Source organism: Dipteris shenzhenensis, chromosome 8 (genome assembly GCF_047967505.1).
Source record: "Dipteris shenzhenensis isolate YYH24624 ecotype China chromosome 8, Dip_SZ_1.0, whole genome shotgun sequence".
Lineage (NCBI taxonomy): Eukaryota > Viridiplantae > Streptophyta > Polypodiopsida > Gleicheniales > Dipteridaceae > Dipteris > Dipteris shenzhenensis.
This window is the reverse complement of record NC_141603.1, coordinates 56,784,345-56,856,433: the sequence shown is the minus strand read 5'-3', so window position 1 is coordinate 56,856,433 and position 72,089 is coordinate 56,784,345. Positions and strand designations below refer to the sequence as shown.

Sequence of the window (72,089 nt, the reverse complement as noted above, 5' to 3'; positions counted from 1 at the left end):
TGTGCACTTTGACAAGCTCAAGTAGCTTACCATCAAGCACCTCATGGATAAAATGATACTTCACATCAATGTGCTTAGTCTTGGCATGAAACACAGGGTTCCTAGCCAACATGATAGCACTTTGATTGTAACAGTGCAACACTGGAATCCCTCCTGAAATACCCAAAGCTCCCACTAGACGAGAAAGCCATAAAGCCTCCTTGCATGCCTCAGCAGCTGCAACATATTCTGCCTCAGTGGTAGACAAAGCAATGCATTTCTGCATACGAGAAATCCACGAGATTGCACCACCAGTGAATGTAAAAACATAACCTGTGGTAAACCGTCTGCTGTCTGCACAACCTGCATAGTCTGCATCCACAAATCCTTGGATAGATGCATCTGACTTGCCATAGCATATGCACACATCTTGAGTACCCTTCAAGTACCTCCTTCAAGTACCTCATTACACCCTTCACTACATTCCAATGCCTTTTGCTAGGGTTGGCCATAAACCTGCTAACAACTCCCACTGCAAATGCAATATCTGGACGTGTAGCAACCATAGCATACATAAGACTACCAACTGGTGAGGCATAAGGGATCTTGGCCATGGCAGCCCGCTCATCATCTGACTTAGGGCTGTCATCCTGTGAAAGTTTCACATATGGAGGTAAAGGAGTAGAGAGACTCTTCCCTTCATCCATGCTGAAACGTTCTAACACTTTCCCAATGTATTCTTTTTGAGACAAGTAGAGAGTTCTCTTGCCCCTGTCCCTAAGAATACGCATGCCAAGTATATGATTGGCATTACCAAGATCTGTCATCTCAAAAGTCTTATGCAGCTCCTTCTTGAGTGCAACCAATTCCTGAGTGCAACTCCTTGAAATAAGCATGTTATCCACATACAAAATGAGGATGAGAAGACTCCCATCTGAAGCCTTCTTGGTGTATAGGCAGTGATCCTCCTCACTTCTTTTGTACCCCTGAGAATTCATGAAAGCATCAAACTTATGATACCATTCCGTGGGTGCCTGCTTCAAGCCATAGAGACTCTTCCGAAGCTTACAGACAAGACCCTCTTTCCCTTTGACTGCAAAACCCCCTGGTTGCTGCATATAAATCTCCTCATGGAGATCCCCGTGAAGAAAAGCTGTCTTCACGTCCATCTGGGATAATTCCATATCATCATGTGCAACCAAAGCAAGAACAGTCCTCAATGTAGTCATTTTGACCACAGGTGAGAAGATCTCATGAAAATCAATCCCCTTCTCTTGCTTGAAACCCTTTGCAACCAACCGTGCCTTATACTTGGGTGAGGAGTCTGCAGGTGCCACCTTTAGCTTGTAAACCCATTTGCATGGCAATACCTTCTTCCCTGCAGGCAAAGGCACCAAGTTCCATGTTGCATTCTTTTTTAGAGAGGCCATTTCAGATTGCATGGCTCTCTCCCACTTCAAATGATCATCCCTCTGCATAGCCTCCTTAAAGCATGAGGGCTCTCCACAATCTGTAAGCAATACAAAGTCAACCCCAGGAACAAACCTGTCTGGAGGACGAGTTTGTCGGGTAGACCTTCTGATCCATGGAGCACCTGGAGCTGGCTATACAGCCTGCTCTTGTTGAAAAATAGGTGGCTGTACCACCTCTTCTTGTTGTATTTCAATGTTCTGTTGCTCAATATTTTGTGGCTGAATTTAAGGCAACACTTCTACTACCTCTTGAGGTTCAACATGAGCCTCTTCTGCAGCATTTGGGGCCTGTTCCTGGGGCTGTATTTGCTACTGTACAGCCCTTGGATTTTGCTGTCTATGATGCACATCATCTTCATCAATAACCCTTCTAACTTCTTGAGTCTTTGGGGCTGTTTTATACATGCATGTTTCATGAAAAATGACATCATTACTGTGTATAAGCTTTTTAGCTTCGGGATCCCACAATCTATAACCCCATTCACCACTGTCACCATAGCCCAAAAAGATGCATTTGCGAGACGTGGGCTCAAGTTTGGTCCTATCTTCCCTGCGTATGTGCACAAACGCAACACAACCAAACACTCTCAAGTGCTTATATGAGGGAGGCTTTCTGGTACATAATTCTTCAGGCACTTTGAGTCCCACTGTCCTATTTGGTGACCTATTAATCAAGTGAATAGCTGTTTGCATAGCTTCAGCCCAAAACACATAGGGTAACGCAGCATGTGACAACATACTTCGAATTTTTTCTTGAATGGTTCGATTCATACACTCTACAACACCATTTTGGTTGGGATTATGGGGAGGAGGTAACTCCCTTTTGATACCCTTACTGTCACAAAACTCTTGAAAAGCCTTTGACATGTATTCCCCACCATTATCGGAGCGTAAACACTTGAGTTTCTTGCCGGTCTGATTTTCAACCATAGCAAGAAACCTCTGAAAAATGCCAAGAACTTCACTCTTAAAGCGAAGAGGATATGCCCACACCTTACGGGTGGCATCATCAATAAAAGTCATGATATAATGAGCTCCCCCCAAAGATAACTGAGGCATTTCACACACATCAGTATGAATAAGATCCATTGGAGAACTCCTAAGTGACAAATGCTTGGAATGTGGCTTCTGAGTTTACCGTCCATAAATGCAATGATCACACTGAGACAAATCAGCAAACTTATACAAAGGCAAGTAACCAAAACGGGCCAAGGTTTCCATTCCTTTGACACTCATGTGTCCCAACCGGCCATGCCACAGTGAAATATTTGGCAGCTCGGTTTCATTTACAAGAGAATGTCCAACGACATCTGAAGCTATAAGATGATACAAAGTGTCAATCTTTGGTCCTTTAGCATATACCATTTGACCTTCTTGATTTTCCACTGTTTCCCACCAAAAGTACTGTAGAAATCTACATCATCAAGCTGCCCTGTACTTATCAAATTCTTTTTTAGCGTAGGAACATGTCTGACATTCTTGAGCATAAAGTGATTATCATCTGCAAAAGCAAGCTGAATATCACCAATTCCAATGATCGGACAAGCATGGTTGTCCCCCAAATAAACACATCCATAATCCCCACTGGAATACGTAACAAAACTCTCCTCATAAGGAGTAACATGAAAGGATGCGCCTGAGTCAACAATCCAATCCAGCTTGTCTGCTAAATCACCTGTAATGAGTGAGTGGGCATTCACATCAGACACGAAAAGCACATCATTGAACGATATAACCTCAGGAACATGAGGTTCAGGAACATAAGGTGCAGTGGCACCATCTGTCACTGCATTAAGCTCTTCTTTGCTCTTGCCTTTGCCTTTTACATCTTTTACATCTTCACCTTTCCTCTCTACCTTGCCTGCCTTCTTGTCCGCTTTCCATTTGAAGCAAAACTTTTGAATGTGTCTCTTTTTGCCACAATAAAAGCATTCCATATCTTTCTTTGAGCGGGACTTGCTCCTTGACTTATCATTGTTGCCTCTTCCCCTTGATTGAGATCTCCCACGTGCATTCAAAGCACTAGAGGCTTTGCCACTTTGATTGTTCCTGCGGTTCATCTCCTCAGTGAGAAGAGAACTCTCCACATCAGTGTATGACAAGCCTGTAAAAGCAGGAGCACTGTTACTCACTGCTGTCCTGAAAGTATCCCAACTTTCGGGAAGTGTGCAAAGCAATAAAACAGCCTTCATATCCTCATCAATGTTCATCTTTTGAGTAATAAGTTTAATCACAAGGCCGTTGAACTCATTGAGATGAGTTCCCATTGGTGTACCCTCTTTCATCTTCATTTCAAAGATCTTTTTCATCAAGTACACCCTGCTGCTTGCACTTTCCTTTGCATGAAGACTGCTCAACTTTTGCTAAACTTTCCACGCAGTAGTCTCACGTGCCACATTGAAGTACTACTAATTGATATAGAAAAATCCACAAAAATTGCAATTATCGGAGACTTCAACATCAACTACTGCAATTCCAACAATAGAACAAAAGAACTCCCCACACTCATGTCCAAATGGAATATGACACAATTGATCGAACAACTAGCTATAATACAGGGTTCTACTAAAGATCACTACATACACGGCACAAACTTTATTTACTCGACAGACCATTCACTCATTTATACAAACATAAACATCGGAAACTTGCAAGGCCTAATGAATGTAATTCATCTTGTTAAGACACATTTTCTTGGTGCGAGTGCTTTTATGCACCACGTTCGGAATGTTATGTAACACAAACCCTGATGTTTGGACCCAACAGAAATGTACTCATCTCTGCTCCAGAATGATCATCCGTCCACTTTGTATTTTTTCCAAGATCTACTGCCTTCAGCAACTGCGTAACGTACTAATCCAAATGCTTTGAACCAGACAACATTTCAACACTTGGACCCAAAAACCCATAACGGGTCATAGTACTGCGGGTTTTCAAGACGCGATGTAGCATTGGCTGGGAAATGTTGAGCTTAGAGGATGCACTCTCTTTCTGGGAATGGATTCCCCAGCAGGCTTCGGTGGACAACGGTATACACATCTTGCAGAAGTGCAGGAAAGAGAAAAATCTAGCGTCTGCCAAGCGCTTGCATGCCCACTTGTGCCAAAGTGGGCTGGAAGCTCATAGATCTTTAGGAAACTACCTTGTTCCAACGTTGGTGGAATGTGGAAGCATGTGCGATGCTCTGCAGGTTTTTAACAGGTTGGTTGATCCTAATGAGCATTCTTGGACTTCTCTCATCATGGGTTATAATGAATGCGGAGAATTACAGGATGCTCTCAACGTGTTCCAGAAAATGCAGAAGGATCGTGTGCATCCTTCCAAGTATACCTTTGTGGCTGTAGTGAAGGCTTGTTCCAAGCTGAAAGATGTGCAAAGCGGCCGAGAAATACATGCTGAGATTGCCAGAATGGGGTTAGAAAGAGATCCTTTTCTTATCAGCACCTTGGTCGATCTGTATGCCAAATGTGGCTCCCTTACAAAAGCACAGGAGGTGTTCGACAAGCTTGCAGTTCGAGACGTAGTCTCATGGAATGCACTAATTGCAGGATATGCACACCATGGCCTTGGTGAGGAAGCACTTAAGTGTTTCGAAAAGATGCACTTGGAGGGTGTGTGTCCAGATGCCGTCACGTTTGTTTGCAGTTTGAAAGCATGTAGCAGCATAGGTGCCATAAACAGGGGCCGAGAAATACACAGAGAGATTGCCAAAAAGGGGTTGGAAAAAGATCTTTTCCTTGGCAGTACCTTGGTTGATATGTATGCCAAATGTGGCTCTTTGGAAAAAGGACATGAGGTGTTTGACACACTTTTGGTTCGAGATGTAGTCTCGTGGAATGCATTAATTGCAGGATATGCAGAACATGGGCGAGGTGAGGAAGGGCTCGACTGCTTTGAACAAATGCAACGTGAAGGTGTTCCTCCCAATGCTGTCACGTTTATGTGCACCTTGAAAGCTTGTGGCAGCATAGCAGCCTTAGACAAGGGCCAAGAAATACATGCAGAGATTTCGAGAAAGGGGTTGGAAAGAAATCCTTTTGTTGGCAACACCTTGATCGATATGTACGCCAAATGTGGCTCACTTGGAAATGCACGGGCAGTGTTTGCCAAGCTGTCAGTTCAAGATGTAGTAGCATGGAATGCATTAATTGCAGGGTATGCTGAACATGAGTTTGGTGAGGAAGCATTAAATTGTTTTGAACAGATGCAACTGGAGGGTGTGTCTTCTGATGCTGTCACGCTTGTTTGCAGCCTCAAAGCTTGTGGCAGCATAGGAGCCATAGTCGAGGGCCACAAAATACACGCAGAAATTGCCAGAAAGGGGTTGGAAAGAGATCTTTGTCTTGGCTGCAGCTTGGTCAATATGTATGCCAAATGTGGCTTGCTTGCAGAGGCACAGGAAGCGTTTGACAAGCTTCTAGCTCGAGATGTATTCTCTTGGAATACACTGATTGTAGGATATGCCGAATGGGGGCTTGGTGATGAAGCATTGAACTGTTTCGAACAGATGCAACTTGAGGGCGTGTCTCCTGATGCTACCACATTTGTTGGCAGCGTGAAAGCTTGTGGCAGCTTAGGAGCCCTAGAGAAGGGCCTAGAAATTCATGCCGAAATTGCGAGAAAGGGGTTGGAAAGAGATCATTTTGTTAGCAGCACCTTGGTTGATATGTATAGCAAATGTGGTTCGCTTGCAACAGCACGGGAAGTGTTTGACAAGCATCCAGTTCGAGATGTGGTCTCTTGGAATGCTCTTATCACAGGGTATGCTAAACATGAGCTTGGTGATGACGTGCTGAGTTGTTTCAAACAGATGCAACTGGAGGGTGTGACTCCAGATGCTGTCACATTTGTTTGCAGCTTGAAAGCTTGTGCCATAGGTGATGGCCGAGAAATACATGCTGAGATTTCCAGAAAGGCTTTGGAAAGAGATCCATTTGTTTGCAATACCTTGGTGGATATGTATGCCAGATGTGGCTTGCTTGCAGAAGGAAGGGAAGTCTTTGACAGGCTTCCAGTTCAAGATGTAGTCTCGTGGAATGCACTGGTTGCAGGATATGCTGAGCAGGGGCATGGTGAGGAAGCACTGAACTGTTTCAAACAGATGCTACTGGAAGGGGTGTCTCCAGATGCAGTCACGTTTGTTTGCATCTTGAAAGCTTGTGGGAGCATAAGAGACATAGAAAAGGGCCGAGAAATACATGCTGAGATTGCCAGAATGGGGCTAGAATGGGATTCTGTTGTTGGCAATACCTTGGTTGATATGTATGCCAAATGTTGCTCGCTTGCAGAAGCACGGGAAGTGTTTGACAAGCTTCCAGTTCAAGATGTAGTCTCCTGGAATGCACTTATTGCAGGGTGTGCCGAACATGGGCTTGGTGATGAAGGGCTGAACTGTTTCAAGCAAATGCAACTGGAAGGTGTGTCTCCAAGCGCTATCACGTTTGTTTGCAGCTTAAAAGCTTGTGGCAGCATAGGAGCCATAGACGAGGGCCAAGAAATACAAGCTGAGGTTGCGAGAAGGGGGTTGGAAAGAGATCCTTTTGTTGCCAGCACCTTGGTCGACATGTATGCCAAGTGGGGCTTGCTTGGAGAAGCACAGAAAATGTTCGACAGGCTTCCAGTTCGAGATGTAGTCTTGTGGAATGCACTAATCACAGGATATGCTGACTACGGGCATGGTGAGGAAGCACTGAACCGTTTCAAACAGATGCAACGAGAGGGTGTGTTTCCAGATTCTGGCACATTTGTTCGCAGCTTGAAAGCTTGTGGCAGCATAGGAGCCATAGACAAGGGCCGAGAAATACATGCTGAGATAGTAAGGAAGGGGCTAGAAAAAGACCATTTTGTTGGCAACACCTTAGTTGATATGTATGCGAAGTGTTGCTCACCTGCAGAAGCACAGGAAGTGTTTGACAACCTTCCAGTTCAAGATTTAGTCTCATGGAATGCACTGGTTGCAGGTTATGCTCAGCGAGGAGAAAGTGAAAATGTTTTGCATTTGCTTGAGAGAATGAGAGGAGAGGACATAAAGCCGGACAGGGTCACATTTCTTAGTGTTCTTGGTGTCTGCAGCCACACAGGTCTAGTGGATTTGGGCCAGGAGTACTTCAAGGCTATGAGCCAAGACTTTGGCATCTTGCCAACAAATGAGCACCACATTTGCATGGTTGATCTTTTGGGGCGTGCAGGTAAATTAGATGAGGCGGTAGCAATGGTGGAGAAAATGCCTTTCCAACCTGATGTTGTGGTGTGGCGTACTGTGTTGGGTGCATGTCAAAAGTGGGGCAATGTGGACCTTGGAAGACAAGCCTTTAAACATGCAGTGCAATTGGATGAAGAGGATGCTGCAGCTTATGTCTTGATGTTCAACATCTTTGCAGCTGCTCGCATGCAGGAGGCTGCAAAGAAGGTCGAGGAAACAAGGGTGAGAAAAAGCATCGACGTAGCCAGGACATAACTGGACTGAGGTGTGCAGATGACTGTGGTGGGGGATACATAACATCGGCGGAGCAACGAGATACAAGGTGTGCTGCGAACAGTGCGAATGATGTTAAGAATAGGATTTGGTTACCATATTTGTGAGAGCCTACACAGACAGGTGGTATGCATCGTGAGCATCAGCTTATCAGGAACTCAGAAGTAACTGAGGTGACAACCTTTAACAGGTTGCAATTCTGTCGATCCATGTGTGGTCTCAAGCATGCCAGTGGGTGTAAGGTTATAATAAACTATGCACATCTTGGGGAGTAACCATGAGGGCATGATCATAGCTTCCCAAAGAGCAAAATTGGGTTAGGCGCCATGTTATCCCAAACTCTTTCCTCTCGGCCATAAACCAACACTCAATGGAAGGTATGCACCTTCTTTTCCTCTCAATCCCTACACATCACACATCCCTTTATAGGTTGGGTTTTCATCCCACCCAATAAATTTCTTTACTACTCTACAAGTAGGTGAAACGCTGTCAGCAACTGTACAAAGTCCATCTACAAGCCATGGTTCCTCCCCTTTTAATGGAAGATAGACTCGAATGCAAGCTTGTTTAAAAAATCATGTATATCCAAGCTTTTAACTCAGAATCAATCATGATACCAATCTTCAAGCACCCTCCCATCATGGGCTTCAATTGCTAATTTGGCCTCTCCCTATCTCCTCTAAGATTTTTAGTACAAAGCTTGTAGCGCCTATAGTTTGGACGTTGGCCCCATGCATTTTCTCTATGCCCTATTTACCAACCATCCTTCGGCTAACGTAGCCTCCTCTGTCCCTTGGGACCAACAGGGGGTAGTATAGAAATATTCACCCTCCGTCCATTGACTATGCCTTTCAGCTTGATCTTTGCTGAGGAACTCTTAGGTTTTCGGGGCATTAGATTCACAAAGGGGCCCATGTTTGAAAACCTAAAGATAGTATGTCCCCACAAATACACCATCACTAGCAAAACACATATATATCTACTAGCCCCCAAAAAAGTCATAAGAGTAATAAGGTGGCATGAAAACATCATAGCAAAGCAAAGAAATGGACTTGTGGATGGAGGAGAAATATATGGTGTGTACCTTGGAGGAGTTGTGCAAAAGGATCTAATACACAAACAAGTGAGTGATTGAAAGAGCATACTCATTGGTAATTCTTTCCTTATAGCAAGGCCATCGGGATGGAGTGGGAATTGGAACACAATTTTTATAGTAAAGAAAAGTCAATACTGGAAGGCAAAGATTGTAGAGCTCAACAATCGACCACCATTTGATCAGTTTTCCAAAGGGAGCTATTTTGAAAAAGACACAAGACACAATAGACTATTGCTCTCAAATAATCTCTCAAAGAGCACTTTGCAGAGCACTACAAGATGAATTATATTCATTAGGCCTGTCTATGAGGAGTTTTGAATGGTGGTTTGAAGTAGGGGTGTTAGGAAAATATATGAGAGTGTGACTATGAGTGTGCAATAGATGAGGGAATAGTTTGACCAACATGCAAAGTTTGTCCCATATGTTGTATTTGGGGTGGATGCGTTCATCCAAATGTGGTCTAAGGTTGATCCATGAATTGTTGTAAGGTGTGAATTAGTTGGTGTTAACATGAAGTCATGGAGTTGTGTGTTTCCCTTCATGTAGTCAATGTTGAAGTTGTGCTATAGGAGTGAGTGTTTGATGGAGAGTGTTGATAATAGTATGTGTTTTTGCCTCGATGGCTTTGTAGATGTTGATAATGGCTATGTTTTGGTTGCCATGGGTTTCAAATATAAGCAAACATTCAACGATTCCTTGGAACTATTGATGTAGTAGCTTGAGGTTGTCTTTGTAGTATGTTGCAATCCCCAGCTCTTCATATGTTGTATTTGGGGTGGATGCGTTCATCCAAATGTGGTCTAAGGTTGATCCATGAATTGTTGTGGGTGTGTGAATTAGTTGGTGTTGACATGAAGTCATGGAGTTGTGTGTTTCCCATCATGTAGTCAATGTTGAAGTTGTGCTATAGGAGTGAGCCGTTGATGGAGGGTGTTGATAATAGTATGTGTTTTTGCCTCGATGGCTTTGTAGATGTTGATAATGGCTATGTTTTTTTTTTTTTTCGCCAAAAAAGAGACTTCTATTAAGTAAGAAAGAAACTCGCTAGAGCAAGCTCTGAGCGGAAATACAACATCATGAAATCATGAGGATAAATAAAACTCCCTCAAAGTGAGGTGGAAAACGACCAAGGCTGAGGCTGAAAGTGCCACCTCAACCCTGTAGGAGTCTCAGAGAAGAAAGGAGAATCCTTCCATTCCCTGAAGAAAGAAGCCCTCCTAGCTGAGGCTGCACGAGAGTCTCCTGTATACTCATCTCATACTCATCCATACAGCCATCAAAGTATGTACGGTGTCTGTCCAGATACTAGCCAAAGTGTGCGAGGGATGAACCTGAGTACCCTCCATAGCCTCTATGCATCCGGCTCTCCAGATATACCAGGATGCTATGCTCGCTAAAATCTCCCAAGAAGTATCCACAAAGGCATGTACATCTGTAAAAGGAAGGTGTTGTACCACATCCGACGAACAGGACTCAATCTGATGACGTCGAACCAAAATGGCCCGAGAGGAGTCAAGTCTCTCATAGAATACCTGAGGCCCTGTAAGACAAAGCCAAGCCACTGAGCCCCATGTCATAAAGAATGGGGAGTGGGCAAGGTGACTGAAAATCCTAGCTACCCCCATCCAAATCATCCTCGCCTGTTTGCAATCCCATAAACAATGTTGAATAGTCTTTGAAGTAGAGAGGCAACGAGGGCAAGTAGGGTCGGCTCCGAACTTGGATCTCCAAAGGTTCACTGCAATCCCACCATGGATAGAAAGCCAAAAGAAGAGAGTGATCGTTCTATTCCTGTGGGATTTCCAGAGTCTCCTCCAGAAGCACCTCTGCAGATCCGCAGTGATATCAAATGTCTCCCAATGAGGAACTCTGGAAGGTCTCCAACCTCTACTACTGAGCTGAAATCTCCTAGTATTACTGACCATGTAACAAAAGAAGGGGATGCTCTTCTCTCGATGCCCTGCGTCAATCCACTCCCACTCTCCAGGGTCCCACTGTAGATACCTAATGGGAACTCCCCCGTAGAGCCAAAGCCTGCAAGACCTGGTGGAGAGTAGCCGGGGGTCTGGGTCGGGGAACCACTCTGAATCTCATCCCTACACCAAAAGACCTACAACCTGATAGGCTGAAAAGTAGACTCAAGCAAGATGTCCTCTGTGGATCTGAGCAATCTGCCACCATGCTGCACAGTAAAAACTAAAGCATCCTCCTGTGCATCTCTAATGGCTAGGTTTTGGTTGCCATGGGTTTCAAATATTGTAAGCAAACATTCAACGACTCCTTGAAACTGTTGATGTAGTAGCTTGAGGTTGTTTTTGTAGTATGTTGCAATCCCCAGCCCTTCATTTCGTGGAAATTAAGGGAGCAAGGCAAGTTTTGATGTTGGTAGATGCATTTCTTGCAACAAGTAGAGTATATCTTGTTCATGAGAGTAAATGACACTATGGTAAGTGATTGAAAGATTGGGGTGAGTGTCGGTGGGGTCGATGCCAACACACAGTGTGTTTTAAGCTGGTGAAAATCTTGGAGGATGGTTCGGTCCATCTTGATGTGTTTTCTTTCGAGATTGTATACAAGGAAAAGGTTGGATAGGTCCTATATACAAGACAGAGCGGTGTAGGCAAGGCCATGTGATTTGATCATAGTTGGATTGAAGGCGAGGGTATCCATGGAGAGCCCTTGGGAACGATGGATTGTTCTAGCCGATGTTGCTAGTTGGATGGGGAATTGCGTGCAACATATTGTGCTATGATGGTTTTGCCAATTTGGAAGATAAGAATCCATGTACTTTGTGTTGCTAGAGTAGAGCAATTTTGTTGTTATAGCATGCTTATTTTCCAAATTTATTGTCTTGGAACTTTACCCAAGCAATTGATGGTTTTGAGTTTGATTGTGAGAGCTTGAAAATCCCATCTACACCGATGATTCAACTTGATGGTCTTTAGATATCGACACGACCTTTGCTCACTATGAGCAAACACCCCTTCCGTGTTCATGGCAAAGATGGGTCACTAGTGCTTAATAAACCCAAGCATGTATTAAAAAATTAGTGTTTTATTTCGCGCATATGCATGTATGTAGCATGGATGTGTTCTATTTCGTGCATGCGCATGTTTGTAGCGATGAATTTGTTTTGTCCCACTAGAGAGACCTCTCAAAGATGACTAGCTCCAAGTCTCTGTACATGGAGGATAGTGTTTGTATTTTTTCCACTACCAAGCTTGTGAGTGGCAAGTGCAAGGCTAAGTGCAGGTTGTGCATCCTATGTTATGTTGTTTCCCTATATATGCAAGGAGAAGTGATTTCAGCAAGGTCAGGTTTGTGGTTTGGTGATGGGAGTAATGACAAAGCAACGCTTGGACCAATAACAAAATAGCAAAATTTTTCCCTATATTTGCATTTCTAGAAAGAAACAGATGCACTCAACTTGAAGAAGTTGTGTTCGCATTATGTCTGTTAAAAGTATGTGTTTTGTGAGTTTAATTTTCTCAGCATTGCGTGTAGGTGTCGTTTGGCATCAACGTGTAAGTCAACTGTGAGGATCGGTGGAAAATGTGTGGTGTGCTTTTGAAAGTCCATTCCTTTGCAAGGTCAAAGCCATGGGCAGTATTTCTTTTAGAGGACTCAATAGTTGATTGTGAGGACAAGCTTGCCACTTCTTGATGGAGCTGGAGCGGGTATGCATTTATTGAATTGTGTTCTCTTGTGCTCTAGTGTCATTTGGGTTGTTGTATAAATCATGCCATGTTGGCAAATTTTGTGTTAAGGAATGTTTTGTTTCCAATAAACGGCAAGTAAAGCAAACATAACTCCTTGTAATAGTTCTCAGGATTTTGGGATTTGTCGTAATTGTTGAAATTTGGATCTTTTATTTTTCTTGTTTGCGTTGTTATGGCATCCTATTCACTTGCAAAGCATGGAAGGCATATGTTTGAAAGTCATTGTCTTCATTGTAGGTATTTGGTGATGACATTAGCAAAAGATAGATGCATCCATTTTCTCAAGCTACCAATGTCATTTGAGTAGCAAACTGAGTTCTTTTAGTGGCTTGTATTGTTGAGAGTTCACGCTCAACATCATGTGATCATGTGTGCATAGCACCATCACGTGATCATATGTGCATAGCACTAACCTTATAGAGTGCTATAAAGGAAAGGGTTAGAACCCCTAACCCTAACCATAAAAGGGTTTGTATATAGTCTATTTTTTCAACTAAATCTAGTGTACAGTTAGTCATTTGTGGTGTGCTCTCTAGCTATGCCCTCTCTCCTCATCTCCACTCTTCTCCTCTCCCCTCTTCATATTTTGTCATGGTATCAGAGCTCCCTTGCCCTTCCGCTGAGGCATTGTGATCCTTGAGAGTGTGAGAGAGATTGTGAGTTGATAGTTCTCTTGAGTGTTCTTCAAGCAAGTTCACTTCCGTTGAGAGAGACATTTTCGTTCATTGAGTGTTCAATTCCGTTCATGAGAGATATTTCCGTCATTGTGAGGATTGAGAGATTTCTGTTGCATTTCATTGGAGGTTCTGTCATTCTTTTGAGAAAGTTATTTGTTCTTCTGTTAAGGAGAGAGAGCAGCCTTCTACCTATGTGGCTTGAGAGAAACAGAGCTTTGTTTTGAGAGCTTTGTCTTGATTTATCAGCATCTCGATTGCATACAACTCCAAGATAGGCAACTCTGCAACTATATGCAAGAGAAAGGCCTTCCAAACGAGCTTCAGCAAACTCTTCAACAAGCAGACAATAGAGACGATGCCCTACGCCTTCTCCAAACTACAAGGCAGCTTCCATCGATGCCCGTGCTCTAGCCAACCTACTCCAACAATCTACAACTTAGCTCATGGGGCCACGGTATCGCCAAGCTCACAAGTTAGGCTGCTACAACGGAACATCCAAACTCTAAGCCCCGACAGCCTCTACAATGCAATAGATGCTCGACTGCCTTTGAAGCCGCGCACCTCCAGTGCCATAGTTCTTGCAGCTGCGCACCTTTAGCAGCCACACATCTTCAGCTAGCATCAACATCTGTAGCCGTCTCTTGTAACAAGCAAGCAAGCAAGGCACAAAGCGACTCATTCGACTCACCTTTCGGCTCCAACAGCGGCATCAGCAATAGCCTACGCCACCCAGCAAAACGGTCGCACCTCTAGCAAAGCAGCCCATGCTCCAGAAGCTCGCAGCATCAATGGGCCTCCCGCCAGCCATCAACACTCCCATAGCAGTGAGCAGCGACCTCCAACAAATCTTTCCAAGGACCTGCTCCCGGCACTCGATGCCCTATGACTGCCTCTTCATCAACGACTCAACAACGTGCATGCTGGGTCGAACAGCCAGTGACACCCTCCATAGAGCAGAGCAACCACTCTCCACGCTCTTGGCTTCTCAAAAGACTCCATCAATGAGCCCTAGCTCTATGCTCAACCGCCTCAATGAACCCACGCACGGGCAGCGCCGCTCCATCGACGTCGGAGTTTTTTTCTATGTTGACGGAATCTGATAGATTCCGTCGGATCTCCCAAGGCTCTACCCTTGCGACACGTGGTAGATAGGCTCCGACTCGAGTTAAGTCAGTGGACCCTGGGTTTGTTCATTGGTTAGATTTTTGACACGTGGCCTTATCACCAACCTTATCCTCAGGGTCACCACACCAGGGCTTGGTCAAGGACCAGCCACGTGGCAGACCTTATCTACCACGTCATCACCCTGCCAGCTCAGTAGGCCACGTCAACATTGCCACGTAAGCAGGCCACATCATCCTACCACATCATCGATTGCCACATCATCACCGACTGGCACATCATCATCGCCAGCCACGTCAACATTGCCATGTCACCTTGCTGACATCATCAACAGTGCCACCTCAGCAGTCCAGTCAGCACTGACCTCTGCAGGCACACACAATGCTTCACAATCACTTCATGTGACCAGTTCTGCCACCTCAGCACAGGGCCTCATAGGCACACCTCTTGCTAGGCACAGTGCCACATCATCACTGCATGTGACTCATAGTGACACATCATCATTGAGCACCATTTACACTCCTTTTGCCCCTCCACTTAGATCAAGTCATATCTATTGATCCAGGAAGAATTTGAGGGTGCTCCAAAAAGGAAAGTCGCTCATTTTTTTGTGCTCTACACGCTCGTCACATCACGTGCATATTTCGGTGCAAGTTACACTCACATTTGAGCCTCGCCGACAAAACCACTTCCTTCACGCACATTTGCCTCTACATCAATGCATCTGACCCAGCACTTAAAATGAACAAAAGAAAATGAATTATTTGTTGTTCTTTCATCGATCGACGGTTGGTTTAGACCTAGATCAGAGTAGACTAGATCGCCATAGAGGGGACGCTTTGAATTTCCCCAAGTTGCCAATCTAACCCATGCCTGAAATTCCTGACTAGTATCTACTCGGAGTCAGTCCATATGCTCACATACGGTTTCACATCATTACATTACCTGAAACCTTACGTTCATCAGTTCAGTGAGCAGACTTCAGAGTTCACAGGCATTGCAGATTGATTTAGTGGGCAGATATAGCATTTGATTTCACACACACATGCCACCATTGTTAAGCCTATTTAGCTATCTCACGGCATCGTGCACATCATTTTCAGCCTTGTAAAGCCTCTTGGCTATTCTAGCATCATTGCCACAAGCCTTGTAACACAGATCAGATTTTATGTACTGTAGTTCTATCTTAACCGACGGTTCAGAGATTTCACTTGGCATATTCAATGTATTTGCAGTTGATTCATACAGAGATCTTCACGACATTTTTTGAGTACATTTCTTGCACCATGTCGACTAGCAACCTCAATCTGGAGGCATCTGCTAAGTTAGACAACTCCAATTACGGTACATGGAAATACCGAATGGAGACCATTCTTGTGCTTCACAACAAATGGGAGTATGTCGATGGGTCTACACCTAGACCATTGGCCGATCCAGCCACCAGTAGCTCTACTCCATCTGTTGTCACAGCACTAGCAACAGGATCTACATCGGGATCTACATCTACACAAACAGTTTCCGCACCAGTAGCAGATCCTGCCATTGCCCGAGCTCAAGCAGAATGGGATAAGAAAGACAAGTATGCCTATCACCTGATCAAGCAGAATGTGCAAGATATGCTAGGACAACTCAACACAGTCAAGACATCAAAAGAAGCATGGGATATGTTCGCCACTCTCTACGAGTCCAAGAACACATCCAGGATTCTCACCCTGAGAAACCAGATCAACCAGAGTTTCCGCAACAGCAGTGAAACCGGTCATGCTTATGTACTCCGCATTAAAGACTACAACAATCAACTTGCGGTAGCAGGAGAGACTATGAACCCCGCAAAAATGGTTCAAGTAATCCTAAATGGACTAGGAGAGGGATATGAGAATCTAGTCCAGAGTATTGCCATCCAACGGCAAATCCCGACACTGGAAGAACTTCAATCAGTTCTACTTGGTGAAGAACTCACGACTCAGGCCATTCAAGCACGTAAACGTCATTCTAATGATCAGGCATTCATAGCTTCAGATAGATGCAGAGGCAAAGGCAGAAATAGAGGTAGATTATACCAGAAAAGTGGACATCATCAACAAAATCAAAGTCAGAATCAGCATCAGCATCAACATCATCCTCAGCAACATCAAAATCAGCAAAGAGGAAATCATTCCAATCGAGGAAGATTTCAAGGACGAGGGAATGCATCCACCAATGTGTCAAACATTCAGTGCAACTACTGTCACAAGTTTGGACACTATGAAAGAGATTGCCGCAAGAAGCAGTACGACCAAGGCGATCAATCCAGCAGTAATCGAGGGAATTCCTGAGGCAGAGGAAATCATCGTGGTGGACATTCTAGTCACAGTCATTTTGCAAATGAATAAGGAAATATGTTTCTTGCAAGCGAGGAATTGCATCAGACTGATACAATGCACCTAGACACTGATTTCAATCCTAAAGAGGATTACAGTTATCAAGTCGACCAAGTGGAACAGGATCCTTGGTACATCGACAGCGGTGCATCATCTCATATGACAAATCATCAAGAATGGTTCATAGAATTGAAGCCATTAGAAGGTCAGAAGAATGTCATCTACACAGCAGACAATACACCGAATCCAGTTCAAGGGACAGGTGTTATCCCTATGAACAATTTCACTGGTACAAAAGGATTAGTCAAAGATGTGCTCTATGTTCCGAAGCTCAGCAAGAACTTTTGTCAGTAGGTCAAATGACGGAACACAACTACAAAGTCATCTTCGACGGTGATGAATGCACTATCAGAGACAAATCCAAAAGATGTCAGTTAGTAGCAAAAGGTGTCAAGGAAGGATGCTTATACAGAATGCTAGCTACAGTACCAGATAAGCCTGCCATGTCAGCTCAAATGCAACATATGCCACTGTCTGCAAAATGGCACAAGAGATATGGTCATGTCAACTTCAAGTACTTGTTAGATCTCAGGAATCAGAATATGGCAATTGGGATTCCAAAGCTACAGTTTCTTGGAAAAGTTTGTGAAGCATGCTGCTTTGGCAAACAAAAGCGAACCAACTTTGTCAGAAGTACCTCCTGTGCATGAGATATTCTTGATTTGATACATACAGATGTATGGGGTTATGCCCAGACCCGCAACAGCAATGGTTCACTTTACTACTTGACCTTCATCGACGACTACAGTAGATATTGTTGGGTCTACTTTCTAAAAGAGAAATCTGAAGTGTTTTCCAGATTTCAAGAATTCAAAGCCATGGTAGGAAACCAGACAGACAGAAAGATCAAGGTCATGAGATCAGACAAAGGAGGTGAATACATGTCTTCAACATTCATGAACTTTTGCAAAAATCATGGCATACGAAGATAATTCACATGTGTAGATACTCCTCAGCAGAATGCAATAGCTGAAAGGAAGAATGGGACTTTAGCAGACAGTGCTAGAGCAATGCTTAGTGAAAAGCATCTTCTGAATCAGTATTGGGTAGAAGCAATAGCTACAGCAAACTATTTGCTTAATCGGCTTCCTACCGAACCGATACAAGGTATGACTCCTTATGAAGCATTCACTGGACACAAGCCACGCATTGGGCATCTCCACATATCTGGTTGCATAGCATATGCCCACATACATGATGATCATCGCAAGAAATTGGATGTGAAGTCACGCAAATGCATCATGGTTGGCTACAGTGAAGAAAGCAAAGCATACAAATTGTATGATCCCATCAACCGCAAAGTCATTATCTCTAGAGATGTAATCTTTGATGAGGAATCAGAATGGAAAACCTCACTTACACAGGAGATAGAAGCATCGACTTCACAGTCATCTACAGAACAGGTTGATAAAGTAGAGCAAGAATTGCCAGCAACACCCCAAGCAGAGCCACAGCAGCTTAGACGGTCTACTAGGGAAAGCAGACCACCAGCCAGATTGACATATTCTTAGAAAGGCAAAGCAATTCAGGTGGAAACCACCAACTATGCTCTTATGACTACCATCATGGCTACAGAAGAGCCAATGTACTTCGAAGATGCAGTAGACAAGCCAGAATGGCAAACTGCTATGAATGAAGAAATGGTTGCTTTGTATAAGAACAATACTTGGGAATTATGCGACCTTCCACCAGGAAAGAAGGCCATAGTAAACAAATGGGTATACAAAGTGAAGTATAATCCAGATGGCAGTATTCAGAGATAGAAAGCCAGATTAGTTGCAAAAGGATTTGCACAACAATATGGTCAAGACTATGATGAGACTTATGCTCCAGTAGCAAAGATGGATTCCATACGGTTCTTGATATCACTAGCGACACTCAGCAAATGGAATGTGTATCAGCTCGATGTCAAGAATGCATTTCTCAATGGTTATCTAAACGAGGAAGTCTACATGCAACAACCCATAAGTTATGTTGAACCAGGAAAGGAGAAAAAGGTTTGCCATCTCAAGAAAAGTCTCTACGGCTTAAAGCAAGCACCCAGAAGTTGGTACAGCAGAATTGACAAGTATTTTGCTGATTTGGGGTACATGAAGTCTAATGCAGATCATACTCTCTACTACAAAGTTCAAGGGGAAGACATTACTATTGCACTTTTGTACGTAGATGATCTGATTGTGACAGGAAGCAAGGATAGCTTCATCAGAAAATTGAAACAAGACTTATCTACAGAGTTCGACATGAAAGATCTTGGACTTATGCACTATTGTCTTGGAATTGAGTTCTGGAGAGATTCAAATAGCACATTTATGAGTCAGCTCAAGTATGTTGACAGTCTCCTGAAGAAGTTTCATATGGTAGATTGCAAGATTGCAGCCACTCCCATGGAACAGAGTTTGAAACTTACTGGAGATTCAGAAAAGCCTACAGTCAATGACAGATACTACATGCAACTCATCGGATATCTTATATATCTGACAATCACACGACCAAATATTTGTTATGCAGTAGGCTCACTAGCACAGTTTATGGCAAATCCAAAACAGTCTCACTGGAATGCAGCCAAAAGAGTCTTGAGATACATCAGAGGAACAAGACAGTTTGGGATAGAATACAAAGGAAGTCATCCACAGTTGCATGGATACTGTGACAGTGACTATGCCGGAGATCATGAGACCAGGAGATCGACATAGGGATATGCATTTTTCCTTGGTCAAGGTGCTATTTCATGGTTGTCAAACAAACAGCCAACTGTTTCTTTGTCTTCGACTGAAGCATAATATAGAGCACTCACTACAGGTGCATGTGAGGCTATATGGCTCAGAAGACTATTGTCAGATCAGATTACTTTGATGAGTCAAAGCCAACAACAATATTCTATGATAATCAATCAACTCAAGCATTGGCCAAAAATCCAGTATATCACTCCAGGACAAAGCACATTGATGTCAGAGAGCACTTCATCAGAGAAAGAGTGTTACTTGGTGACATCACACTACAGCATTGTGATAGCAAAGAAAAGGTTGCAGACATCTTTACCAAACCACTCGGTAAAGAGCTATTCAAAAAACACCGACTAGCTCTTGGTTTGACGCAAAGGAAGGACATTCCCATTAAAGGGGTGTGATGGAATGTAATGCTCAGTCCTTCTTCGATTCCCCAGAATCATCATCTTGAGGGAAGGCCGACTTCATGATGTTGATCTTGAGGGAAGGTGTTGAGCGTTCATGCTCAACATCATGTGATCATGTGTGCATAGCACCATCACGTGATCATATGTGCATAGCACCAACCTTATAGAGTGCTATAAAGGAAAGGGTTAGAATCCCTAACCCTAACCCTAAAAGGGTTTGTATATATTGTATTTTTTCAACTAAATCTAGTGTACAGTTAGTCATTTGTGGTTTGCTCTCAAGCTATTCCCTCTCTCCTCATCTCCACTCTTCTCCTCTCCCCTCTTCATATTTTGTCATGTATTAATGTACACAAACTCATGGGTGGTGCTTCTTAGTGGCGAGGAGAGGCAGAAACAACCCGATGTCAATTGCGCTTATTTTGATACTTGTAGGTTGTGAATATGCTCCATCCAAAGGGGATTTAATTGTACTTGGTATTGCTTGTACAATGGGCTACCAAACATCTCACTCAATTCTTGAATTGTGAGTGTAGGTATTAAAATCCTGTAAATATAGTTATGCTTGTACTCTAGCTTTCATTTTGTATCACTACAACAATAGTGGCATTGGTTAGCTCTGTCAACATTTGCAAGTACATTAACAATGCTTCCATGAAGCCATGGTATTTGGATCACAACAAGATGAGCTTCAATATCATTCAGCATCAACATGCATTGATATGCTAGACACAAAGGTATATGAATGTTGGTGTCATTTTCTCTTTGAGTCTCTGTGCGTAGTAGCTACATATTTTATTTTGTCTTTGCAAAATGAGTTGTCAATGTGTAGACCATGTTGCTCCAAAATGGTTTTGCTATGATGTGGGGTCTTGAGCTTGGAAGAGAGAGTCAAGTAGCCATAACAAATGCATGCACACATAGGGGAGTCTTGTATCTTTTTTTTGTACAACAATTTAGGGTCCTTAGAAGGTCGAGGACTTTTGTGGGCTCTTCTTTTCTCTTGTGTTTGATAGGTTGGATAGTTCATATAAGTTTGGTTGAAATGGTTTTGGACTTGAAGAAAGGGAGAGTCAAGTGTGCTTGGGATACTTCACTTAAGTGCCATAATCTTGCAGAGTTTCTTTGTTATAGCTTGCAAAGTACGCCTCCTATGTGGGAACTTTGCATCATATGCATTGGCAATCTCTTCTGCAAACAAAGAAGGTGAGCTTCTAACTAAGTCTAGCAGTTGTGCCTCTTCTTGTTGTTCCCATACTACTTACATGTCATAATTGTCTTGATAACCAATAGAAGTATGTCAGCAAGCATGTAGTTTTCATTGAGTAAGAAGGCATGCTGTTAAATCCGTTGTAGAAGGCATGCTCTAAATCCATTGTAGAATTACCAGCCTCATACACTTTGTGCGTGCTATTTGCACTTGAGCATAGCACTAAGATCTTCGTATTTGTTATGGTTGAGAACCTTCTAAGGCAATTAAACTAAAGCTCTAGACATTTAAATTGTAGAAAGTAGATGAGAAAATTTCTCTTTTAGTAATGGTGTCTTCTTTGCAAAGCTTGACATTCTAGCAAGTGCATGCCAAATGCTTGTGCGTTGGTGAGCTTCAATGAGGATGTGGTGATAGAGCACATCAATAAGTGATTCATAAAAATTCATTGGAAAGAATTCTAGGCACTTTAACACATCTATGTTGTGCAAGAAGTTGTTGAAATTGGGTCTCACTTGTAGACGATGGTTGTGAAAGTGATTGTGTAACGTCATTTTAAAACGTTAGAATTTGGTTTTGATTATATGCACATTACAAAATTTCTTTGCCAAAATAAGAAAACACTTTCATGGCTTAAAATGACCTTGTTATCATGAACATCATAAGCAGCTTTCTTTCTTTAGAAGTCTTTCTAAGGTATCTGCAACTGCATGTTGTTGAACATACAGAGGTAACCTTGGATTCTTTGAAAGAAAATCAATAGGAATACATCAAGCAGTTGATTTAATTAAACTTCTTCCTCAAAGCCAATTACAAAGCTTGAGCTGTTCACAATGAATCTCCCTTAGGGCTATGTCTCTAGCAGGGTTTGTGCAGTAATCAATTCAATTGTGTGAAGAGCCATGAAAGAAAAATCAATGCCCAAGAGATAATCAACATGCAATCCTCGTATTTGCATAACAATGTCTACATCATCTTGAAGGACAATGCAATCTTTCAGGGAAGGCACCTGTACTATGAGCTGAGGTCCATCACATGAATAAAAGTACTTGTGAGCATTGCCTTCAATTGGTTCTGTCAAAGGAAAATAATTGTCAAGATGAATGAAGGATCAATTTGCAACACGTGATGGAAGCCTGTGTATAGGAAAGTTCGAATGATTTGCAAACTCCATGAGAGAGAGAGAGAGAGAGAGAGAGAGAGAGAGAGAGTTCTTAAGAAAATAAATTGTATGTGAGTGAGTGTGTGAGTGAGAGAAAAAGAACCAAAATAGAAGGGGTCACATGAAAAAAAATGGTGTGAGACACTTTTCTTAAAAAGTGTTACTATAGCGCTGCCTGGGAGCAGTGCTAACAAAAGGGTTGTGAGGGGTCTCAATTGACTCTCGAGTCTCCAACCACCACACACTTCACATTGGTACCAAAATAATTGGACATTGAGACTAGTGAACTACAAGACTCTAGACAGGTCACATGCAAAGAAAATAGTTATTAATGTAAACAAAGTAGAAAAAGTTCAATGTGAAGGTCTAAACACACATTTTCGGTTGTGACCAAGCTCAATAATTTGATTCATTGATGTGTTCTTAAGGTCCTCCTTCACATTGCCCTCTGGAACATTTGCAAGAACAGTAAAATCAAAAGCACCTAATACATTACTATCCCGTTATCAATATACCCAGGCACCCAATACATTACTATCCTGTTATCAATATACTCAAGCACCCAATACATTACTATCCCGTTATCAATATACTCTTGGATGAGGCATGCCAGGGTACTCTTACGCTTGTTCACGAATGAAATATGCATGCAACCAAGCAACAATAACATTCAATCTAAATGCAAAGGCAAGAAATCAAACTTTTGAAAGAAATGCTCGTAGTGTGGCTCAATCTTCATTGTTCAGCCCATATGCTATTATGATTTGATCAAATGAAGGGTTGGCCACACTAATCTTGATTATGATGAAAGTGATCATGCCCACGGTTGTTGAAATTGCCCCTATGCCTAATCTAATCTACTCAACCACCCATGGCACAAAATGATTGATCGTTGATTCTAGATGGAGGCACAGGATACCATCAAATGGCTTTGCCTTTATGTTCATGGTGATTGCATCCACATGCAAAGAAAAAGGCAATGCAACGCCTTCCCTAGTAACTTGTTTGGCTACACTACCACCCTCAATTCTATAGAAACATTCAATGGAAATTGCATCTCTGTACTGGGGTGAACTATGCTTGGGGGATCACCACGGTCACTGTTTGGCAACACCCACGATTTGTGAGACTGACCCTAATGTAACTAGGGTACAAGGGGTCACAAGCTTTGTATGTCCCATATTTTGCCATGTTTTCTTTCATTGAGGCTCAACATGCATAATCCTTCACCAAGCTAAATATCATAAATTTGAACTGGCTTCAACAACCTAGAACTGATGCGACGAGAAACGCTCACAGAACCCATAAGTCCTTAAAAAACACAGCAACACTCTTTGAAAATACGCACAAGCTCTCAAAACTCACAAACGGAAGAGATAGAACAAGCGTGCTGGGTACAATCTCCCCCCATAGGTGTGGTGCTCTCCTTCCACCTCCTATGTATTTATGTATATTTCTCCAAAAAGCTTCCGAGCAAAAATCATACAAAAGCCTATGTGCTTTCCTTCATGCACCCTTTTATAAAAAGCCCATCCACCTTCTAGAATAGCTGACTTTTTCTAAAAGTAAAGCTTTTTCTAACTTTAGTTTATACACTTAGCCAAGCCACTAATATTCCAAAATTCAAATATGTACATAAGCTTTTGTAATATCAAAAATTAGGCATAAGCCTTATTCATCCCCGCATCATTGGAGTTGCACCTACGTGACCAAAATATGGCAGATCATGCTTGCTAGATGCCATCGCCTGATCAATTACTATTCCCCTGGATTCACACGATCAATAGTAATGAAATATTTCAAGCATAAGATAACCTCACCACAATCAATCAACCTTTCAGTATTATAGCAATGCAAAATCATTAAATCACAGATGAATGGTGCACACATGCGACACATACCGTTTCATGGTGCACTTGATGCTACACATGAATAAAATCATACGAATGGTGCACACATGCTACACATACCATCATCGCGTAAGTGGTGCACACAATGCTACACACTCATATAGCCCGCAGTCATATATCCATCCATGTAGGAGCACACATGCATCACTACAGAACAGCGAGCACACATGCATCAACTGCGTGATAAAAATGCTGGATCTCACTAAACTAAATACTAAAGGATTAAATTAATGGGATAATTCCAATTTTCGTAACATCTCTCTTGCTTGAAATCGCAATTGCCCTCAATTGCGTGACAAAAACGTAGTCAATAAATCAGGATACTAGCAAAAGTATCGCTCGGGCATCCACTTAGCATCGTCAACGGGGTGGTTCTTAAATGTAAGAAGATAAATAGGATACGAGGTTCCACGTCTCATTTTAGTGATTTGTTGATCAATGATCTGGTCTGGCTCTAAGTGCTATGTCTCTCCTTGAAGCAATAGTGCATCGTCTAAAATAGGTCGAATTGGTGGGTCTCCATGGAAAGGTTTCAGGAGGTGCACATGAAAAGAATTATGAATTTTCCAATCGGGTCGAGCCGATAGGCACTGTCATTAATGCACTCCAAAACTTTAAAGGGACCATAGGATTTAGGGGCAAACTTAACTACAGGGTGTGTCTCAATACTCTTAAGTCTGCGCTTCTCAATACGTAACATGACTAGGTCACCTTTAGCAAATACAACTTTCTTTCTACCCTTGTTTGCACATGCAGTATACACAGCTTGAGCATGCTCAATATTCTTTTTGACAATAGCCAAAATGCTAGAGAAATCTTCAGTAAATCGATCAGTAGCCTCTACTTGGTGCTTAAGGTGGGTCAATGGAGTAGGAATGGTCTTTCCATAGATAATTTGGAATGGAGATTTGCATGTAGCAGAGTGCTTAGTGTTATTGTAGGCAAATTGTAATATGTGTATAAATTTGTCCCATTTGCCTGGCTGACCAGGCACATCAGCATGTAACATGTCATAAATAGTATTTTGTGTGACCTCGGTTTGGCCATTAGACTCAGGATGAAAAGCAGTGGAAAATTTGACTTTGTACCAAGATTGTCAAAGAGTGCGGTCCAGAAGTTACTACAAATTTTACTATCCCGGTCTGACATGATTAATTTTGGAAGGCCATGGTGTATAAAGATGTGCTTGATGAACAAATGAGCAACCTGAACTGCGGTCAAGGTCTTTTTACAAGGGATAAAGTAAGCATGCTTGTCAATGATAGTCCAAATCATATCAAAACCTGAGCTAGTTGTAGGAAATCTAGTAATAAAGTCCATAGAAATCTGCTCCCATGGGCCATCAGGAATTGGTAAAGGCATAAGTGAACCTTGATATTTGCCCTTGTAGCTCTTGACTTTTGACAAATAAGACATTGTGCAACAAAAGTTGCAACATCAACTTTAAGCTTAGGCCAGAAAAAATCTTGAATTACAGTCTGATACGTAGCAGCGACACCTCTATGTCCCATGTAGGGTGGCTAATGTACCTCTTCTAGTACCAAGCGTCGAAATGGTGCCATGACACATAAGCGCTTTTCGTAGAATAGATAGTCATTATAAATGGAATACGAGGCCATAGGGGTGCTATTAGCTTGCTTAATCTTATGCCAAATTTTTGAAAAGTCTCGATCAGTAGGATAGTTCACCTTCATAGGCTCGAAAGGGTCTCCCTCGATGACTAAGATATTATTTATGCTAGGTCGACGGCTCAGTGCATCGGCAACTACATTGTCTTTGCCTGGTTGATATTGGATCATCGGTTTAAAGCTGTCAATAAAGGCAGCCTATTTAATGTGCCGATCCGAGATCACCCGCTGAGTAAGGAGATGTCTAAGACTCTGGTGATCAATCTTAATGAGTAACTCAGAACCCATAAGATAGTGTTTCCAAAGTTTAAGGGCATGCACTACAGCGGCTAATTCTTTATCATACGTGGAATGGTTTAGCTCTGCTGGTTTTAATTTACATGGCTCGAATGCAATTGGATGGTTATCTTGCATGAGCACAGCCCCAAAACCCTGTCCACCAGCATCAGTAACCATGACAAAGAAGGGTCTCGTAAAGTCCGACATGGTCAAAACTGGTGTGTGCGTCATTGCACCCTTAAGTCGTTGAAAAGCTAAAGTGTGATGCTCACCCCAAGAGAAAGCACGAGTCTTACATAGTAGTTTGGTCAATGGATGTGCCTTGTGTGCAAAATTTCTAACACATCTACTATAGAAACTACACAAACCTAAAAAAGATCATAACCCATGGATATCTTTAGGCTAGTTTACTATCACTTCTACCTTCTTGGGATCTACTCGAATGCCTTCAGCTGAAACGATGTGTCCAAGATATTCAATTTCAAGCTGGAAAAAAGAACTTTTCTCCAGGTTGTCATAGAGTTGATTCTCACGTAAGAGAGAGAAAACAAGATCTAAGTGTTTCTCATGTTCCTCCCAAATCTTGCTATAAATCATGATATCATCAAAGCAAACTACCACAAAGTCTGGATAGGGTAAGAAGATACGATTCGACTAAATGTGGCAAGTGAATTGGTCAATCCAAAAGGCATAACAAGAAATTCATAGTGACCAGTTTGGGTTCTAAAAGCAGTCTTGAAAATATCGGGCTCGATCACTCTCACTTGATGATATCCTGACTTAAGATTGATCTTGCTAAAGATTATGGATCCTTTCAACTTGTCGAGTAGATCATCAACTCTCAGAATGGGGTATCGATTTTTCACTGTGATTTTATTTAAGGCATGATAATCGATGCACATTCGGAAAGTTCCATTTTTCTTCTTAACAAGAAGAATGGGTGCCCCAAATGGTGAGCTACTAGGTCGAATTAGGCCTCTAGCCAAAAGATCTTCTATTTGGGATTGAATCTCTTGCTGCTCAATAGGATTGTGTCTATATGGTGATTTACATAGTGGTGCGATACCTGGAATAAGGTCAATCTTATGATCCTCAGGTCTAGATTCAGGTAGGCCAAGGGGTAAGTCTTCCATAAAGCAATCATCATAAGTAGCTAGAAAAGGATCCAAAGGCTCTTGCTTAGTTTTCTTAGTCTTAGGACTAGCCTCAATCTTATTGACCATAACAAGATATGTCTTTTCACGTTTGCACAAAGCTCTTTTAGCTTGGGTATGCGACAATATAGGCCAAGAAAATTAACCCTTAAAAGCCCCACATCCTATAAAAGCAACACCATCCCCCACCCCTTATTTCTTTCGCCACACTTTTGTAAGCCACTTCCATCTCTCCTCCATCTCCAAGTTCTGTCAAGCCTTCTGCCCTCCACCTTCCATCCACCATCACCACCACCACCACCACCACTTTTTCCGTCAAGCTCCCCCCCTCCATCTCCACCTCCTATCATCTCCCTTCCCACCACCTCCACTTTTTCGGTCCATCCCAACCATCACTTTCCGTCATCCATCCCCTCCACCGCCACCCTTTATGTGGAGGAATAGTTCGTTTCCTCGGCTCGAAAAGTGCCTGGCCGAAAAGTGCCCAGCCAATGGCTTATGACCCCCTCAAGAGGAGGTAGGGTACCCTTCTTGTAGGCCTTATTCTTTGCATCTTTGCTTAGGCATTCTAGATAAGGCTAGCCACTTCGTCCCAAATTGCCTTCGAACCATCTCAATCCATTGCTTTCACTTTCCCATAATAGCCATCACCTAGTTGAGAAATTGGGACTTTTTGACTTCTCAGTGCCTTGAGTCAGAGTAATGGTGCGTTCAAGATAATCAGGTTTGGCATTATGATCGACGCGCCAGGGCTTCCCTAGAACGAGACCATGCTCACGCAAAGGAGCAACTAAGAAATCACGGCTCTCAACTAATGGCCCTAAAGTCACCTCAAGATCCTTAACCATTTGCAAACAATTATAATTCGATCCTTGAAAAGCTGATTTGACTTTATATTTTGTTTTGATGGTTGCAAGCCCTAACTTTTCAACTAAACGTTGCGAAATGAAATCATGGGTGCTTCCACCATCAAATAAGACACTATGTTCTTTTCCGTGCAATAGTGCAGTCATATGTAACAAAGAAGTACAAAAATAAGATGCACTTTTACCTGAATAACACTTACCTGAAGGGGTGTAGTCGGCATCTTCAGTGTCATTGTCCTCATCCTCGCCCTCTTGCTTGAAAGATTTATCATGGGATCCATCATCAATGTAGTTGATCCGTGCGGAGTTGTTGCGCTGACTATTACCGTTAGTATGTCGATTGGTTCTCCCTCCATTACCTCTGTTGTTGTTGGTAGCATTCTTTGCTTGGGTACCTGTCTTGTGTGTAGCAAATGGATTCTTTGGACATTCATAAGAGTAGTGTCCCTTCTCTTCGCATTCATAACATGTGACAAGTTCTTTGGTTCTTTGATTAATATGTGACTTAGCAGGTTTCCAATTGGACTTACCATTATATCTACCAACTTAAACACTTACACCCTCCTGCTTGAAGTATGAAGTACGCTTCTTTGCTCAAGGGGTGCGAGTAGCAAAGCTTCTTCCCTGCTTTCTTTATGACTCTAATGCCAAATCCATAGCATCAGAAGCCGAAGCATACGTACATCAGCACGAATAGTAGGGCGTAAACCCTCAACAAGGGTACGACATTGCTCCTTTCGGGACACTTTCTCAATAGTTTGCAATTGAAGTAGAGAGGAAAGATATTTCTCGGTGTATGCGTCCACACTCTCATTATCCAACTGCCTCAATCTTCGCCATTGCCTGCGAGTATCCTCTTCAAATTGTGTAGGTAGGAAGCGCTTCTTGATTTTATTTTTGAATGCTTCCCATGTCTTTTAAACATGAGTGCTTTCAGCAACCACACTCCACCATAATTGTGCATTGCTTGTAATGTGACTTGCAGCAAGTTTTACCTTCTCAATCTCTTCGTACCGTTCTCCTAAAAAGTATTGATTGAAAGAACTAATCCACACAAGTAAAGCTTGTCCATCTCTTTTACCATCATATTTTGGAAAAGAAAAAGTTTTGCGATTAATCTTACCAGACTTCTTCTTATCATGAAGCTTGAGTGCTTTCAAGATGGCCTTTCCCACGTTGTCTTCATTGCTAGACTCATGTGAAGGAGTAGTGTCATGATGTCATCGTAGTGAAGTCTTCACATGTCGCTTCTTCTTCCTTTGATGTCTCGTCTTGCTTCTTCCATGCTCACTATCACTGGTGTCTAATGATTTGTTGCTTTCACTTTTTTCATCAACTCTGTCCTTATACGCTTCTTTGTGACGTCAATCATCTCTTTAACCCTCGATTTACGTGTTCTTTGTTTGCTTATGCGTGTCGCACATGTTGCGCATGTACTCAAGTTCTTGTTCAAGGTCCCATGCATGATGTTTCCATGCATCCAGTGAATCTGATGCATGCATAGGTTCCTCATCCTCAATCAATATAGGTGGCTTCCAAGTTGTCGTCACTTGGTGTAGAGCATCTTCAATTTCTTGATGTTGTTGCTTCTCATGCTGATAGTGTTCTCGCCATTCTTCCTCAGTAAGTGTCATCGGTATTGAACTTATTATTGACCGATGGTGATCTTTTTCCACATCCTCATCATGATGTAGATCTTCAAGATAACCTATCTCTGATGGAATACACCTTCCAGACATAGTTAAATATGTGCACGGTGCAAAGAAGAAATCACTACGAAAGGAAATACACACAAACACAAGACTTATCTCAATTCGGTTTCCAAGCTTTGAAAGCGGCTATTTGTTGAATAGTATCTCTGTGGGCTCTCGAACTCACACAATTCCAATAAGTGAATCCACGTTGCACAGTACAAAGCAAAGCTTGTGTCCGAATAGCACTTGTAGACTGCCTCCTGCTCTTGTGAACACTTGCTTTTGAGATTCTCCTCTTCCAAAATCTGTTGGGTTGCTCCCTTGTTTGCACTTTTCCCTTGAAGGATATCTTTATGACTAGGAACTTCAAAGAATAGAGCAACAAAGTGACTTGACCTAGTGGATAGTCACCAATTGTTAAGCAGACTTGAGCTAGAACAGTATCGAGATGGGGGACCTCCCAGGAAGTTTTAAGAGCAATCTCCCAAGGCTTCCTCGCGCGCAGCCAACGGTGCCTTCAGTGCCAAGGACTATGCCTTGGTCACCGCCTTTGTCGTACGCTTGGAGGAGCTAAGGCGCGGGTGTGTGTCCACAGACTTCGACTTGTACGGCCGACTTTTTCTTCGCCGCATGTTTTCCTGTCTGCGAGCCGTTCTCCGCTATTCACTTCTGCTGCTTCGAACTTCGTTGCACTCTTGTATGCAATGTTCATAAACTAATGCGTGCTACGGTTTCTTGTTCGAGGACGTAGGGTGTGTGTGCTTCCCGTGTTATGGATGATGAAACCTTGGCTCTGATACCACTACGATGGGAAATGCTTGCGGAACCTATAAGTCCTTGAAAAACTTATAAGTTCTTTTGCTACATTTTTTTTTCTTTGCCGCATGTTTTCCTACCTGTGAGGCATTCTGCGTTGTTCGCTTCTACTACTTCGAACTTCGTTGTGCTCTTGTATGCAGTGTTCGCAATCTGATACATGCTACAGTTTCTTGTTCGAGGATGCAGGGTGCATGTGCTTCCCATGCTATGGACGACGAAACCTTGGCTCTAATACCACTACGACGGGAAACGCTCCCGAAATTTGTAAGTCCTTGAAAAACCTATAAGTTCTTTTCTTGCAATTTTTTTTTCTTCGCCGCATGTTTTCTTGCCTGCAATCCGTCCTGCGCTGTTCGCTTCTGCTTCTTTGAACTTCGTTGCGCTCTTGTATGCAGTGTCTATAATTTGATGCATGATGCAGTTTCTTGTTCAAGGATACAGGGTGCGTGTGCTTCTCATGCTATGGATGATGAAACCTTGGCTCTGATACCACTGCAATGGGAAACACTCACGGAACCTATAAGTCCTTGAAAAACATAGCAACACTCTTCGATAATATGCACAAGCTCTCAAAACTCACAAACGAAAGAGACAGAACAAGCATGCTAGGTACAATCTCCCCCCATAGGTGTGGTGCTCTCCTTCCAGCTCCTATGTATTTATGTACTCTTGTACGCAACATCTGCAATCTGATGCATGCTGTGGTTTCTTATTTGAGGACGCAGGGTGCATGTGCTTCCCATGCTATGGATGATGAAACCTTGGCTCTGATACCATTGCGATGGGAAACGCTCACGGAACCTATAGGTCCTTGAAAAACACAGCAACACCCTTCAAAAATATGCACAAGCTCTCAAAACTCACAAACGGAAGAGACAGAACAAGCGTGCTAGGTACAATCTCCCCCATAGGTTTGGTGCTCTCCTTCCACCTCCTATGTATTTATGTACTCTTATACACAATGTCTGTAATCTGATGCGTGCTGTGGTTTCTTGTTTGAGGATGCAAGGTGCGTGTGCTTCCCGTGCTATGGACGACGAAACCTTGGCTCTGATACCACTACGATGGGAAACACTCACGGAACCTATAAGTCCCTAAAAAACACAACAACACTCTTCGAAAATATGCACAAGCTCTCAAAACTCACAAACAGAAGAGACAGAACTGTTAGATATCGATGCTCCACTCTCGTGTAACTACGCGGGAACCAGCTAACTCTACTTGTAAGCCTCCCATATGAGGAGAAGGCATTTGAGTAGCTCAGTTATTCGGTAGGTCCTGGTTTGGACACCAAATGGGGGCCATGTGTGGCTTGATGGCTAGACAAAGTTGGCACACTACCAACTTGGCTACATGCAAGTGCAGGAAGGCATCCCATGACTGACAGCACTGAGGGTAGATGGAGGATTTCCCGGGGCAGCCCACTCTCAGGTTGTAGGGCCCATTTGGAGCCTCAGATGATCCCGGATGGCTCTGGGCTGAACGGAGATCGTAGGTTAGTTGCTCTATTTCACGCACCGGTTCTATCGTGTGGTCGGTTGCCTATTTCGAGACCGACCCCCAGTCGGCCGTTTTGGGTGGACTAGGTCCATCACCCAATTGGGTCTAACTGACTATGACTGGTGGCTATATAAGAGCAAGCCTGTGAAGCCCATTTCATCACTGGCTATAGGAACCATGAATCCTTAGCATCCAGCCTCCGTTCTCTACTGTTTCCAGCATGCCATCAAAGCTCCTCACACAGGAGTGCACGGTTGGGAGGCAGCACCATCTATTATATCAGTTTTACAGTAATCAAATTTTTGATGCTCCATATTATCTGCTTTTCTCTCTTGCATACGAGATTCTGTTATCTGTCGAGCACATACGTTGTATTGTTTTCTTACATGGTATCAGAGCTTGGGCTCTAGTAAGAAGATTTGGTAGTGTGTTTCTATTTGCGAGCATATTGTGAGAGATGGCCCAGCCCGCAAGACTGCGAATCCCACCGTTCAGTGAAAGTGAAAAGTTGGGCGGCTCTAACTATCCACTTTGGAAGTTCAAGATGAAGACCATCCTAAGCGCATACGAGCTTTGGGATACTACTACTGGGGTGGACATGAAGCCGGTTCCGAGACCGAATCTGACCGATGCAGCACAACAGATAGTACCAACTGCGGATGAGATTCTCGCGTGGACAAGAAGAAATGCAGATGCGCTATGTTCTATTATCTGCAATGTAAGTGATTCTGTCATGGCGTTAATTCAACATGTCACCAGAGCAGAGGAGGCATGGACGGTCTTGAAAAATCAGTACGAGACCACGAATCAAACGCGGATTCAGAATCTGGAGACTCAACTTGCGAACGAGAAACTGTTGGAGTTTGAAGCGACGGAGAAGTTCATCACTATGGTGAAGAATCTACCCGATCAAATGATTGCGATTGGCATCACCATCACTAGCAAGAATCTAGCACGAGGGTGCATACGGATTCTCCCACCAAAGTACGACGGTCTTGTTACAGTGCTGAATATGCAGAATAGAAATCTGCCCCTCAACTTTGAGGATTTCAGTGCAATGCTTCTGGAGGAGGAGATGCATCAAAAGATGAGGACTGGAGAAGATTCGACTTTCTAGGCTAGACCAAAGAAAGGAAAGGGTAAGGACTCTGGTAACCCATCTTCTTCTGATGATAAAAAGAGAAAGAAGAAGATCAAGTGCTTCTATTGCAACAAGGCAAGGCACAAGCAGAATGAGTGCCGAAAGAAGATTGCAGATGAGAAGAACGGAGTAAAGAAAGAGTCCATCAACAGCGTGCAGGCAGTACCAGTAGAGCTGTTCGTAGCAATTGAGGAGATTTGCATGGAGGCAGTTCATGTACCTGCAGATGAACCTTGGATTATTGACAGTGGTGCATCGTGCCACATGACCAGTCAGAAGGATTGGTATACCTCTCTACAGCTGGTAGGGAATGACATCTTGGTAGCAGTCGGCAATGATGCAAAATGTCCAGCAAAAGGAAAAGGTATGATTGCTCTCAAGTCAGATGGAGTTGTAAAACAATTGTCCGATGTTCTTTATGTGCCAGATATCGAGAGAAACTTGTTGTCCGTTTCTACGATCATAGATCGGGACCTCAAAGTTCACTTCGATAAGAATGGCGCATAGATTTTGGATCTTCAAGGGAAGGTCATTGGTAAAGGTACACGGCGCAACGACATCTACGAACTCTCAGCTTTTAGTACTCGAGCCTATGTGAAGAACACTAAGTTGTGGCATGAGAGGTTTGGTCATCTAAACCTTAGTTCTTTGAAGGAGATGCATAAAAGTGGAATGATTGTAGACCTACCAGAAATTACAGATCTGCCCGATGTATGTGAAGCTTGCATGATGGGCAAGCAGCATCGGCAGCCCTTTCCTAAAGAGGCTAGCAGGGAAAAGGCTCCTCTAGAGCTCGTTCACACGACCTCTGTGGAAAGATGGAGATGGAAGCTTTGGGTGGTTCCTACTACTTCATGACGCTGATCGACGACTACATCAGAAGGATATGGATATACTTCCTGAAGACTAAGGATGAGGTTTTTAGTAAGTTCAAAGAATGGCATGTAATGGTCGAGAAAGAATTGGGAGGAAGGTGAAGAAGTTGAGATCAGACAGAGGTGGAGAGTTCACATCAAGTGAATTCGAAAGATACTGCAAAAGTCACGGGATCAAGAGGCAGAAACCCCCGCCACATACATCACAGCAAAATGGAGTAGCAGAACACAAGATGCACGTCATCTGTGAAATGGACAGGAGTATGATGAAAGGGAAAGATTTGCCAAAGACTTTCTGGGCTGAAGCATGTAACACAGCACTTTACATTTTGAATCGTAGCTACACGAAGGCTGTGAACGGGATGACTGCACTACAGGCCTTTTCTAGTAAGAAACCTTCAGCTGCACATTTCAGAGTTTTTGTATGTGACTGTTTTGTGCATGTCCCTAATGCTAACAGGACCAAATGGGAACCGAAGAGTCGGAAGTGTATTTTCTTGGGCTATAGTGAAGAGGCGAAGGGTTACCATCTCTATAACCTTGTTACCAAGAAGGTAATAGTAAGTCGCGATGTGGTCTTCTCAGAACAGCCGCATCAATTGGAGGAGGATGCTTCCTTCCCAGATAACAAGGACCAGGATATCCATCCAGTACAACCACCAACAGCAGACCGAACTCCACCAACGGTGCTTGGGAGGATTCAAGATAAAGAAGAGGAAGAAGAGCCTGCAGAACCACAACGGCAACGGCCATTCCCGAAGTGGGTAAAGTAGCTTTTGGATGACAGAGAACCTCCAGCCATTGAGGAGGAACCATCTGAACACCGTTGATCCAAGAGATTAGAGGAGTAAAGAAGGGCACATGAACACTTGGTCAACTACGCTTTGATGATAGAGGTGATCCATGCTGATGAACCCAAGTGTCTTGAAGAGGCACAGGGTGATGATAGATGGATGGAGGCTATGCAGTCGGAGTATGGCTCCATAATGAAGAACAACACTTGGGACCTTGTGGATCGACCACCAAAACGCAAGGTAATCAGCACCAAGTGGGTATACAAAACCAAGTGCAAGTCCGACGGCACGTTAGATAAGCGAGTAACCACAATTCGCAGTGTTTAGGCTTTAGCTGCCCAGGGAAGTTGGCCCGTGTTTCAGATGGATGTAAAATCTGCCTTTCTGAATGGAGATCTCAAGGAGGAGGTATACGTGGAACAACCTCTAGGTTTTGAGATCCCCGGTTCAGAAGGTAAAGTCTGTAAATTGAAGAAGGCACTTTACGGGCTGAAACAGGCCCCACGAGTGTGGTACTAGCGGATTAATGCCTACTTTCTGCAAAACGGGTTCAAGAGGAGCCCATCTGATGCAAATTTGTATATCTACAGAGAAGGAGGCAAGTGTATGATCGTGGTCCTTTATGTGGACGACCTTGTCATAATAGGGAACCATGAAGAGAAGATCTCGCAGACAAAGTATTTGCTAGGAAGAGAGTTTGAAATGACAGACCTCGGACTAATGCATTTCTGTTTGGGGATTGAAGTTTGACAGATCTTCATTTCACAGCTGAAGTATACTGGAGAGATACTGAAGGCATTTGGCATGGCTAAGTGCAAGACAGTTGGCACCCCTATGGAGGTTGACGTGAAGCTCTCAAATGAGGATTCATCACCACTGGTGGATGAAGTGAAGTACAGAAGGCTTGTGGGTAGCTTGATTTACTTGTGCAACACGCAGCCGGACATCAGCTTTGCGACTGGTGTACTAAGCAGGTTTTCCAATAAGCCCCGGGAGAACCATTGGAGGGCAGGGATGTAGGTGCTGAAATACATCAAAGGCACACTTGATTATGGCATCACCTATACCAAGGGCAACATCTTGACCAGATTCTGTGACTCGGATTGGGTAGGAGACATGGACAGCAGGAGATCAATGACAGGTTACTATTTCTCACTTGGATCTGGAGCTGTGTCATGGGTCAGCAAGAAGCAACCCACAGTTGCTCTTTCTTCTACCGATGCTGAGTACAAATTAGCATGCTTTGCTTCTTGCGAGGCAGTATGGTTGAGGAGGAGTTTAGGGGAAATGGGTGCAGTGCAGAACAAGCCTACACAGTTATCATGTGACAATCAGAGTTGCATGGCGATTGCAAAGAACCGTGTGTTCCACACTCGCACAAAACACATTGAGATTCAATATTACTTTGTACGCGAGCTCATCATGGATGGAGAGGTCGACTTGGTGTACTGTTCGACTACAGAGAACGCTGCGGACATCTTCACGAAGGCTCTTGGAAGAGACTTGCTGGAGAGGCATCTTCATCAACTTGGCATTGGCCCGAAAAAGTAAGTTCACTTGTGGGTGGACATTGAGGGGGGGTGCTAGGTATCAATGCTCCACTCTCGTGTAACTACGTGGGAACCAGCTAACTCTACTTGTAAGCCCCCCATATGAGGAGAAGGCATTTGCACAGCTCGGTTATCCGATAGGTCCTGGTTTGGACACCAGATGGGGGCCATGTGTGGCCTGATGGCTGGACAGAGTTGGCACACTACCAACTTGGCTACATGCAAGTGTAGGAAGGCATCCCATGACTGACCGCACTGAGGGTAGATTTAGCATTTCCCGGGGCAGCCCACTCTCGGGTTGCAGGGCCTGTTTGGAGCCTCAGATGATCCCGATGGCTCTGGGCCGAACGGCGATCGTGGGTCAGTTGCTCTATTTTGCGCATTGGTTCTATCGTGTGATCGGTGGCCTATTTCGGGACCAACCCCTAGTCGGCCGTTTTGGGCAGACTGGGTCGGTCACCCAATTGGGTCTAACTGACTACGACTGGTGGCTAAATAAGAGCAAGCCCGTGAAGCCCATTTTATCACTGGCTACAGCAACCCTAAATCCTTAGCATCCAGCCTCCGTCCTCTACTGTTTCCAGTATGCCATTGAAGCTCCTCACACAGGAGCGCACGGTTGGGAGGCAGCACCATCTATTGTATTAGTTTTACAATAATCAAATTTTTGATTCTCCATACTATCTGCTTTTCTCTCTTGCATACGAGATTCTATTATCTGTTGAGCATAGACATTGTATTATTTTCTTACAAGAACAAGCGTGCTGGGTACAATCTCCCCCTATAGGTGTGGTGCTCTCCTTCCACCTCCTATGTATTTATGTACTCTTGTATGCAGTGTCCGCAATCTGATGCGTGCTGCGATTTCTTATTCAAGGATGCAGGGTGCGTGTGCTTCCTGTGCTATGGATGATAAAACCTTGGCTCTGATACCACTGCGACGGGAAACGCTTGCGGAACCTATAAGTCCTTGAAAAACATAGCAACACTCTTCGAAAATATGCACAAGCTCTCAAAACTCACAAACAAAAGAGATAGAACAAGCGTGCTGGGTACAATCTCCCCCAAAAGCTTCCAAGCAAAAATCATACAAAAGCCTCTATGCTATCCTCCATGCACCCTTTTACAAAAAGCCCATCCACCTTCTAGAATAGCTGGCTTTTTCTAAAAATAAAGCTTTTTCTAACTTTAGTTTATACACTTAGCCAAGCCACTAATATTCCAAAATTCACATATGTACATAAGCTTTTGTAAACAAAAAAATTAGGCATAAGCCCTATTTATCCCCGCATCACTGGAGTTGTGCCTATGCGCCCAAAATATGGCGGATCATGCTTGCCAGATGCCATCGCCGAATCAATTACTCTTCCCCTAGATTCACACGATCAATAGTAATGAAATATTTCAAGCATAAGATAACCTTGGAATTAATCACCACAATCAATCAACCTTTCAGTATTATAGCAATGCGAAATCAATAAATCACAGATGAATGGTGCACACATGCGATACATAACATCTCATGGTGCACTTGATGCTACACATGAATAAAATCATACAGATGTGCACACATGCTATACATACCATCATCGCGTAAGTGGTGCACACAATGCTACACACTCATACAGCCCGCCGTATATCTAGCCATGTAGGAGCATGCATGCATTACTACGGAACAGCGAGCACACATGCATCAACTGCGCAACAAAAATGCTGGATCTCACTAAACTAAATACTGAAGGATTAAATTAATGGGATAATTCCAATTCTCGTAACAACTGACCTAGGACACGATGCATGCAAAATTAGCATGCACTCTGATGGTCAACAAGGCCAAAACTAAAGGAAACTACATTTATAAAAATGCTTCAAAATTTCAAGACTTTCTCTTTAAGAATTGTCGGACCTATGACTATGGACATGTAACATCCACCTCCTTCACTACAGTGATGAGATGGGCATACCTACAAGAATAAGAAAACCTAACAATAAATAAGAACGAGTAATTAACATGTATGCAAATTGATGCCTTGACTGCACACAAGCCACAAGAAAGAACAACTACATGCCCGCCTTTGATGCCGCCCCACATGTAGGTCAATGGGATGAATGGAAACAAGAGCAAAGGGTGAAGTGTAAGTGCAAGACCCAATGTGTTGCATGCCTATGAGAACACTCTTAGAATGGGGCTACAGACATAAGAAAACTTGAATGGCTCACTTTGGGGCTTCACCAAAGAAAATAGCCCTAGGTCAAGAATTGTGGGTAGTGTGTACAAGGCAAAATTGAGTGAAGGAGCATATGAAGAAACAAATATCATTTAGAATACATCAGTGGGTGCATGGGTTCTACCCATGCAGTTGCAATTTTCTCAACACCATTCAAAGCTCTAAATGCCACTACATAAGTAAACCTTCAATCTGACAATGCAGGACACGTAACACCATAAACTCCATAAAAAAATATTACAAACCCAAAAAATACCCAAATTTATTTTTCCTATCTCTCCCCCATATACCCCCTAAGCCCTACCCACTAATAGTAGGACAAAAAGACAAATATTAAACACATTGGAGGCATTGTAGGAGATGGGCATCTAGTCTTTTAGGGATGGGCTTGAACAGGTGGTCCACTAAAAGCATGAAGAGGTAAAAGGTAGAGGCTTAGGAATCACATGCACTTGAACCATCACTTGTTGTGCTTCCACTTGAATAATTCAACCTTGGCATGCAGACCAAGAAAGAGAAGTTGTTCAAAATTATGGGAGTTGAGATCTTCATAGTCGTCGAGCTCTACGGGAGTAGCCTAGTCCTTATCTTCCAAGAGGATTAGGAGATGTATGTGGGTGCCAAAGCAATATGAAATATTGGAGATTGAAAAACCTGAATGTGTCATTATCACTTCGGTAAGAGGCCACAAGGAGGCTGAAGAGTGTTGTTATTGTATAAGGCCAAACTATATGTAGAGGCTAGATTAGTTATCAAGGCAAGGCTTGAAGTCCTTTTAAGAATTATTACTTAATAGGAGTTTCAAAGTTCACTAAGCAAATAGTCCTCATGTCGAAGTACAAGCTAGAGGATCCTCACGACCGTCGAATCCTAGAAAGAACACACTATTCTTTTGTTTTACGTTCAAACTCATAGAAACTCATACAAATCTCTGAAAGAAGAGAAGGACTCAAATTCAATTCACAAGACACACGGATGTTCAAAGAACCATATCTCCCTCACCAAAACTCGGATTGACGAGATTCTATTTCAAAATGGAGGGGAGAAAAGCTCTACAATATGAGTTTTACAAACAATGAAGAGAATGCCTCAAGGGAAGGGCTTAAGATAGAGCACCACAAGCTTTGATACCATGTTGACTGATTGGGGCAAAGAGAGTGGAGTGCACAAGAGATGAATAACTATGCACTACATTGTATTCTACAAAAATGGAAATATATACATGTTCCGCCCTTGAGGTTAGGGTTTATCCTATTAAAGTTTAGCTTATGGACTTGTTATAGTTAAGGTATTGATAAGAAGAGAGAACAATTTTGTTATCCGTAAGCCATATAAGCACTCAACTAATCATCTAAAGTAAAAACATATGGTTGGTTAACACACCTTCAATAACCAATTGTATGATGTTGATAATAAATCTATGGCTAGACTTTGACAATCCATTGATGTCTAGATTTTAAAATGGCATTGATTGTAGGCCAAAATGCTAAGGCATGGAAGAGGGAAAGGCAAGGACTCCAAATGTTATGATCCCATAAATACCATACTTATTAGGATGAAATATGCTTGAAGAGATTACCAATACCAAAAGATAGTAATGACTTGGATTGGAATTGGAAGATGAAAAGGGAGATGATTTGGAGATAGTGCCATTGACAAGTATATATTATAGGATTCTTTTTTAAACTTGAAATTTATCTATAGTCTTACCTAATGAACAATCAAAAACCTTGAAGAGGGTCAAAGATGTGTGTTAAGTGAGAGGTTGCATTGAACTCCAAAGGTTCTGCATAGAAGCTTGAGGATTGAATGTGCTTAGTCAAGTCACATGGATGTTCCAAAACCGTAGCAAATGTATCGATCCATCAAATGCCACTATGGAGAGAACACAGAGAAAGAAACAAAGATGTAGTAATGTCTTTAGGAGGCCTCACGGGCCTATGACACAAAGTACACACCGAAAAAGAGTAGCTATTACATCTCTAGGAATCAGAGAGTCGAGGAGTGCACATCGCATCTAAGCTCGAAGTTTAGCACACAACTATGTTTCTAGTCTTACCATAAAGTGGCCTTCATTACATCAGTTTAAGACTAAGAGTCTTCGGGTTTGGATTTGAAATCCTTAATTAAAGCTTGCCCATCTCGATACACTGCTGATTTGCCTACTTTGTGTTCTTCCCTCATTTTGATGACTTTACAGTGAGCTCCTCAGATATCCAAATCTTTGTACCCCTCAGTTTATGTGTTTGTCTAAGAATCTTAACTCTTGTTGCCTGCCGTTTTGACTACTATTGCATATATCATCCTCGTCCCATTCAATTTGTGGTACTTTTGTCTTGATGCATGTAATATTGTCTTCTATGGATTTTTCATCATCAACATGAAGGCACTCCTTTTTCAAACCCCCAATGTATAAAATCGTTCTATTATGCACTCTGGATTCTTGTTCTTTTACTTACATATAGAGATCAGCTGTATCTACTTTTTTACTAACATCAACAATCATCTCTCCTTTGATAGAACTTACTTGATTAGTGATCATTTCCTTAACCGTGGAGACAAGGCGTGGTGCTGGTGGAGGTACGCTACATTTATGTCATGAATTCATGTCTTCCACTACTCTCCATGTCTTGTACCTTCCTTCCAAGAGCTGCAAGTTTGAACTTGAGCTCGCGTACTTCTTGTTGCAAATAATAAATCTACTCCCATGGGTCCTCCACTTTGGATACATCTTCACATAAGGGGAGGGCGATGGGAGGGATACAATGGTATCGAGCCGAAGCTCTTGACCTTGGGTTCTATGGTGGCCTACGTGGATTAGGTACCCCCTTGCTTGGACTAACCCCTGGGTTGGGCTGGGGGTTCATCCCAACTCATGGTTAGGGCTGAACCTTAGAACCTTAGCTAAGCTAAAGATAATGACGACGGCTCAAATCGGCTGGTGACTAGCGATGAATAAAGAGACACCCCCGATGCGACTAAACTCAGACGACGGCTAAACGAGCTGTGAAGGAGGGAGGGGATCGGCTGTGATGAGTTGTGGAAGGAGGGGGCGAGTTGAGATGGATGAGTTGTGGAGCGAGCTGAGAGGAACGAGCGGGCTGAATGAGCTATGAAGGGGGGGCGGGGGGGGGAGAGAGAGAGAGAGAGAGAGAGAGATTCTATTATTGGCCTTGAGAGAGAAAATATATTATCTATGGGACCCATGTGTTAGAACATTAATTAGGGACTGAGAGCGCCCATCATTTGCACCTATGCACTCAAGGTGGCTTTAGGCCAAAGAAAAGATCCTAGCACCCGAAACCTAAGAAAGAGGCCAAAAACACATGCCTCAAAGGCTAGACAAGATACAGAATTCCTTGAAATGCAAAAGACTAAAGACTTGGGGACCATTCTTGGTCCCTTTGCGATGTGGATTTGATAGCCTAGGTCTAGGGCCAGATGCAATTTGAAACCTAGATTCAAAACCCTGGAATTCAAGATCCAAACTATGGGAAATATATGGGAAATTCCACAATCCATAACCTAAATCTAGGACACTAGAATTGCTAAAATTTGTATCCTGAGATGAAGGATCTAGACATTGAAATTCAAAGCTTGAAAGCCAAAGACCTAAAATTGAAGCACCAATACATAGAATCAAAACTCAGGACAATTTGGAACCTAGGTTTGGGATACCAAAATTCGAACCTTGAGTTCAGAACATAATCTAAAACTTTGAGTTGTTAACATAATCTAAAAATTAGACCCAAGACACTAAAATCCAAATCCTGAAGTCACAAGCAATCTAACAAATTGAATCCAAGACAATGACCCTAAAACTTAGAATCAAAATTAACTCGAAACTTGGATACGAGACACCAAAATTCAAATCCTAGATGTAGGACGATTCAAAAACTTGGATAAGAGTACTGGAATCTAAAATCTTATTCATAGAGTTGAGAATAATTCAAAATCTAGATACAAGCCACCGAAATATGGAACACCTAGGTCCAAGGCATTGGATCTGAATCATGGTAAGTTGGGGCATTGGAAGAGTAAATCGAGAACAAAGGATTTGGAGCTAGAACATGGGACTTGTCACTCGGACCCAAACCCAAATCAAGACCCAAAGCCAAACCCAGACTTAGATCGAGACCCAAAGCATGTAAGCCTACCTATCCATAGTCTCCTATGCTGCTCACTCCTCATTTTGAACTTACACTGAGCATGTGGTCTCAATGTGTGAATATTTATGCAAAAAGGACAGTGGTTGTATTCCTAAGTGTCCCTAATACCTATAGATTGATGGATCGTGTACAAATTGTGGAAACTTTTGCTTGATGTGTGCACAAGGTGGCAGATTGCATAGGACCGCGATTGTATTCTGGAGTGTCCTTAATACCTATAAGATTGCTCAATGTCGCCACCCCATATTGTAAACGGTGTACAGTTTTGCTCCAATTGGCTGGTCGCCCAAAGATCCCACCTCCTGGTGAGATCTAGTGTGCATGAGTGATGGCATGCCCTATCCATGCTCCGATTGGCTAGTCACCCCAAGATCCACCTCCACTCCCAAATCGTGAGATCTAGTGTGCATGACTGATGACATGCACAATCCATGCGGATAATTGTTATCCATAACTATGGTTTTTAAACTCTTTGTATAGATCCCCCATTATCCAAGGTTGATATAGTATTCAAAGTTTCAAGGCAAACAGTTGTCACCTTTACTCAGAGGGTGCCTCCACCAAATAAAGGGAACAAATGAAAGTTCGACCATGAGAGAAAAGGAAGTGAGGCACAAGCTCAAAGAATTAGTAAAAGGCGGGAAAGTTGTGTTGTCTCCACAAGTAAGCTCATAGAACCACTCAATTGGACGAGGCTTTGAAAATAACTAAGACCAAGAGGGACCTAGATAATTACAAAGCCAAGAGAAGCCACACATATACCCACCGATGATCCAAGTCCCCAGTACAAAAATATATGATCATTAAGGATAGCCCTTTCAACTCTTTAAAGGACCATTTTTCCACCACACCATAATAAGAAAGAAGTCGAACTAGGGGAAATAACCAAGGAAACATAAGACTAAACTAGCTAACCCATGAGATATCACTAAGAGCTAGCAACTTTAGAATTTTATAAAAAAGGGATACAAACTAAAAGGCATCAACATGAAGATTTTTGCCAAATTCACGACGACAACACAGTACAAACCAAATAACCCGAACCAAAATCACTCAAAGAAACTCACTCATGAAATAAGACTCTTACTCATCTTTACTCAAACCATAGAGGTAGCTTTATAAAAAGTAAAAAACTAAAAAGATTACACTTCAACTAAAAATATAAGACAATCTTTTATGGAAATGAAATAATGAGTTTTTTTGCAGAGCATTCAAACAAGTCTGCCTTGAGGTAGGACATTAATGTACCGAATAATGTTGGAGAACTTAAGAAACGTTCATAAGGAAGAAAAATGTAAAGGATGATATTCATTTAACTACATAAAGAAAAAACTACATTCGATAAACTTCATAGGGTGAATCCAAGTCTTCAAGGAATGAAATGATTGAGTTTTTCATTTCACTTTTTTCACACAAAAAAATGGTAGTGTTCATACAAGTTTGACTTGATGTAGGACATTAATGTGTCAAATAATGTTTGAGAACTTCAAAAACATTCTTCATATGAAAAGAAATTCTTTGAAGGATGATATTAATAAATAAGGTAAAGAAAAAACTTCAAACGGTGAACTTCATAGGGTGAAGTCCAAGTCTTCAGACCCTATGAAAATACTTAGCAAAGTCTTCTGTGTTGATACAACCTTACACTTTTTTCACACAAAAAAATGGTAGTGTTCATACAAGTTTGCCTTGATGTAGGACATTAATGTGTCAAATAATGTTTCAGAACTTCAAAAACGTTCTTCATATGAAAAGAAATTCTTTGAAGGATGATATTAATAAATGAGGTAATATGAAGTGAAGTCCAAGTCTTCAGACCCTATGAAAATACTTAGCAAAGTCTTCTGTGTTGATACAACCTTATACTATAAATCCCAAAGTCACTTTAAGGATCATGATGTGTCCCAGCTAAGTTATGCAAAAGTCTAGTTAACATATACTATTGGGAGGTGCAAAAGTTGGCATAAGAGGTCTGTATTAAAGACAGAAAACATTTATCGTATGCCTATACACAATTCATGATGGAAGACAAAAGGCTATCCAAGAAACATGTGTAGCTATTTGTGTGTGCTACTATATTATTGATATGTGTGCGAATATCACTTACCTACCTACCTAAATACATGCATACCTACAAGATGGTGGGATAGAATACTTCACGAGGGAAAGATGTTGTAAGACTTTTAGCCTTCCAACTCCACCAACGCAAGGAGGTGATTTTAAACCCTGACACTAGGCAAGGGGAAGAAAAGCTTCCATTCAAGCGATTTAATTTATGCTCGAAGGTCCTTGAGGTCATATATTCCTCCCACACACTAACACAAAGGTGCAAGATGTCCAAAAGACTCTTAACGACCAATGCAAGAAGGTGGTTTTAAACCCTTGCCCAAGCCTTTAAGGCACCTACCACCTAAGCAAGGGGAAGAAAGGCCATTTAAGGCGTATTGCAATACAATGGGAACATTAGAATAGGCAACACATTAAGCAGTATACATGCGGCCTTTCTCTGCTACCAGGCCAAGCTGGTACGTGAATGTACACAGCAGCCATTGACACATGACAAAGCCTGCCACCCTCTGACTGAGGAAAAGGCTTTATTTGAACAGGCGGGCATTATAGCACTCAAACCAGTTTGAAGTGTAACGTTGAATGGGAACAATGGATTGAGGAGGTAATGGGATACCAACTTTAAAAACTTAACAAACACTACAAGGTTTCCCCTTCCATTCTCTTCACAAGATAAACTGGATTTAGCAGTACTAGCAATTGATTTGGCCTTCAAGCATTCAAGGACAGAAGGGGTTTGTAGGGCCAATGCTCAATACTCAGGCAACACAGTTAGTCTTTATTCACATTGCTGCCTACAAGCCAGAATAATTTAAATGCATTGTGCCAAACTTCTAGGATATGAACCTTTTTAACATGAAAATTTTATAAGTTCGCGAACAACCACCAAGTCGCATCATATACCTCCTTACTTGCAGCTTGCTTCCAGATGACACAGAGCCAACTTGATGTGCTATCTAAAGATGCCAGAATATATGTCAGAAATTAAATTATTTACAGTCTGTACAAGATGTATGAATCATCATGCATACGATTTTCAATTTTCATAGTTTATGCCTCTTCAGCTGAGTAAAGCCAAGAATAACGCATCTTTAGATTCCCATCTTCTGCAATGTTGCCAGTCTCAAGACAGTATTTCCAAAGAGCAGTCCAATTCAAGCTCCATAACCCTCAATGATAATTTACTAGCACGTAACGCATTCCACTTTCTCAATGTTTACAGAAAGTTGCAAGAGGGAAAAACAGTTCTTCTAAAGCATCAAACACAGCCCCTCATGGAATAGCTCACTTACAGGGGCAATGGCTGTTGTAAAAGACCCTAGACTATGGATGTTGCGTTCCAAATATCATGATAGAGGTTAAATTCTTCGATGTATTTAAAATTCAAACTCTCCATTGGCCTGTCACAGCACAGTAACACTACCTCAGCATCATGAAAGAAAACCACGAGTTCCATGGACCCAATAAAAGCAAAAGTAGCACACCTTTGAAAACAGATAATCCCGGTTATGTAGATGCATGACTCCATCCTTCAATATGCACTTCCATTTGTTTTTTGATCTTGTTACCTGCACAACTCATAATGAATTGGCAATCCAAATTACCAAAAATGCAGCACTCTCATTAACTTCATAGTTTTTGAACTGTGCAACAACTAAGTGCTCAGTTTCAAAAAGAGTTGACCTTCTCGAACTGTGCAACAACTAAGTGCTCAGTTTTTGATGCTTCATCTCCTTCGTCAATATCATCAAGATCATCAAGATCATCATCCTCATTCAACGGTGGCTCTGAGCCATCTGATTCTGCTCCCTCTGCTTTTGGCGTTTTCCCATCCCCATCATTTGCAGCTTGTGCTTCTATCACAAAGAAAATGAGACGACAACCATGAGAAACAACCATTAAAATTTCAATCTTGGTGCAAGACCTAATATGCCAGACACATGTTGGACCAAGGATGATACCTTCTTCAACAGGATCATTGTAATCTTCTTCTGCTACATCCTGCATATAGATTTAAGAGCAAGAAGTTTATACCTTTGTAAGACTAGAATATGTCCAATCACATAAATTTAGATTGAAGAGCAAGAAGTTGATTGAAACAGAATCCATCTCATTAAACTTAATATAATACCTCTAAAGCATCTCAAAACAAACTGTCAACACCACCAGACCTTGTGTAAGGCCACAGATTTTATCTAATAACCAACCAGCAATTAGGGGAGAAAGAAAGAAGTAAATTAAAATCCCTTAGCAATGATTTGCATTCAATATGCAAGCACCCAAGGAATGGCGTGGTCTAAGACCTTGAAAACCACTCGAAAGCATGCTAGGTTCACGTTGTCAAACCATTGCCCACATCAGGCCACAAAAGCATTGCTCCAGGACACAGAGGAGTGGATGAGGAGGAGGTGCATGGATCAGCAGCAAGGGGCGACATGGTATGACCAACCGAGGGATGCAAAGTCCACGCAGGACACATAGAGCGACTGGGGCACGCACGATCGTGGTTCGACACATCTCTGCACTCCTTACAAGAGATCGCCCCAGACGAGGTGTCACCCTTGATATTCCTCTTCAGATACAAAGGTTGAGGAGGTCAGAGCAGGAAATAGCCCGACAGACGCAGATCCGGGATATCTTCGCAGCCCACCAGCGAGGTACCACAGTGCCGGGTTTCAGCTACAGAGTTTTGTCTCTGAGACTTTTGTTTAGCACTCAGCAAGGGCCTTAGCATGCTTCAGCCCTTTGTGGCTTGTATGAGTTTTCATGTTCATTTGCTGTACTCTGTCCCATAGGCCCGTGAGGCCTTCCGAGGACGTTTATACACATCTCTCTCTCTCTCTCTCTGTGCACCTCCCTTGCTGCAGGATCCAGTCTCAGAGCAGCAAGACCTTCTTTAGTAAAGGCCGAGCCCTAGAGATAGTTCATTTTGCCACAACTGCCAGACACAAAAACCATGAGCCAATGGCAATCAGTGACACGATGTAGGCCATTAAGTTGATGGTTCCAGAGCAACATCTCCATTGCGTCTTTCCAAACAAAAGATTTCTGCTTCAAATCCTTGTGTTCCTAATCGCACACCTTGTATAGAACAGGCAGAGACCTTTTCTATTCTGACAGCAGCCAGAACTACGTTTCTAGACGTGGAGCCAGCAGCTGACTTTGCTTTACACCCATAATATGGTTCAGCCCGGCTGCTTTATTCCTCTTTTCCTTGTAGGAAATATGAACTCCAGACTATAGATCCAAAGGACAGGGGTGCAGAAAAAAGAAAGGGTGCCTTGGCCCTTGGCCCCAAATTTATGGTGGTCAGATATTTGTCTCCCATTTGAGAGTTACATTCCAAAGAATAACCACAGACATTGACAAGACTACGACATTCCTTCTCAAACAGGCTTTGTTTTCTTGCATTGACATTGTTTAGTTTGAAAATCCTATTGTAAGACAGTTAATAGTTTGAATAAAGAGGTTATGTGCTATTGTCATTCAAGTTAGCATGGCAACTTTAAGTCAGCTCTATCACTCATTAAATGAATTCTCAAAAAAGTGGACAGTAACCTCAGAATTGGAAAAAGTTCAAAAATTTAAGAGCATGGGAAAAGTTGATTATGGGCAAGATGCCCCTTGTTCACTAATTTCTATGAAGTGGCAAGGACCATGTGTCTCACTTCAGTCTCCGAGCAAAAAGGTTCACCTCAAGGGACATGTAAGCAACTGCCTCAATATTCTGCAAATACTGCCTCTCCCAAGTTCAAGAGATTCAGGTATGAATAGCCCTTGCCTTTCCCTCAGCTATGCCGCATAAAAATGTCCACCGACATGATCTAGCGCATATGGGAGCAAGACAAATGATAAGTTACTGTAGATCATAGCCATAGGCATCATCTCTTCAGAGCATCAATGACCAGAGGAACAGCATGATTAGGATGCCAATCTGAAGTAGATATAATGAGCGTATAAAAGAACAACTGTGCTTCAACTATAACCATACCTGCTGCAAGTCAAGGAGCGTCTGCTTTAAATTTTCCTTCTTTTCATTATGAAATTGTGTTCAGACAATTAAAGCTTTACAAATGTATAAAACTTAACCTAGATGCACTTTCTGAGTCCCTAAGTGTGCCTGTCATACAAAATTACAAAAATATAACTTTGTAAGGCTCGTACAAATTCAGGAATCAGATTTTTTCGTAAAGAGAAATTTTAGTAGTTGGGACTTCTGCACCCGCGTAAGGTATTTAGATATAGAATTACATTGTAAGCAAACTCATCAAGAGCTGGAACATCTGAAGTACTCTGACCTGGCACAGTATGGGAATTTATGATTCATATTTATGATCATCATTGCATTCAAGCTGAAGCAAAGCATGGTTGGTGTAGACAATAAATGTCGACTGGTTAGTTGCTTCATTATAGGAACACAAACGTTATTCATGTATACTTAAAGAGTACAAATACTTTACTATGACATCATTTTGTATCATTCTAAACCCTGCACTCTCAATATGGCCTGCCTCCCACCCACGGACCCCCCCATCCACAGCCACTAGTTGTCGCACTATGCGCGTCCCGCACATGCTCTTGGTGTACATGGCCGTGACCAGCCCATCATCACTCAACAACAGCAGCTCAAGCACCCAGCCCTCAGCCTCAGCCAGCAGCATCCCCCTCTCGGCAACATCTCTAGCCCCTCAATCCCCTCCTTAACCAGTGCTTCCGTGGGATCTCTCCCATTCTTTCATCCACAACCAGTCCTAGCAATGTACGGCCGCCTGCAGATCCAGACAAATCCACAAGATGTATTCGGCCCCTACAATGAGGGAAGCCTATGGTTGTAGTTCAGTGGTCCTTTATGTACGGCCAGCCATAGCCTCTACAGCCTGCAGATCCATGCTCTCTGGTGTGAATCCTCAAGATGTATTCAGCCCCTTACAATGAGGGAAGCCTACGGTTGTAATTCAGTACTCCATTGGTTATTGCCAAGGCCAACAACTAGCATAAACTCTCGGATTTCCACTGTGAAACAATTAAAAGTAGGATGTGATAAATCTTAAGCATGCCCATAGTATCTATCCCTCTCTCTTCATATAGCCTACATAAGAGCCACCGGTCAAAAGAGGTAGTCATCTCCAAGATATCTTGCACATCCGAGTGCCTGTTGACCCGTTACCCGTGGTCTAAAAAAGCAAACGTGTCATCATGTCTCCCTCTTGTGCCCATCTCATTCTGAAGGATTGATAGGGGTACTCCACATGCCGGACCTCCATCACTTGTAGGTCTAGCCCGGTGCTCTCGTATCAGTTTGCCATCCACTGAGAGGCCAGCTCGCGCTCCCTAAGCCGCTCAGAGACTCACGAGGAAACTATGGATTTGAATGACATTGATTATGGGGATGACGGAATTCCATATTCAGAATTCACAAAATTAGAAAAAAGAACCCAAAACATAGAAAATATGGCTAGAGTCTATTAATCATTCATTAAAGACTCTAATTGCCTCTCGCCTAAAAGAAACCTCAAATATTCTTAAGGACTTAAAACCACCAATATTCAATGGGGAAGAAAAAGAAAGAAAAAAGAATGCCATAAATATGTTCTTACAAAAGTGGCAAGACTTTCACTGACTTGGGAATACCCCTCCTGAAAATCAAGTCGTGGAAGCAAGCCTTTTCCTTGGAAACAAAGCATATAAATGGTGGATGAGCCTCAAGGAAACTAATAGAATTCCAAAGTATTGGGCTGGGTTTGAGCAAGCTTTCTTAAAAGAATTCTTACCCGAGAATGAGCTAGAAAGAGCATGGGAAGCATGAGATAACTGTAATTTGGGCAAAAATACTTTAGTCCAGTATATGGCAAATTATAGGGAGGCAATCCTTAAGTTGAAGGGAATCAATGAATTCCAAAAGATAAGAGGTTTCCTAAGGGGTCTAAAAGACCCCTATGAGGTCGACATGAAAGACCTTTGAGGAAGCCATCAAGTATGCCTAGATATATGACGATACTACAGGAAATTCCAAAGTCAAAACTTCAGAACAAACTAGTTTTATTCCTAGGTTCAATAAATTTCCCACTCAAAAAAGGAAGGGGCAATTTAAGGAGGAGGTTTCTCAAGCACCGCCCAAGAAACCTCAAACACAAAGATATCCTCTTCTCATAAAAGAGGATAATCTTTGCTTTAAATGTTTAGGCGAAGATCATACTGCTTGGAACTGCCCTAGAAAAGCCCCAAATAAAACTCCACAAAAACAAGTCCATACGGTGCAAGTAGTACCACTTAAAGATACCGAAAAGTACACTGAGACAGAAGTTTATCATGAGGATAACACCCACATGTGCTACCTATCATCGGCAATGTGGCAGCCCACTATTAGTTCTCATGATTTAATGAGGATGCATCGAAAAATTAAGGGGCAAAAAGTAAGAATTATGGTCGATGATAGTGCCATACACAATTTCTTTAACTATTCATTAGTTAAGAAATTGAAGTTGCCTGAGAGTCCAAGTGCACGTAAATATGTGGTCTCTCAGGCAAAGGGCAGCAATAACAAGGTTTAGGACACCAAAATTAATGGTGTAGTCTGTAGAGGTGGATATTCAAGGCTCTCAGAATGCCTTGGATTTCCAAATTATGCATCTCGACAGAAGAGATGTTATTATTAGTCGAGAGTGGGTGTATAGTCTTGGGCTTAGCTTGTAGCAACGGAATTATTTAAATAACTCCATCATTTTTGAAAAAGATGGTAGAGTCTTCCACATATGATGTAATCAACTCTCTCCTTATTTGTTCGATGGATTCTACAACAACATGAATGCGAGGTATATCCTTTGTTGGTTATTTTATTTATGTTACGTCTGAAAAGAGTAAATTCTATTTTATGTTGTTAACAAGTATAAATCTTCTTTCAATGATTTAATGGTTCAATTAAAGATGTTTTCCCATCTAATTTGCATGATGATTTACCCCCCGAGAGAGTTGTAGATCATAAGATAGACATAATCCTGGATCTACAGTCTACCCCAGTTTGTAAATCACCATATAGACTTAGTCAAACAAAGAACGTGTGGTCGAAAGGCAATTAACTGAATATTGGTTCCTTATGGGACACATGGCACCAAGAGATGAGTCCATTTGGCAAGCATTGGGATAGGGGGAGACTTCTAGAGAGAGAGAACACCAAAGTAGACAGAGGGAGAAAGAGAATAATGGACTCTCTCTCATCAAGTAAGGGGATTCTCTTTAGAGAGCTCGTGGCTGGGTGGAACTGAAAAATAGAGCCCTCCTCTTTTTGAGTAGATGTCACACTAAGGGAGCCCAAACCAAGGTTAAAACCCACAAACACAATACTCAACCACTAACTGTGGTTAGTGGAAGAGGGGAAAAAGTGCCTCTACCCTATCCAGCAGCCCCTCCAATGATAATGTTCTCATGTACAAGGTGTGATCTCATGGACCAAATGGAAGTAAGCCCAAAGCTTTGCGGAAAGCTTTAAACAATTATGTGGATATAGCCTTTGTGAAGAGACGTACAACATTCTAATGTGTTGTGTAGGACAATAGATCAAACTAATCTCTCTTGCATGCAATCTCTCTTTGACATAGTGAATGTGTATCTCAATGTGTTCTAGGCAAGCATCGGGAAGTCAAGATGTGTCAATGAAGTACTGTTTGTGAGGTGTTGAAATTCATAACCTTAGCCATGCAAGGTTGATTGTCAAGTCTCTCAATGCAAAACACCTATAGGACCTTTAGATGTCTCTGTAGGCCTACTGCCGAAGAGGATATGAGGACTATGTCATCTGCGTATAGCAATATCTGTATCATCAAATCAGCAAGCCCCTCACCTCCTAAGCGATCAATGAAGGTCGTGATCTCATCAATGTAGAACCCAAAAAGTGTCAGTGAGAGGGAGCATCCAAGCTTCACTTCGATCATGCTGTCAATCCAATCTGGCAGACCTCCTGAGGCATGTACTCTCCCTCTAACTGCCATATATGCTCATCACCCCAAATCATGACTCCTGGGAGTCTCCTAATCATGCGGAATCATGGGACACTGTCAAAGGCCTTCCGAAAGTTTACAAAGCAAGCAGACTTTCTCAGATCTCGATCTCACTTCCTAGATGACAACCCGTAGAGTAAAGATGTAATCAAGAGTAGAATGTTACCTCTGGAACCCAACCTATCCCAAAGCCCACTGTCCTTATGCCTCTATGTAGAACCCGACCACAAAGAAACACAAAGAGAGAGAGAGAGAGAGAGAGTAATTATTTGTCTGTCGTGCAATGTCTATGTCTCTGTGTGTGTCCACTTGACTTATATGCATGTGTGTCTGAGAGAGACGGTTCAAAGATATGTGAGAAATGATATGATATGATGTGATTGCTTTAAAGTCTTTTTAAGACCCTTCGGGACAGAGAAAGAGTCTCTATATAATTAATTATACTTCTTCCACCCTAGTGATAGAGGCAGTAGGGTACACAACGCAGTTAGCACATTGCTGCAAACTCACCCTCCAGTAGACATGAGGACTACAAATATCTCTTCTTTACTCTCAACTTAAGGAAACAGACTGTTGGAGTGACGATGGCTTTGGCCAGATGACAAGCTACCTCCCAAAGACCATGGAGGAGGAGAGAAGGCTCTAGACAAACCAATCAGACTAAGCACTAGCAACACTCTATTATTGATTTCCTTCCTTGATGACACCAACCCTCACCAAATCCAGAGCCACTATTGGCCGAGATCATCCCTTCTATCGTTCGCCAATCGGCAAAGGTGGTCCCCTAGCAAAATACATAGGCTCCATCATTTAGATGTTCAAATGACAGATTGGCCCAAAGATGAGAGTTTGGTTTGTTTTTTGGTTCACACACAAACAATTATATGTGTGAGATCTATAGCTATAGCTTAGTTTAGCATAGCACTCAGCAAGGGCCCTATCGTGCCCTTTGCTTCAGCCCTTTGAGGCTTGTATGAGTTTCCATCCTATTTGGTGTATTTTGTCCCACACGCCCACGAGGCCTCCCCACGAACGTTAATATATCTTTCTTTTCTTTCTTTCTCCCGCAAGACAGCTCGGTGTATTTCACTTTATTGACATTCTCGTCTCAAACATCAGCCTTGGGAGTGGATGCTCGCTTTCCTAACCTTACTCCTTAACTTCCTTGCATCTAGTTTTTCCTCAGGAGGTAGAGTATGCGCCCCAAGAGGTCTATCGGATTGGGTTGAGAGAATGATTGCAATGAAGCAAGGATGCCCCCTCTCACCAACACTTTTTGGACTCTATATCAATGGGATATACCTTTGTAAGACTAGAATAAGTCCAATCATACAAAATTAGAATTTTTTGTTGTTCTAAAGATCAAAAATCTACAAAGCAAATAAAAGAGAAAATGAAAGAGAAGAAAAAAGAGGTAAACAAAAACTTTTATGAAAAGCAAAAGGAAGACATACTTAGCAAGCAAAGCAACACTTATGTCGTCATCAGTGCCCAAGCATAAGCAGCTATACTGGGTTTCTAAAGACCCGCGGAGTCTCTTGGGCAAACCCAGTGCTTGCTAAAATACGTCAAATAAACAAAAGAGAATGAAAACAAGAAATAAAGAAGAAACGAAGCAGGTGACTTAAGCAAAAATAAACAAGCAAGTCAAGAAACAAAAACTTCCAAAAAACTAGAATCTCTCTCTCTCTCTCTCTCTCTCTCTCTCTTATTTAAAACATAAAAAGTTAAAAGGCACTTTACACTTATGTCTCATTTCTGCAAAGAGGCAAAAATACATTTCTAACTTAGAAAGCACAAGTATACTCAAACAAACTCTCTTTTGAAACTAAAAGAAAAACGGGCTATTCAGCTCCCCGCTTTTTGTTTTCAGCTTAAGTTCAATCATTCTAAACAAACCTAAGGCCGAAACACCATAGATAAAAGACTTCATATCTAAGAATGTGCGAACTTTTTTCATTATTTTCCTTGGATTATACCTCTTGTGTAATAGTAAAGTGATCAAATTACTACAATGAGTGATAAAAGACTCCTTAGTTGTACAAAGGCGGGAAAATCTATGGAATTGGGAAGAAATGACTCCATATTTTGCCAAATCAGAAATGTTTGAGTCAATGTGAGCCATTTTTATAATGTGTAAACCACTATATTCAGGTTGTTCACGTTTATCGTATATATCAACCTCTAATCCTATGGTAGATTGAGAAAGTCTAAGATCTAAGAAAACACAAGAATCCCCTTTTGAAGTGCAGTTCAGTTCACAAGAGTCACGAGGATAGATTCCTTCTCCAAAAGCTCTAGCGTCTTTGTACATAAAGTCTTGAAAGTTAGGAACATCTGGTACAAATAAATCATCTATAAAACGCCTAACTTGACTAAGCTTATGTAAAATGATAGGGCAGGTATTGATAGAAATAAGACGTTGCATAAATGGGATCACTACCTTCATTAATAGTTTAGGAGATGAGGGATCACTGCTTGCTAACCTAATGGTACAGATACTGCTACACACTAATGACATAGTCCTCATCCTCCTCGGCGGCAGGTTTCTAGAAGCACCTATAGAGGCCCAGGTGTTTTGCAGGGAGAGGGACTTAACAATCAACCTTGGCAAGACCAAGGTTATGATTTTCAACACCTCACGGGCAGTGCTTCATCAACATAGTTTCACCTACCAAGGTGAGCCCGTAGAGATTGTGCAGTCCTACACATACCTAGGAGCAATTTTCTCAGGCCCAGTCTTCAAGACAGTCCACGCAACCAAAGCACGACTCACACGTGGCAAGGCAGCTCTAGCTCGACTAGATCGACAGTGCATTCAAGCACATTTCCAGGACCCCCATACAAAGGGATGGCTCTTTGATACAATTGTGAGACCAACATCCATGTATGCAGCACCCTTCTAGGGGGGTGACCTCTCGACGATAGACTAGAAGAGATTTGAGAGATTGTAGGTGGTTATGGGTTCACGAATGATCAAAGGGCAGAGTTCGCCATTGATGCTACTTTCAGACAATAGAGTCATGCGACGACTTGCAGACAGCAGGGTCAGTACAGCTTGGTATGCATTTGTTTCCAAATGGTTTGATAGTCAAGGTGTCCATCTAGATTGACTCCTGTCCTTTGAGCAGATCCTGGATTCCCCGTCCTCTTTGATTCCATGAGATGAGATCAACCGTATCTGTTAGATCTATTATAACTTCACACGGCATGGACGGGGGGGCGGGGGGGGGGGGGGGACCCAAGAGTTCCCCACCAAGATCCAGTTATATCGTGACCATTTCAAAGGACGGACTGATCATCAAACCCTCATACCTAGAGGAGAGACGCATCTCACATGCACTGAGGATTGCCATTGGACAGATAAGAATCTCACCCCATTAGCTGGGGATAGAGGCAGGTGTAGCTGCCGGCATACCGAGAGCAGCTGATATGCAGGCTTTGCACACTGGCGGAGGCGTAGACCACTGCTGAAACTGGTAACCAAGACACTGAAGATAGAGAGCGTCATTTGATGCTCCATTGGATCGGTAAATGTACACGAGCATCTAACGACAATGCACTAACACTGCTGAAACTGGTAACCAAGACACTGAAGATAGAGTCTCATTGGTCCCACCAAGTTGGAACTCCACCTTTGAACCCACACAAGTCGAGAAAAAGAAGAGAGGATGGCATAAAAATCTTCTTGAAAAGAGATCTTGATGCAATCCAAGCTTATCTCACGAGGCATACTTGCATACATGCTGACATGAAGCATAAACATCAAGGAGACGACACATGATCGTATCGCAACTGGTTACTGCCCCCAAATAAGAGTCTGTCACTCCAAGGCGCCCTACATCATCTTACGCCCTCTCAGCGGCCTTGGCCTGCTCAAACTGTTGGGCTAGCTTCTTTTATCATCATGGATACTGGAAGACTAGCTGCATGGCAGCTTGCAGTTCATTGCTGCTGCTCCAAGGACGTATTCTGCAGGCGGAGCTGATAATAGAACCAAGGACTGCAAGTGGCTTCCAGATTCTACGGCCAAGACTCTAGGGCCAACCCAGGCTGCAGGAAGACCTACCTGCAGTCTGAGCCAAGAGCTCCCACTGGCGTAACAGAGCTGCCCTGCATTTGCCGTCTGTACTGCCTCTGCTGCTGCAACTGCTTCTGCAGCTAACCACATCACGATTTGGGGGCCCTGTAGCAGCCCTAGATGCTGGTGTCTGCCCCTGCCACCTCGTCTGCTGCTAATAATCCGCTGCTTGTGACGGCTTCAGGGCTAGCCCTGTGCCCTCTGCTTGGTGAACTGAAGCGCCCTAGAATCTGTGGATACTACTCCCCACTTGGCCTTACAGTGTGGGCCAAGTCGAGCACTTTGAGGTGATTAAGACTCGATCTAGCAGCAGCTGCTCAGTGATGTTATGACGATGCACTTATGAGACAAGCTCTTCCTTCAGGTCCTTGCCTAAGCAGCAACGAGCGTAGCGATGGATGAATATTAGCCTTGAAGCATGAACACATGTGAATGATGTACTTCACCGAATCATCAGATCTAGAATTATTTTTTAAGCCAAAACATTATGTTCCTGAGCCAGTGATTTAATTTTGCAAGACCAACCAAATCTAGGTGCAACAATATCCAACATTGACAAATCACAATTGCAGGAAGTTCAATCCATAGAGTCAAAAATGTAACGAAAAACCTAAAAGCAGCCTTATATAGCAAGATCTTTGGAGCTGCACTTTTAACGAAAGCATGTGATTGAAGCAACTCTCACATTAACACAGGTGGTAGCAGGCATATCATGATGTTTAAAATCTTGAAGCCACTCGACACAAAACTCATCTCTACTCCACTTAGAAAACAGCACCCACTTACATCATCATAGTTGTCGTCAATGCCATCAAGTTGTGGGATCATGGATGAGGTTGTTGCATGGTGAGAGTCCGCAATGGCAATGATAGTATCAGAAACAATTCTCTCTTTGTTCCTTGTACATGGATCCGTAGTCCTACCAAAGCCTCTCTCTGCCTCCCAGGCAGCTGCCCCCTTCAGCTGGTGTGATTTCTTTGCACCATCAATGCAAACATGAATCAGAACCAACAAGCATGCTCTGAGTTTCTGCACTGAGCAAAATTTCCTGCTACAAACATCCATTATCAAATGGGGGTGTTAAGTCACCTCAAAACTGCATGGAGCTTTCTCTAATGATATTGGTAAAATGTCAACATCTTCTGCACCATCTTGTTGAGGAATATAACTCCCCGATAAAAAGTTCGGGGCAAAGTCCTCTCTCTTTCGTTTACCTGTTGATAAAGTGAAAAAATCCTGCCAATAATGCCTTGAATGTTTAGAAGTCAAACACGAAGTGGACACGGGTCAAAATCAAGAAACATTCCTGCAAATCAACGCGTCTATAGAGGGGGTCGCAAGCACAAAGTCCCACTATAAGGCAGCATGCAGTTCAAGAGAATCAGCCACCATAAGAAACCCCATGGTATCATAGCAGGTGAAATGCTTATGGGAACAGACTCCTCTGTAAATTATAATAAGGTTAAAGAATAAGCATTCCAGCAAGTACCAAATTTGAGCAGTCATACCAAAGCAAGAATGCAGATCAAGGGAATGACACGAGAAACTACCGCGATCACCCAGGAGCGGCAAAAAGGGGGGAGGGAGGTGGCTTGGTGGAGGAATTCTTTGGAAAACAAGGGCACATGGCAGTTGAAGACAAGATAGGACCAACCCAAAAAAGTAAGTACCTTTATAACTGGGGGCATACCTTTGTAACTGGGGGCTGCCCCACCGCAACTTCATCGTCCTCTCTGTCTTCCTCATAGGCTATTAAAAAGAGGGAACAATTACAAATTTGGGATGCGTGTTTACACAAATATTTCAACAAACGGCAAAAAGCAAGTAGCTTCGTAATTGCAACTCACCTATATTCACGTCTACTCCAAGTGGCTTCTGGGTCATCCATGGAGCAGGCTGCTGCTGAGAAGGCAATAGACAGATCTTAATTATGAGACACAGCGAATCCAAAAAGGCAGATGTTAAGCCTTCACAATCTGAGAACCTTGTGAAGCTACGCAAACCTGAAATTAAAGCGTCTGGCTGACCTTAACTCCGGAAAACACAAAGTTCTAGGAGTACAAAGCGACTTTTTTACATGGCAGGACCTTGCTGGGGGAGCATAGAAGACCAGATACCATGTAAGGAGCGGGCCTTCCCAGCTTGACATCCCCAGCATTTCCAGCTTCAGAGGGCTCGCTTGGACCAGGCGGCAGGTAATTGTACATTACTGGCTCCTGGAGAGGAGTCTGTACGGGGGTCTGCAAGACATGCCAAGTTTCAGGAAGCCTGCGCGTGATATGCATGCTGCAAATATCACACTTCGCCATTCCAGAATTACGTATGAAGTCCAGACTTTTCTGCTCACTGAACACGACGTGATGCTTACAGGTGGAAAAAGCATCTCGGCCGTGGGAGTCTCGTATTCTTCGGTCGCCTCATACGGCACATTCAGATCATGCACAGGAGTAACGGGTGCATGTCCTGCCCTTGGAAATGAAGCTTCCGTAGTGGCCTGAATTGCTCCAGATTGCATCATCTTCAACTCCCACAGCTGCCCATGTGCACATCAATACCAATCTAAAACTCACGTCCACAATTTACCACTCCGGAAGTGCGAGTTTCAAAAAGAAGTCTTAGAACAGCGGGGCAGAATGCCACCAGAGGAGGGGGGGGGGGAGCAATTCCGAGAAAAATGGGCAGAGGGGGTGAAAGAAAAGCACACCGACTGGAGCTCGTTGAGGACGCTTTCATCGACGCCCTCGCCTTGGAAGTCAGCACGGACGTTATTGATGACATCCTCGACGACATGGAGGTAAACGCTGGTGAGATTGACGGCCATTTCCCGGTCCTTAGCTTGGGATCTGAGGAGAGCCAGGGTGAAGAGATGGGGGGAGGAAGGGAATGCAGGGTTGTGAAGGTCGACAGAAGGAAGCTATGGCGATGAGCAGATTTGAGAAGGCGATGAAAATGAAGAAGAAGAAGAAGAGACAGCAGACAGACAATGTGTGTCTTGTGCATTATAAATACGTTTGCCCTCTTTTCTTAACCATGCCCTTAACCCTAACCTCGCCCCCTTCCCCAACCCCACCCCCTACCCACGGTCACCCTTGTAGTACTCTTCTAGCTCTTGTTGTTTGTTTGTTCCCTTCAAAAGTTTTAACTTTTTGCCTTCTCTCTCTCTCTCTCTCCCATTCATTTGGAGCTCTCCATAAACATTCCGGACACTTCTCAAAGGTCCTATTGCCTCTCTCTCTCTCTCTCTCTCTCTCTCTCTCTCTCTCTCTCATTAATTTGCCTACCCCAATAAGCTCTCCATAAACATTCGGAACACTTCTCACAAAGCATTCACACTCTCCATTTTTATATACAGCAGCTTCTCATGTGCCATTTGATTTGGGTGGGCTCATTGCCTTACATCTCGCCCGTGTGTCTGTTGCCCCTTACTGCCTTCAAAGAGTAATGCACCCCTTTTCAACTGGTATATCCTTTGTTTCATGGGAATATTAGTAAATTTCATTTTAGGGCTTGAAAAGCATGTGAGGAGGAACAAGAGACCATGCCACCAACACGAGAGAAAGACCATAGTCATCTCAACCAAGCATCATGTAGGATAAAGAAGAAGAGGACAATAACTTTGTGCAAGCTTCATCTAAGGAGGGGAAGGCAAGGAGGAGGAAGACGGGTGGGTAGGGTGGGTGGGGGGTGTGAATGTGGATGTGGGTGTGGTTAGAAGAGGAGGGGGGAGGGACCTTTTGAGAGAGAGAGCAAACGAGAGAGAGAGAGAGAGAGAGAGAGTCGTGTAGCCAAGACAAATATTACATGAAAAACATTTCTACATTGATTTAAATGTGTGAATGGCAAAAAGTAAATGTCAAGCCAAGCCTTTTTATATGACCTCCACGACTCTCTCTCTCTCTCTCTCTCTCTCTCTCTCTCTCTCTCTCTCTCTCTCAGCATGCAAGTCATACATGAACTATTAGGTGTAAATGAGTGCATGTAATTGTGGGTGGGTGGGTTGGAGTGTGCGTGCACGCATGTGTGCATGCATGCATGCATGGGGAGGGGAGCATGTGTGTGAGTGCATATGTGGATAAATGTGTATTTAGATGCATAGACTCACTCATCATATCTAATGTCCCCATATCCCCAATTCTCTTTTCAGTATACATGCATGTATGTATGAGTGTATATTATATCAACGAGTATACTTTATTGTGTGTATGCCTTATTCCCATGTATCTTTAGTCTATACACTCATGTCTTTGTATACATGACTATAATGCCTTATCCCCATCTACATGATGAGTGTACTCTCATTGCTCCTCCCCATCTAAAAGTCATAAAGAACGACCACCATTCTAGATCATCTGCTTTCCTTGTGTGCCATATAGCAAAGTATTCCTTGCTCCTGTATCTTCATGTGTTTTCTGATCATGTTTGTAACTTTCCACATCATGTACTTTTCATTATATATTCTTGCTCAGCATATAGTATGTTTCCCAAAGTAGGTTAGTTAAGGTTTTTGATTCCGGCTTGGTGGGATGAGAATGAGTGTGTGAGTTACATGGGTTAATAAGATCTTAGACAAGGAGGGTGAGCTAGTGCTAGTTTGAATGCACCCTTATAGACAAGGATGGCATGCTAGTGCCAATTTGAATGTGCCCTCTACATAGAGCTATATTGACACCGCTTGCATTTAGCACACTATTCGAGTGGAATTGTTACATGCATCATTATGCAAGAGATCATGTGCTTTCTAATGCTTAATACTTAAGCTTTTAAATTAAGGCCTATATGACAAGTTTTTCACCTACTATCATGTTTTTTGGAAGAGCGAATTCCTATCTCCATATATACATCCTCTTACTTCAATCATTTTACATCCATTGCTTGTCCTCCCTATTAATGCCTAAAGATTTTGTATTTATTTTTTGCTTGTCTTCACTATTAATGCCTAAAGAAGCTGACAAAGAAGCGCTTTAGAAGTAGAGGAATATAACATGGCAGTGTGGAGGCTCAAGGTCACTACCTTGTGGTCTATGTAAACTATTAAACATTTCCAATCGATTTTCCAAATAATGAAAAATGCTAACAAAAATCATTATCATTGCTAAAGCAGTGCTCCTCCATCGTCACATTGCTAATAAGAAAGTATGAATGCCCTTTGCCACTACCTCATGGTTTTGGCACATCCTACAAGAGAGAGAGAGAGAGAAAGAGAGAGAGAGTTTAGTTTAAAAGCCACTCTAAAATTAGTAACTAATATATAACTAGGACTTTGTAGGCTAATAAACTTTCATAGTTGTGGATAAGATGGATAGTTTGACATTAGTTTTTCTATAATTAAGGCAATGGAAACTAAGAACACATAATAAATTTCATGCATCTATGTCATGGGATGCCTAATTGTGCTTGTAAGCAATGCCATATTAAAAAAAAAGGATTTCTTACCAAAGCAATCACCGACATAATGCGTGCTACACAAGGGTCCAATGAAATCTAATGCCCCCTGCAAATCATAAGGAGAGTACCTTTTTCTCTAAGTCGGTCTTTGAATTGTTGGTGTAGCCTAATGACTCTCAAGTAATTCCTCCATTAATTTGCAGCAGCCTCCTTGGGCTTTGTTAGGAAATGGAGTCAATTTTAGCAGGAGCAGCAGCCTCCTTGGGCTTTGTTAGGAAATGGAGTCAATTTGAGTGACTTTTAGTGTGTTTCTATTGAGTTCTAGAGTAGTACTACACTACTTTATATCCTAGAGTGCCACGTGTGCCACGTGTCACTATGGAACTTATCCCATATACACTTGACACTTGTGAGTGTGCCTATCCTATAAAGGCATTGTACTTTCTCGTGTCACATACCTAATGACTCTCAAGTAATTCCTCCATTAATTTGCTCATCATACTTCCCATCTACCTATTCTAATCTCAACAAATTATTCCATACATATAACTTGACCTAAGAAGAAACTTAATTGAAAGGGCCTTTATTTTTTAATAGAAAAATCCAATTGAATTCATAGGTGAAAAGGTAGAGTAGCCTAATTAAGCTCACGTAAAAGGAATAGCTTCAAAATGTCATGCATAGGGGCAATTTGAACTAGACATTCTTTAACTCTCTCATGGGATCTTTCCACTAAGCTACATCCAGATATTTTGAAAGAAGTATTGTAAAAAGGGTTTACAATTCTTACCCTTATTAATAAGAGGAGAGCGGCACTCCCCTTATAAATAGGGGGATATCCTCATTAATCACTATGCTCTTTACTTTCTGGGAAAAAATCACTCTCCTCTTTACTCCCTCTCCTTTTCTTTCCCAACTCTTTCCTCCTAGCCTTTCAAATTATTGATATATTTTTTAATTATTGTCAACTGGGGACCTATTGTTGTTAAAAGGCATGAACTTAAGAACCTTGTGTCCATGACGCTGACACTTTGAATTTAATGTTACTTTCTCATGCTCTAAGTACATGATAAAATAAGAGAATAGACTCCTTAACATATGGTACATGATAAAATAAGGGATTAGACCAGTAGTCATATGGTACATAAAAATGATCATGCAATGAATGTCAAAATTGAAACAATTATGTTATACATATTATATAGATACCATATATTATAATGTTGCCATGGAGAAGACATATTATCTAGATATATAAGAATTGCTCCAAAACCATTGTTAGATGTGTTTGGGGTATCTTAGTGTTGTTGCAGCCAATGAGCAGCTAGCATTTGCTTGAGCTTATCATAGGCCATTTGGCATCGTTCTGTCAATTTAAAGTTTTTTTACCATGCAAAGTAGTTGTCTCACCAATAGGTAATCTCAACAAACTTAAGTGAGAACTTTTGTTTGATTCAACCCAGGATTATATAAACTTGTAGAGCTACTACCTTTTAGGATGGATGAGAATGGTGGAAATGGAGGTGATGAAGCTCAATAATTCCATTTTTGCTATGACCCATTTCCATTTTTTGAATTGTAGTTTCATGCTAACTTCTCAAAATCTTTGTAGGTGGAAAACCCTAGGTAAGAATGAGAATATCATCTAGCAGACTACCTCCAGACTACTAGCATATGTGCTACAAATAGGTTAGCAAAGATCGATTCTTTATGCATTGAGAAGTCCTAGATGTATATGTTGGCCCAAAAGGCATTACAAAAAATTCAAAGGTTGGAAGGATTCTAAAAGCAATTGTGTTTGTATCTTCAAAAACCAATGGAACTTTCTGGTACCCAAAGGCCTACACATTACAAAGTAAAAGTTGTTAACATTACGTGAAAGGCATTGAAAGCATGATTTATACTATTTGATCAATTCAGGTTACATGCAAAGAATCCCACTTAAATGAAAGGTATCACTAGCCTAAATAAATTAAATAAGAATTAAACACAACAAATACACATGTTTAGAGCACACACATTGGTTGAGTGGTGAAAATCCAACAATTTACTACTCTTCATTGGTTGGGTGGTGAGAATCCAACAAACTACTACTCTCTTCATGAGACCTCCATGGTTGCCTATCTAATGCTTATGTTCCAACTTTGTCCCATTTTCTTACATTCTAACTTTGTCCCATTTGCATTTACTCAATGTTTTCATTTGTTCACAACACTATTGGTTGATACCTAGGTTCCCTAACCTTAGTGGAGCACTTGTAGTCAGCAAGCTTCCCCATAATCATCATTATGTGGGTCATTGATTATTATTTTACCCTTTTAACTTATGGGCAATTCAATATCATGGCATAAGAGTGATGTTTACCCCCCTAGCATATACATTCTAAAGGTAAAGTCAAGTACCACTCTGTCCTTTTGGACCACCCTATAAAACCAAGATGTACAAACAAGTAACCAAAAACTAAACAATTAAGAGAATCACCAATTATTAAGTCTTGTTACATTTGGACAAGAAGTGCATTAGTTCTTACATGCACACACACACACACGTGCATGTGCTTGTAATTATCACACAAATGTAATTGGTGTAATTCACACATGCGCATGCACGTGCACACATGTACATTAAACTGAATAAAAAAGAATATGATATTGCATTGGATACGCTCAAACTACCAAAAATAGACACAACAAATAATTCCATCATTTCTACGAAAAAACATACCTTTCTATCTAATGAAGAATATCTGCACAAATGTAGTCACGAAATAAAGAACAAATGGGAAATATTTGATGAAACGTTGTTGGCGCAAATGAGTTCAACCACTCCAAAAAATACATTTATTTCTAGTACGTGGAGGCGGAACTGGAAAAACTTACCTTTATTGTTCAAGGGTTAGTAAGACATTATAATCAAATTGCTTTAACAATGACATTGAATTACCTAACGTTTTAATGCTTGCGTACATAGGAGAGGCTACATATGACATAAATGGTACTACCATACATTCAGTATTGCACTTTACTAATACCTAGGAAAACCTCACATCGGATGCGTTAATTTTACGAGCAAAAACCTATGAGCAAGTTTATCCGAGCGTATTTTTCAAGAGATTTAAAAAAATGTATTTCTTTAGGAAACATGGTTTTAACACTTTTATTTTCACTAGAACTAGATCCCTTTATCATAAAAATATAAAGACTAGTCACTCATTCATTTTTACACAACATAATTTTCTTATTTAGAGACATCCCTTTGTACCCCTGTTATTACCTTAAAAAAGTATTGATTCCTTTAAGAAACATCCCTCATAATCACTCTTAATGTAATAATACTATGCATATATAATTACTTATTAACACATTTATATCATATGGCAATATCTTTTTAGTGTTTTTATAGCATAAATAACAAGATATTTATGGACATGTTTCTAAAGAAGTTTAAATTACTATAAATAAGTATTAACTTGGGCTTATATATCACTCTCATAAAATACATGTAATATTTAATACTATATATGCAAGATTTTCCAAAATATAACTTCATAGATGTGCTCAAATGGGGTGTTCCGATCGATTTGAGTGGCTGAATGACTATATTTGGACATTGGATATGAAAGTTATGTCACTTTTAAAAGTGATGTCCAAGATAGTTTCGCCAGCGAAACTACCTTGGGAGACCTGCTTCAAAGGGGTTTCGCTGGCGAAACTACCTGGATGGCTTGCTTCAATGAGTTTTCTTTGAAGAAACCCTTTCATGAAAATAGATTGAGAGAGGGTTTTCAATGTCACCCCCTATTAAGTAAAAGTTGTAAGAAGGATCATAAGAGAATTTTCATAGAGAAGTCTACTCTACATGTGGGTTTCTTCAAAAGCCATCCCATTATGCTCTCACCATTCCTAAAGATTCACCTAAAGATTTTTGTATAAAATAGGTATTGCTATAATACTTTGCATATTTCTAAGTGAAACTATGTTTTCTTCTGATCGATTTTTGCCATATTTATGCATAGTTCGAAGCTTTTTTTTTCCTTCGCTCGGACGCTCGAAAGATTTCGCTCAGAAAATGCTCATCCCCCCTCACATCCTTAGCCAGAGAGAAATGGGACACTTTGAGCTCCCTTTATGAGCCAGTTCAAATATTGGTTTTTGATGAGATATCCTTAGTTGGAAGAAGAACTTTGGACGTTGCAAACTTATGTATGCATTCATCAAAAACAAATCATTGTGAATATTTTGGTGATATTGATGTTATATCTTGTGGTGACTTCTACCACACACAACCAGTGAAGGACTCATGCATGTTCAAAACAATGGAGGACACATTGTAGTGGATGGCTAACACATATTTGCCTAACTCAAGGAAAAGCTATGAAAACAACAATGAGACAAAATAACAATGGCTTCATACAAGCATTGAATTCATTTGTAAATGCACTCATACACAAAACCAAATAGAATACATTAACAAAAATTGCTTGCATGAAGCACCACAAGACCATACATCCCCCCACTTGTACTATGCTCAATTGACAAACGAACAAACACAATTACAATATATTGCAAATTGAACATGGAAATAAGTACATTTTGAAAGCAATAGATCACTTTAGTGGAACAAACATGTCATGTAGCAAAATTAATACAAATTTATAATGCAACTGATTGGCTATGAACAATCATAGACATTAAAGAAGGAACGTTAATTGACCTATGCTCAAGAAACATAGAGCAACAAGATGGCTTAGTCAATGGAGCCATTTGAAAAATATAGAGTTCCCTTATAAGGATATAGGAATGAAGACAAGACATGATAGCATTAATGAATACAAGACACAATAGCATGAATGCATTTTCCACAAATGATTACAAAAATTGGACTTCAATTTTTTAAATTACAAAGGAATTGCAAATACGGCCTTCAAAACAAGCATTCTCACATGAGAACAACTTTCTAAATAGCCAACTTCTTTTTGGGCCTAACGAGGCTCTTAATATAGCTCACACACACACACACACACACACACACACATATATATATAACTATTGTAAGAACAATCCACAGGGCACAAGGCCTCACTGTGAACAAACTAGCTTTCTCAAATAATGGTATACGCACACTTGGACTCGCATACATTGCTATTTCACGTGTTAAGAATATTGAGAACCTATACTTGCTTGAGCCCCTTTAAAATGAGCACCTTACCATAGAAGAAGATGTCCAAACCAAAATGGAGAGGCTAAATACTACATCAAGGTGGCAAACTATCAAAGAGCAAAAAAAAGATACAAGAATATATAACATACTTGCTCAATCTTTAAATACAAGGTCTATGTTTTGAAAAAGATATCCAAAATGAATTGGAGAGGTTACATACTACATCAAGATGGCAAACTATAAAAGAGCAAAAAAAGATACAAGAATATTCACATACTAGCTCGATCTTTATATACAAGGTCTTTGACAAAATATGAAGTAGACATACAAGGAACTACAAACTCTATACAATTAGATTTTGTTTGATTAATAAGAAATTAGAACTACAAATTGTCATTATACATACCCAAAAAGCTCAACACAATGCAAAATTTCTTCATTTTTTGTTCTTGTATAATGGTAGGCAAATCTATAATAATTCAAAATTACAAAACACATTACATCAAGGCATTGAAATTATCGAACCTCACAATTGCAAGGGAAAATAAAATTACATTATTTTAACATACATAGGCCCCCAACAAATACTATCAACATGTTTGTTACATTCTTATAAAATATATCAAGCAAAATTCAAAATACACAAATGGATATTATATGCATAGAAAAACAATGGAAAACTTTATTTACCATTTGCAATTTACTTGCTATATGATTCGTAGTTGGGACTAATAATCTAGGAAGTACTGAGGGGGATTACATACCTCCCTGGGCCTACCCAAGCTTTGACGGTCATGGGTAGTATGTGGATTACACACCAACCAGACATGATATAGTTAAAAAGCGCTCAATTTATACAAGCACATGAAAATGCCTACATGGTATAGGGTAAGAGATTTCTGATTGGAGGTCATAAGTTCCATTCCCCTTGTCAAAAGATGGGCAGGTGGTGGGTGGGGTGTTGTGCATTCCCAAGTTCATGGCCGCCCCATTTTTCGTGCCTTATTGTGCCTTGCCAAGTGCAAACCACGTACTTGTACACCCCTTCATTGGTTGGGGTGGCACAAGGAAATCTTCTAGGATGATGTGTAAACTTAGGGCCTTATGACATGGGAGCCAACGTGGGAAATTCATCCTATGTGGTAAGTTTCAATTTCTGGCCTTCCAAAGCTTTAGAGCTTATGCACACGCACAACATGAAGCGCAGGCATGATCACCCTGGTTTCATTCATGTGCAAAAATATAGAGGGCACCTTGGAATTCTAGAATACACCCTTAGTGCTCTGATGTGCAAAGAATGACACTCATGTGCAATTCCTTTTTGACTGGCAATAACCAATCACTAGAGGCCACGACTGCAACATTCTGGTCATGTGGTATGAATTCTTTGAAAACGCTAACCTTCAGCTTCAATCATCTTAACAGGCAAAGAAAAAATAGAAATTCCTCCATTCAAGACATGGGAAAACTGCATCCGCCCTCAAGATGTGCACAGCCTGCGCTCCAGTGTGTGCATGTCCACAGAGCCTTAGACCTTGGTAGTTGTTTCTTTCCATGTCAGCGTAGGGACTTCGTTGGCTCGATTTTCTTATTGTGGACTTGTTTGTGTCGTTTCAGCTGTTAGAGTTTGCCATTTTCTCTCTGATGTCAATCCTTCCTCTACAATATGTTTTTGTCAAGCTTTGTACAGTCCTCGTGGAGTCTAATGGCCTTTGTAATGTTGTTCCAGTTCATGGATGCATTGTGCATAGTTGATTTTGTGAAGGAGAGAGTTGATTGCAAATTGCATTTTGTCCATGTTTGATTGATTGAGATAGAGCACTTCCCAAGCGATGTCCTAGAGTACCTTTCCCTTTCCCTTTGAACAAAATATTGAGAGCGTTGTTCTCCATAAGCATATATTGACAGCTGGCCCCGACAATTTCTCTACCTATAGAAGTTGTATCACATCCTACCATCCTCTCAAAGAGCTATACTTGACGATCCTGTGTGGCAACCTCAAGCAAGCATAGTTTAGAAGGAGATCGTGTGAGACAATATTTTTGGTGCAGCATCCTTGGGATGAAGAAGTATGAGGGAATGGGGCCTGGGTCGCACTTTCCCAATTAGAGAACTAATACATGATGATAATTTGGATATAAAGAGGATTGCCATTAAAAGTATAGCATGAAGAGTTGCTAAGGTGTTTCTAGTGTTTCGAATTGTGTAGAAATGGTAATTTGGTATGCCGAATTAAAACAGAACATTGTCATTGTCTGTAAAAGCATGTACAAAATTTGATGCTTGATTAAAAAATTATGATGTAATTTTGTTGGAGAGGATTGATGCAGATATTTGGAGGCTAATCTTTTTTGTTAGAAGTCGGTGGTCCTACATGGAAATTGATCACGGCAATTGTTGAACACTGGTTATTGAAACTCAATGGATCCAATGAAGAGTGTGCAGTCGTATAGTGAGCTCCTTCTAGCTGTGATTGTTGGATGTATATGAGAGAAGAATTTTGTGACTGGTCAAAAATCTTCCATAGCTTTCTGAGTCGTTCCTCACTTGTTGGGGGAACCTCGAAGGAGTGGACATTTTGGTCTGGAACTGAATCGATTGATAATTGTTGGATCTTTGTGTTTGCATTGATTTCCATGCTAATGTTGGTGTCTTTTGCATTTTCTGCACTATGTTTACCTGCAATCTATAAATTGATGAACTTAGAAATTGTATGTTTGATATTTAGATTGTATTCAAATGTACCGTATTGCGTGTCCTTGTGCTAGTATTTCTTCCATGTTGATTGTATTTGTTTATTGCACAAAGTTTGATGTTAGATTTGAAATTGAAAATTTTGATTGGAATACCTCTTCTAATTCTTTGTTTTACCTATTGGATAAGGTTGTCTTTCAGATGTGAGTGTGTATTCCATCGACTTTTTGTACATACTCCCTTACTTTAAGAGGTTGGTGGAGATGTTCATCCTTGTAGTGGTGTAGATCCAGTTTGTAATTCTTGGACAAGATTTCTTTGTACCTGCATGCAGCTAGTGAATGTTAATGTTTGATTTATGGAGATGTTCGGTTGCATGCAACAAGTGCATAGTTGAGGCTCCCAAAGGCAGATGTGAGTTAGAATGAAGGAAGCACTCCGAAACCACACAAGACGAAGGTGCTTGGGCATGCAAGCCAAGATGAGACAAGAGAATTTCTAATGGAATACTAGCTCACAGGAAATAGGGGGTTAGAGGGATCAATCACGTTCGGTCATTTTTTGCTAAAATTACACACAGAGATCAAAAGAATACACGGTGGGAGCAAAACGTATTCAAATGCAAAAGAGGTCAGAATAATGCACGATTGGAGCAAAACGTATTGAAACATATGCAAATGCAGAGAGACCAAAAGAATGCACGATCAAAGCAAAATGGCTCTAAGCTAAAATGTGAATGTCAGTGTAAATTGAAATATTCACTACTGTACTAGCTTATTTGATGTAACTTCCCATCGAATCGTTCCCTATGTTGAAATCTGAGTGTTGCAGTTTGTACAACTCTATTCCACAAAAACAACTATTATAAAACCCCGCTAAGCGGCTTAGCACATTGGAAGAAATAGGATGGGAATGGGAAAAGTGGTCCCATGCATATTTCTATCCTATTCCCATCCCACCATGTGCTAACAAAAAAAGAACTAGGGATGGGTTTAGGAGGAAGAGGACACATGGCATCATTTCATGTGTTTAAGAGATGGGGACCTTGTGGGGACAAGGACACATGTCATCCTTCCATGTTTTTGAATCCCTAAAAAAGGGGAACCCATTCTGGCTGCCAGGGTCTCGAGGCCATGGTTCAGGATGGGAGAAAAAGTGGCTACTCCCATTCTAAATCCATCCTAGACCACTTGGTGTAGGATGGGAGTAATGATGACCACAATATTCCCATCCTAAACCCATGCTAGCCCCATCCATGTGCTAAGGCCCTAAGTACGTGCCCACGATGGCTTTTAATCAAGCAAAGCCCCTAGGAAGCTTCAAGCTTTGAGGGAAATGCCCACGGAAGGCATTTCTCGAGAGTTGAGGTCATCGGTAGGCAGTAGTGGGCTACCAGCAGAAAAGACATGCAGGTAATCTTTTGCTAGACACCTCATAAATGTTGATTTTCAAGCCATTGATAGTGACCTGCATCGTATCTTCCACTGGACACATCAAAATTTTGGAATTGTGACTACCTTGAAGGTTGATGGTGAACCGTTGCATGCCAAGATGTGACCTCTAGAAAGGAAGTCCATTTCATTGGATGGCTAGGATCGTCTTCTAGCAGCCTTAGGAGCTTCATGAGGGATGTAGA

The 72,089-nt window shown here is 41.8% G+C and overlaps 2 protein-coding genes across 3 annotated transcripts; one reads left to right on the top strand and one right to left on the bottom strand.

The window, feature by feature from the left end:
* Window positions 1-4,162: 4,162 nt before the first annotated feature.
* Window positions 4,163-8,510, top strand: LOC147899723 (pentatricopeptide repeat-containing protein At5g27110-like). The gene has a single exon (XM_087378487.1). The coding sequence runs from the start codon at window positions 4,414-4,416 to the stop codon at window positions 7,906-7,908; it is 3,495 nt and encodes a 1,164-aa protein (XP_087234613.1). The 5' UTR covers window positions 4,163-4,413; the 3' UTR covers window positions 7,909-8,510.
* Window positions 8,511-46,073: 37,563 nt separating this feature from the next.
* Window positions 46,074-60,194, bottom strand: LOC147899722 (transcription initiation factor IIA large subunit-like). Of its 2 annotated transcripts, none has more exons than XM_087378039.1 (11): window positions 59,919-60,194; window positions 59,583-59,747; window positions 59,332-59,454; window positions 59,062-59,113; window positions 58,905-58,963; window positions 58,304-58,450; window positions 58,001-58,189; window positions 47,101-47,140; window positions 46,823-46,995; window positions 46,624-46,707; window positions 46,074-46,539 (listed from the first exon to the last, which is right to left on the bottom strand). In XM_087378039.1, the coding sequence occupies exons 1-11, from the start codon at window positions 60,033-60,035 to the stop codon at window positions 46,516-46,518; spliced, it is 1,173 nt and encodes a 390-aa protein (XP_087234165.1). In that variant the 5' UTR covers window positions 60,036-60,194; the 3' UTR covers window positions 46,074-46,515. The 2 variants fall into 2 exon arrangements, with proteins under 2 accessions (XP_087234165.1, XP_087234164.1); XM_087378038.1 differs by having other exon boundaries at window positions 46,081-46,539; window positions 59,062-59,116.
* Window positions 60,195-72,089: the final 11,895 nt, after the last annotated feature.

Coding starts and splice junctions, on each gene's coding strand:
- LOC147899723 (XM_087378487.1), top strand. CDS start 4,414: ATGTTGAGCTTAGAGGATGCACTCTCTTTCTGGGAATGGATTCCCCAG.
- LOC147899722 (XM_087378038.1), bottom strand. CDS start 60,035: ATGGCCGTCAATCTCACCAGCGTTTACCTCCATGTCGTCGAGGATGTC. Junction 58,964..59,061: donor TGGAGTAGACGTGAATATAG/GTGAGTTGCAAT, acceptor TCTTTTTAATAG/CCTATGAGGAAGACAGAGAG. Junction 46,708..46,822: donor TTGTTGCACAGTTCGAGAAG/GTCAACTCTTTT, acceptor TGAGTTGTGCAG/GTAACAAGATCAAAAAACAA.